The 62,084-nt window shown below is 56.7% G+C and overlaps 2 protein-coding genes and 1 long non-coding RNA gene across 4 annotated transcripts; all 3 read right to left on the bottom strand.

Annotated features, from left to right (window-relative positions):
* Nucleotides 1-1,879: 1,879 nt before the first annotated feature.
* RIT1 (Ras like without CAAX 1) lies at nucleotides 1,880-19,164 on the bottom strand. The gene is made up of 6 exons (XM_040412153.1): nucleotides 19,053-19,164; nucleotides 4,736-4,835; nucleotides 4,593-4,649; nucleotides 4,433-4,506; nucleotides 2,695-2,886; nucleotides 1,880-2,613 (listed from the first exon to the last, which is right to left on the bottom strand). Exons 2-6 carry the CDS (start codon nucleotides 4,833-4,835, stop codon nucleotides 2,383-2,385), a joined length of 654 nt encoding a protein of 217 aa, XP_040268087.1. The 5' UTR covers nucleotides 19,053-19,164; the 3' UTR covers nucleotides 1,880-2,382.
* A 7,756-nt stretch (nucleotides 19,165-26,920) lies between these two features.
* Nucleotides 26,921-28,075, bottom strand: LOC120981799. 2 transcript variants are annotated; one of them, XR_005774754.1, is made up of 2 exons: nucleotides 27,900-28,075; nucleotides 26,921-27,314 (listed from the first exon to the last, which is right to left on the bottom strand). It is a non-coding gene; the product is annotated as an uncharacterized LOC120981799 (long non-coding RNA). The 2 variants fall into 2 exon arrangements; XR_005774755.1 differs by having other exon boundaries at nucleotides 26,921-27,248.
* Nucleotides 28,076-28,091: 16 nt separating this feature from the next.
* On the bottom strand, nucleotides 28,092-46,560 carry SYT11 (synaptotagmin 11). Its single transcript, XM_040411530.1, has 4 exons — nucleotides 46,367-46,560; nucleotides 31,305-32,090; nucleotides 31,070-31,190; nucleotides 28,092-30,547 (listed from the first exon to the last, which is right to left on the bottom strand). Exons 2-4 carry the CDS (start codon nucleotides 31,950-31,952, stop codon nucleotides 30,237-30,239), a joined length of 1,080 nt encoding a protein of 359 aa, XP_040267464.1. The 5' UTR covers nucleotides 31,953-32,090; nucleotides 46,367-46,560; the 3' UTR covers nucleotides 28,092-30,236.
* Between the last annotated feature and the right edge of the window lie 15,524 nt (nucleotides 46,561-62,084).

Genomic DNA, 62,084 nt, shown 5'->3' with positions numbered 1-62,084 from the left:
TAGGGGGCGCTGGGGACCTTCATAGATAGGTTTGTGACCCCTTTTACTTTCCTGAAGGTGTTATTACTATCATGGCCCTGTCCAGAGCAGCAATGTGCCAACGGTCCATAGCTGGTGTGAGGTGCACATTCGCCCCCCCCCCCCCCCATCTGAAGTTGTGTGCTCAGTGACAAGGATTCCCTGCTCTTCTCCGGCCACAAGCCACCCGCCCATCTAACCATGCAATACCGGTGCATTACCCGCTGCCCTGGTGACCACCGAGAAGACACATGCAAGAACGGCACGTTACCATCTGCCCGGGGAACCACGAGAAGACACATGCAATAGCGGTGCGCTACCATCTGCCCGGGGAACCACGAGAAGACACATGCAAGAACGGCACGTTACCATCTGCCCGGGGAACCACGAGAAGACACATGCAATAGCGGTGCGTTACCATCTGCCTGGGGAACCACAAGAAGACACATGCAATACCAGTGCGTTACCATCTGCCCAGGGGACTACCGAGAAGACGCATGAAAGAACGTCACGTTACCATCTGCCCGGGGGGCTACCGAGAAGACACATGCAAAACCGGTGCGTTACCATCTGCCCAGGGGACAACCGAAAAGAAACATGCAATACCGGTGCATTATCATCTGCCCGGGGGACCACTGAGAAAACACATGCAATACCGGTGCGTTACCATCTGCCCGGGGGACCACCGAGAAGATGCATGAAAGAATGTCACGTTACCATCTGCCCGGGGAACCACGAGAAGACACATGCAATAGCGGTGCGTTACCATCTGCCCAGGGGACTACCGAGAAGAAACATGCAATACCGGTGCGTTACCATCTGCCCGGGGGGCTACCGAGAAGACATATGCAATACCGGTGCGTTACCATCTGCCCAGGGGACAACCGAAAAGAAACATGCAATACCGGTGCGTTAACATCTGCCCGGGGGACCACTGAGAAAACACATGCAATACCGGTGCGTTACCATCTGCCCGGGGGACCACCGAGAAGATGCATGCAATACCGGTGCATTACCATCTGCCCGGGGGACCACCGAGAAGACGCATGAAAGAATGTCACGTTACCATCTGCCCGGGGAACCACGAGAAGACACATGCAATAGCGGTGCGTTACCATCTGCCCAGGGGACTACCGAGAAGAAACATGCAATACCGGTGCGTTACCATCTGCCCGGGGGGCTACCGAGAAGACATATGCAATACCGGTGCGTTACCATCTGCCCAGGGGACAACCGAAAAGAAACATGCAATACCGGTGCGTTATCATCTGCCCAGGGGACCACTGAGAAAACACATGCAATACCGGTGCGTTACCATCTGCCCGGGGGACCACCGAGAAGATGCATGCAATACCGGTGCATTACCATCTGCCCGGGGGACCACCGAGAAGATGCATGCAATACCAGTGTGTTACCATCTGCCCGGGGGACCACCGAGAAGATAAATGCAATCCCGGTGTGTTACCATCTGCTCAGGTAATCACACAGAAGACGCATGCAATCCTGGTGTGTTACCATCTGCCCAGGTGACCACACAATACCAGCACAGAAGCATCTGCAGGAACCCTAGAAAAAAGTTCAACCTTACTCCATTAAACCATCCCACAAGTCATGGCTCTGTCTCCTTCATGGTGCCCTCAGGTGTGGTCGTCGCAGCTCACCTACGATGGCGGCAGAGAAGATGTGCTTTCCGGCTGGATTCTCACAACCAAGCAGCAACATGTCACGGATAGTCGGGATGTCTGTAGGCTTAGAGGGGAACAGCACAGACTTCCCTCACCCATTCTGCAGCCTGTTCACCTCAGCCACCATCAAACCTTCACCCAGCTGTAAGTGCCAAGGAGACACGAGAAGGCGGCAGTAAGGATGCAGCAGGTTTACTATACACAACTGTTAATAAGGTTTAGAAAAACATACAAAAACTGTGCAAAAGGAGAGGTGTGGACACAACACCTGTGGAGCAGACAGGACCCCCTCCATCAGTGTGCAGGATCTGTATGTGCCCCTTTTACCAGTGACGTCAGATTTGGGAGGAGGGGGCCCTTGTGAAGTGCACTGATCATAAAACAGTCATGCAGTCAGTTCCAGTCTTGACCTCGACGGCTCCATTCCTGGTCAGCGCAGCAGTCGAGGACATATTAGTAATGAAGTTGGGCCATGTTGGGTCCAAAGTCCCCTCCACATGGGCTCATGCCATATAGTATGTGCGGTTAGTAATTCACAGCTGAGGAAGGGGAGACAGGTGCGGCCTCTCGTATATACTGTATATGCCCAGTCTATCTATTTACATAGAGGTTGTAAGAAGCCTGGGCCTCCGCCTGCATCTCCCCAGATGAGTGCTAGTCCCACAAACACCAAGTCCGGTCAAGTCACCGACTCCTTCTTTTTCCTAAACGGGGACTTCAGTCTCTTCCACAGAGATGACTTAGGTTTACATTTGCGTTCATTGACCAGAGCCGCCTCCTTCTCCTTCCTGCGAATCTCACGGACCAGAGCATGGAAAATATCGTCGATGTAGTAACGGAACGCAGCAGATGTCTCGAAAAACGGACAGTTGAACTCTCGTGCTAACGAGCTACCCTCTTCCTTGGAGACCTAGCAATAAGAGGGTGTGAGGGGAGACCACTACATACGATACAATAATTGCGGGCAGTAGGATCCACTCCTAGAATTTACCTGGCGAAGGCGAGAAAGGTCTGACTTATTCCCCACCAAGACCACCGGCGTGTCGTCTGTCCGCCTGACGCGATAGATCAACTGCTTGAATTCACGCACTTCATGAAAGCTGCGGCGGTCAGTGATGGAGTAGCAGATGATAAAGCCTTCTCCAGCTCTCATGTATTGGTCCCTCATTGCTGTGAACTCTGCCTGCAGAAAACACAAGGAAATTAGCAAATAGACCCTGGGGCGGTGGGGACACTGCAGGTCGGATGAGAGGGACCATCACCAAGACTACAACTTCTCTAGATCTGATGGCAGAGCAGAAAGGACCACAGAGCCTCCATCAGCATCAGTTCTTCAGAATGTGCTCTTCTGGTTCCTGGCCCTGATTCCCCTTTCCTGACTCCGGCATCCACTCTATCCCTTCTCTGTTGTCCACCCTCTTCCTTCTCCAACGTCCACCCTCCTCCAGCGTCCTCCATGTCCCTTCTCTGTGGTCCACCCTCTTCCTTCTCCAGCTTCCACCCTCCTGCAGCGTCCTCCATGTCCCTTCTCTGTGGTCCACCCTCTTCCTTCTCCAGCTTCCACCCTCCTGCAGCGTCCTCCATGTCCCTTCTCTGTGGTCCACCCTCTTCCTTCTCCAGCTTCCACCCTCCTGCAGCGTCCTCCATGTCCCTTCTCTGTGGTCCACCCTCTACCTTCTCCAGCTTCCACCCTCCTGCAGCGTCCTCCCTGTGCCTCTTCTGTTGCCAACCCTCTCCCGCCTCAGCCCCCCTCCTACCTCTGACATCAGTTCTCCTCCCCTGTCTCCATGTAGTGCCCCTTTTAAGTGCCCAGTGGGTCGGTATCTCATTCAGCTTCTGATGGACTTTGGTTTTTTGAGGGGAACCACTGAGGAAGAGGTAGCGATTTACCTCGAAACGCGTCTGGTGTTTACTTGTCCACTTGCTGAATGAATCTCCGTTAATAAGCATGGCCATGCACGAATATAGACTTTAAGGCTGTTAACTAAAAGATTCTATATCCACTATACATTCGCAGCTGTAAGAAAGATGGTGAGATCGAGGAAGTCACGCTCACTCATCTCGCGAGAGACAGCCGCGGGAGCAGAGAGCGAAGGAGACAAGACGAGAAACATACAAGCCGGCCGTCTAAGTCCCACGCCAACTGCTCCAAGTACAGCAAGAGGAATCGAGCGCCCACATGGGGGACACCTATTATACAGCCTACAACTTCTCACCGCGAGTACGGATTGAAAGGGGAACAATTGTGTATACCGCTACACTACTAACAGAAGTTGTACTAACACAACTAACTCCATAGGCATCTACCCTGTGGAAATCATCTGGGGACTACTAACCGTCTACTTACCTCTAATAGAGTGTTCGGTTTCACCAATATCTCTAACAGTATTGAGCACATCAAGCCTTTTAAAGTTTTGTTGAACTCTTTACATGTGCATTAACCAACAAGAAATACACATGAAAGAAGCGGACAGTGGTCGATTATCGGGATCATGCCCCTAGCTCCATGAAGCCATCATACGTGTGGATGAGAAGCGCCCTACTTACTGCTATATTGCTATTCTGTTGATTTTTCATCGAAAAATTATTTTTACAGTTTTTATTATTTTATATTAGTGTTTCTGTACCTATCAGGTCCTTTTTATACAATAAATTGTGAATGACTACAAATATATGAGTGCCTGTCCACTTCTAGATTATGGATTTGGGTTTATGTCGCAGCCCCCTACCTGTCCGGCCGTATCCAGGATGTCCAGGTTGGCCGGCTCATCATCAATTCGTATGCGGATTTTATAAGCGTCCTCTGGAATTAAAGGAGAAAATAACTGGGTCACACAAAAGGGGAATGCACTGAAAATCTGGGGCAGATTGGTAGATGGCGGTACTCACCAATGGTGGGGTCGTGATCCTCCGGAAAGCGATGGCTAATGAACTGCATGGTCATGGCTATGGAGAGAAACGTGTGCATTACCCATCTGCCTCATCAAAGTGCCCAATCACGAGCTATCCTGAGCGCCAGGTGGAAAACTCACCGCTCTTCCCCACACCGCCAGCTCCCAGCATGACAAGCTTGTACTCCCGCGGCTGTACCGATAAGGCCGGTGCGATGGTGCGACTGGTAACCGGCTCCATCTGAAACAGCACCACAGATTACCCACTGCACACCTGTCCTCCTCTGTACGCCCCTGTATCCTGTCCTCCTCTTCTGTACGCCCCTGTATTCTGTCCTCCTCCTCTGTACGCCCCTGTATTCTGTCCTCCTCCTCTGTACGCCCCTGTATGCCCGTCCTCCTCCTCTGTACACCCTTGTATCCCCGTCCTCCTCCTCTGTACGCCCCTGTATTCTGTCCTCCTCCTCTGTACACCCCTGTATCCCCGTCCTCCTCCTCTGTACGCCCCTGTATTCTGTCCTCCTCCTCTGTACACCCCTGTATCCCCGTCCTCCTCCTCTGTACGCCCCTGTATTCTGTCCTCCTCCTCTGTACACCCCTGTATCCCCGTCCTCCTCCTCTGTACGCCCCTGTATCCTGTCCTCCTCTTCTGTACGCCCCTGTATCCCCGTCTTCCTCCTCTGTACGCCCCTGTATTCTGTCCTCCTCCTCTGTACGCCCCTGTATGCCCGTCCTCCTCCTCTGTACGCCCCTGTATCCCCGTCCTCCTCCTCTGTACACCCCTGTATCCCCGTTCTCCTCTGTACGCCCCTGTATCCCCGTCCTCCTCCTCTGTACGCCCCTGTATCCTCTCCTCCTCTGTACGCCCCTGTATTCTCTCCTCCTCTGTACGCCCCTGTATCCCCGTCCTCCTCCTCTGTACGCCCCTGTATCCCCGTCCTCCTCCTCTGTACGCCCCTGTATTCTGTCCTCCTCCTCTGTACACCCCTGTATCCCCGTCCTCCTCCTCTGTACGCCCCTGTATTCTGTCCTCCTCCTCTGTACGCCCCTGTATCCTGTCCTCCTCCTCCTCTGTACGCCCCTGTATCCTGTCCTCCTCCTCTGTACGCCCCTTTATCCCCGTCTTCCTCCTCTGTACGCCCCTGTATCCTGTCCTCCTCCTCTGTACGCCCCTGTATCCTGTCCTCCTCCTCTGTACGCCCCTGTATCCTGTCCTCCTCCTCTGTACGCCCCTGTATCCTGTCCTCCTCCTCTGTACGCCCCTGTATTCTGTCCTCCTCCTCTGTACGCCCCTGTATCCTTGTCCTCCTCCTCTGTACGCCCCTGTATCCTTGTCCTCCTCTGTATCCCCGTCCTCCTGCTCTGTACGCCCCTGTATCCTGTCCTCCTCCTCTGTACGCCCCTGTATCCTGTCCTCCTCCTCTGTACGCCCCTGTATTCTGTCCTCCTCCTCTGTACGCCCCTGTATCCTTGTCCTCCTCCTCTGTACGCCCCTGTATCCTTGTCCTCCTCTGTATCCCCGTCCTCCTGCTCTGTACGCCCCTGTATCCTGTCCTCCTCCTCTGTACGCCCCTGTATTCTGTCCTCCTCCTCTGTACACCCCTGTATCCCCGTCCTCCTCCTCTGTACACCCCTGTATCCCCGTCCTCCTCCTCTGTACACCCCTGTATTCCCGTCCTCCTCCTCTGTACACCCCTGTATCCTGTCCTCCTCCTCTGTACACCCCTGTATCCTGTCCTCCTCCTCTGTACACCCCTGTATTCCCGTCCTCCTCCTCTGTACACCCCTGTATCCTGTCGTCCTCCTCCTCCTCTGTACGCCCCTGTATCCCCGTCCTCCTCCTCTGTACGCCCCTGTATTCTGTCCTCCTCCTCTGTACGCCCCTGTATGCCCGTCCTCCTCCTCTGTACGCCCTTGTATCCCCGTCCTCCTCCTCTGTACGCCCCTGTATTCTGTCCTCCTCCTCTGTACACCCCTGTATCCCCGTCCTCCTCCTCTGTACGCCCCTGTATCCCCGTCCTCCTCCTCTGTACGCCCCTGTATCCCCGTCCTCCTCCTCTGTACGCCCCTGTATCCTGTCCTCCTCCTCTGTACGCCCCTGTATTCTGTCCTCCTCCTCTGTACACCCCTGTATCCTGTCCTCCTCCTCTGTACGCCCCTGTATTCTGTCCTCCTCCTCTGTACGCCCCTGTATCCCCGTCGTCCTCCTCCTCTGTACACCCCTGTATCCCCGTCGTCCTCCTCCTCTGTACACCCCTGTATCCCCGTCGTCCTCCTCCTCTGTACGCCCCTGTATCCCCAATCTCCTCTGTACACCCCTGTATCCTGTCGTCCTCCTCCTCCTCTGTACACCCCTGTATCCCCGTTCTCCTCTGTACACCCCTGTATCCCCGTCCTCCTCCTCTGTACGCCCCTGTATCCCCAATCTCCTCTGTACGCCCCTGTATCCTGTCCTCCTCCTCTGTACGCCCCAGTATTCTGTCCTCCTCCTCTGTACACCCCTGTATCCCCGTCCTCCTCCTCTGTACGCCCCTGTATTCTGTCCTCCTCCTCTGTACACCCTTGTATCCCCGTCCTCCTCCTCTGTACGCCCCTGTATCCTGTCCTCCTCCTCTGTACGCCCCTGTATCCTGTCCTCCTTCTCTGTACACCCCTGTATCCCCGTCCGCCTCCTCTGTACACCCCTGTATCCTGTCCTCCTCCTCCTCTGTACACCCCTGTATCCCCGTCCTCCTCCTCTGTACACCCCTGTATCCCCGTCCGCCTCCTCTGTACGCCCCTGTATCCCCGTCGTCCTCCTCCTCTGTACACCCCTGTATCCCCGTCGTCCGCCTCCTCTGTACACCCCTGTATTCTGTCCTCCTCCTCTGTACACCCCTGTATCCCCGTCGTCCTCCTCCTCTGTACACCCCTGTATTCTGTCCTCCTCCTCTGTACACCCCTGTATTCTGTCCTCCTCCTCTGTACACCCCTGTATCCTGTCCTCCTCCTCTGTACACCCCTGTATCCTGTCGTCCTCCTCCTCTGTACACCCCTGTATCCTGTCCTCCTCCTCTGTACACCCCTGTATCCTGTCGTCCTCCTCCTCTGTACGCCCCTGTATCCTGTCGTCCTCCTCCTCTGTACACCCCTGTATCCTGTCGTCCTCCTCCTCCTCTGTACACCCCTGTATCCTGTCCTCCTCCTCTGTACGCCCCTGTATCCTGTCCTCCTCCTCTGTACACCCCTGTATCCCCGTCCTCCTCCTCTGTACGCCCCTGTATCCCCGTCGTCCTCCTCCTCTGTACACCCCTGTATCCCCGTCGTCCTCCTCCTCTGTACACCCCTGTATCCCCGTTCTCCTCTGTACACCCCTGTATCCTGTCGTCCTCCTCCTCTGTACACCCCTGTATCCTGTCGTCCTCCTCCTCCTCTGTACACCCCTGTATCCTGTCGTCCTCCTCCTCTGTACGCCCCTGTATCCCCGTCCTCCTCTGTACGCCCCTGTATCCTGTCGTCCTCCTCCTCTGTACACCCCTGTATCCTGTCCTCCTCCTCTGTACACCCCTGTATCCCCGTCCTCCTCCTCTGTACACCCCTGTATTCTGTCCTCCTCCTCTGTACGCCCCTGTATCCCCGTCCTCCTCCTCTGTACACCCCTGTATCCCCGTCCTCCTCTGTACACCCCTGTATCCCCGTCCTCCTCTGTACACCCCTGTATCCCCGTCCTCCTCTGTACACCCTTGTATCCTGTCCTCCTCCTCTGTACACCCTTGTATCCCCGTCCTCCTCTGTACACCCCTGTATCCCCGTCCTCCTCCTCTGTACACCCCTGTATCCCCAATCTCCTCTGTACACCCCTGTATCCTGTCGTCCTCCTCCTCTGTACACCCCTGTATCCTGTCGTCCTCCTCCTCCTCTGTACACCCCTGTATCCTGTCGTCCTCCTCCTCCTCTGTACACCCCTGTATCCTGTCCTCCTCCTCCTCTGTACACCCCTGTATTCCCGTCCTCCTCCTCTGTACACCCCTGTATCCCCGTCCTCCTCCTCTGTACACCCCTGTATCCTGTCGTCCTCCTCCTCCTCTGTACACCCCTGTATCCTGTCGTCCTCCTCCTCTGTACACCCCTGTATCCTGTCCTCCTCCTCTGTACGCCCCTGTATCCCCGTCCTCCTCCTCTGTACACCCCTGTATCCCCGTCCTCCTCCTCTGTACACCCCTGTATCCCCGTCCTCCTCCTCTGTACACCCCTGTATCCTGTCGTCCTCCTCCTCCTCTGTACACCCCTGTATCCTGTCGTCCTCCTCCTCTGTACACCCCTGTATCCCCGTCCTCCTCCTCTGTACGCCCCTGTATCCCCAATCTCCTCTGTACACCCCTGTATCCTGTCCTCCTCTGTACACCCCTGTATCCCCGTTCTCCTCTGTACGCCCCTGTATCCCCGTTCTCCTCTGTACGCCCCTGTATCCTGTCGTCCTCCTTCTCTGTACGCCCCTGTATCCCCGTCCTCCTCCTCTGTACACCCCTGTATCCCCGTCCTCCTCTGTACACCCCTGTATCCTGTCCTCCTCCTCTGTACACCCTTGTATCCCCGTCCTCCTCTGTACACCCCTGTATCCCCGTCCTCCTCCTCTGTACACCCCTGTATCCCCAATCTCCTCTGTACACCCCTGTATCCTGTCGTCCTCCTCCTCCTCTGTACACCCCTGTATCCTGTCCTCCTCCTCCTCTGTACACCCCTGTATCCTGTCCTCCTCCTCTGTACGCCCCTGTATCCTGTCCTCCTCTGTACACCCCTGTATCCTGTCCTCCTCCTCTGTACACCCCTGTATTCCCGTCCTCCTCCTCTGTACACCCCTGTATCCCCGTCCTCCTCCTCTGTACACCCCTGTATCCTGTCGTCCTCCTCCTCCTCTGTACACCCCTGTATCCTGTCGTCCTCCTCCTCTGTACGCCCCTGTATCCCCGTCCTCCTCCTCTGTACACCCCTGTATCCTGTCGTCCTCCTCCTCTGTACGCCCCTGTATCCCCGTCCTCCTCCTCTGTACACCCCTGTATCCCCGTCCTCCTCCTCTGTACACCCTTGTATCCCCGTCCTCCTCCTCTGTACACCCCTGTATCCCCGTCCTCCTCCTCTGTACACCCCTGTATCCTGTCGTCCTCCTCCTCTGTACGCCCCTGTATCCTGTCCTCCTCCTCCTCTGTACACTCCTGTATCCCCGTCCTCCTCCTCTGTACACCCCTGTATTCTGTCCTCCTCCTCTGTACACCCCTGTATCCTGTCGTCCTCCTCCTCTGTACGCCCCTGTATCCTGTCCTCCTCCTCCTCTGTACACTCCTGTATCCCCGTCCTCCTCCTCTGTACACCCCTGTATCCTGTCGTCCTCCTCCTCCTCTGTACACCCCTGTATCCCCGTCCTCCTCCTCTGTACACCCCTGTATCCTGTCCTCCTCCTCCTCTGTACACCCCTGTATCCTGTCCTCCTCCTCTGTACACCCCTGTATCCCCGTCCTCCTCCTCTGTACACCCCTGTATCCCCGTCCTCCTCCTCTGTACACCCCTGTATCCTGTCGTCCTCCTCCTCCTCTGTACACCCCTGTATCCTGTCGTCCTCCTCCTCTGTACGCCCCTGTATCCCCGTCCTCCTCCTCTGTACACCCCTGTATCCTGTCCTCCTCCTCCTCTGTACACCCCTGTATCCTGTCCTCCTTCTCTGTACACCCCTGTATCCCCGTCCTCCTCCTCTGTACACCCCTGTATCCTGTCCTCCTCCTCCTCTGTACGCCCTGTATCCCCGTCCTCCTTCTCTGTACACCCCTGTATCCTGTCCTCCTCCTCCTCTGTACACCCCTGTATCCTGTCGTCCTCCTCCTCCTCTGTACACCCCTGTATCCTGTCCTCCTTCTCTGTACACCCCTGTATCCCCCGTCCTCCTCCTCTGTACACCCCTGTATCCTGTCCTCCTCCTCCTCTGTATGCCCCTGTATCCCCGTCCTCCTTCTCTGTACACCCCTGTATCCTGTCCTCCTCCTCCTCTGTACACCCCTGTATCCTGTCGTCCTCCTCCTCCTCTGTACACCCCTGTATCCTGTCCTCCTCCTCCTCTGTACACCCCTGTATTCTGTCCTCCTCCTCTGTACACCCCTGTATTCTGTCCTCCTCCTCTGTACGCCCCTGTATCCTGTCGTCCTCCTCCTCCTCTGTACACCCCTGTATCCTGTCGTCCTCCTCCTCTGTACGCCCCTGTATGCCCGTCCTCCTCCTCTGTACACCCCTGTATCCTGTCCTCCTCCTCTGTACACCCCTGTATCCCTGTCCTCCTCCTCTGTACACCCCTGTATCCTGTCCTCCTCCTCTGTACACCCCTGTATCCCTGTCCTCCTCCTCTGTACACCCCTGTATCCTGTCGTCCTCCTCCTCCTCTGTACACCCCTGTATCCTGTCCTCCTCCTCTGTACACCCCTGTATCCCCGTCCTCCTCCTCTGTACACCCCTGTATCCTGTCGTCCTCCTCCTCCTCTGTATGCCCCTGTATTCCCGTCCTCCTCCTCTGTACACCCCTGTATCCTGTCGTCCTCCTCCTCCTCTGTATGCCCCTGTATTCCCGTCCTCCTTCTCTGTACACCCCTGTATCCTGTCGTCCTCCTCCTCCTCTGTACACCCCTGTATCCTGTCGTCCTCCTCCTCCTCTGTACACCCCTGTATCCTGTCCTCCTCCTCCTCTGTACACCCCTGTATCCTGTCCTCCTCCTCCTCTGTACACCCCTGTATCCTGTCCTCCTCCTCCTCTGTACACCCCTGTATCCCCGTCCTCCTCCTCTGTACACCCCTGTATCCTGTCGTCCTCCTCCTCCTCTGTACACCCCTGTATCCTGTCCTCCTCCTCCTCTGTACGCCCCTGTATTCTGTCCTCCTCCTCTGTACACCCCTGTATCCCCGTCCTCCTCCTCTGTACACCCCTGTATCCTGTCGTCCTCCTCCTCTGTACACCCCTGTATCCTGTCCTCCTCTGTACACCCCTGTATCCTGTCCTCCTCCTCTGTACGCCCCTGTATCCCCGTCCTCCTCCTCTGTACACCCCTGTATTCCCGTCCTCCTCCTCTGTACACCCCTGTATCCTGTCGTCCTCCTCCTCCTCTGTACACCCCTGTATCCTGTCGTCCTCCTCCTCTGTACGCCCCTGTATCCTGTCCTCCTCCTCTGTACACCCCTGTATCCCCGTCCTCCTCCTCTGTACACCCCTGTATCCCTGTCCTCCTCCTCTGTACACCCCTGTATCCTGTCGTCCTCCTCCTCCTCTGTACACCCCTGTATCCTGTCGTCCTCCTCCTCTGTACGCCCCTGCATCCCCGTCCTCCTCCTCTGTACGCCCCTGTATCCCCAATCTCCTCTGTACACCCCTGTATCCTGTCCTCCTCTGTACGCCCCTGTATCCCCGTCCTCCTCCTCTGTACGCCCCTGTATTCTGTCCTCCTCCTCTGTACACCCCTGTATCCTGTCGTCCTCCTCCTCTGTACGCCCCTGTATCCCCGTCCTCCTCCTCTGTACGCCCCTGTATCCTGTCCTCCTCCTCTGTACACCCCTGTATCCCTGTCCTCCTCCTCTGTACACCCCTGTATCCTGTCCTCCTCCTCCTCCTCTGTACACCCTTGTATTCTGTCCTCCTCCTCTGTACACCCCTGTATCCTGTCGTCCTCCTCCTCTGTACGCCCCTGTATCCCCGTCCTCCTCCTCTGTACGCCCCTGTATCCCCAATCTCCTCTGTACACCCCTGTATCCTGTCCTCCTCTGTACGCCCCTGTATCCCCAATCTCCTCTGTACACCCCTGTATCCTGTCCTCCTCCTCTGTACGCCCCTGTATTCTGTCCTCCTCCTCTGTACACCCCTGTATTCTGTCCTCCTCCTCTGTACACCCCTGTATCCCCGTTCTCCTCTGTACACCCCTGTATCCTTTCGTCCTCCTCCTCTGTACACCCCTGTATCCTGTCGTCCTCCTCCTCCTCTGTACACCCCTGTATCCTGTCCTCCTCCTCTGTACGCCCCTGTATCCTGTCCTCCTCCTCTGTACACCCCTGTATCCCCGTCCTCCTCCTCTGTACGCCCCTGTATCCCCGTCGTCCTCCTCCTCTGTACACCCCTGTATCCCCGTCGTCCTCCTCCTCTGTACACCCCTGTATCCCCGTTCTCCTCTGTACACCCCTGTATCCTGTCGTCCTCCTCCTCTGTACACCCCTGTATCCTGTCGTCCTCCTCCTCCTCTGTACACCCCTGTATCCTGTCGTCCTCCTCCTCTGTACGCCCCTGTATCCCCGTCCTCCTCTGTACGCCCCTGTATCCTGTCGTCCTCCTCCTCTGTACACCCCTGTATCCTGTCCTCCTTCTCTGTACGCCCCTGTATCCCCGTCCTCCTCCTCTGTACACCCCTGTATCCCCGTCCTCCTCTGTACACCCCTGTATCCCCGTCCTCCTCTGTACACCCCTGTATCCCCGTCCTCCTCTGTACACCCTTGTATCCTGTCCTCCTCCTCTGTACACCCTTGTATCCCCGTCCTCCTCTGTACACCCCTGTATCCCCGTCCTCCTCCTCTGTACACCCCTGTATCCCCAATCTCCTCTGTACACCCCTGTATCCTGTCGTCCTCCTCCTCTGTACACCCCTGTATCCTGTCGTCCTCCTCCTCCTCTGTACACCCCTGTATCCTGTCGTCCTCCTCCTCCTCTGTACACCCCTGTATCCTGTATCCTGTCCTCCTCCTCTGTACACCCCTGTATCCTGTCCTCCTCCTCCTCCTCTGTACACCCCTGTATTCCCGTCCTCCTCCTCTGTACACCCCTGTATCCCCGTCCTCCTCCTCTGTACACCCCTGTATCCTGTCGTCCTCCTCCTCCTCTGTACACCCCTGTATCCTGTCGTCCTCCTCCTCTGTACACCCCTGTATCCTGTCCTCCTCCTCTGTACGCCCCTGTATCCCCGTCCTCCTCCTCTGTACACCCCTGTATCCCCGTCCTCCTCCTCTGTACACCCCTGTATCCCCGTCCTCCTCCTCTGTACACCCCTGTATCTTGTCGTCCTCCTCCTCCTCTGTACACCCCTGTATCCTGTCGTCCTCCTCCTCTGTACACCCCTGTATCCCCGTCCTCCTCCTCTGTACGCCCCTGTATCCCCAATCTCCTCTGTACACCCCTGTATCCTGTCCTCCTCTGTACACCCCTGTATCCCCGTTCTCCTCTGTACGCCCCTGTATCCCCGTTCTCCTCTGTACGCCCCTGTATCCTGTCGTCCTCCTTCTCTGTACGCCCCTGTATCCCCGTCCTCCTCCTCTGTACACCCCTGTATCCCCGTCCTCCTCTGTACACCCCTGTATCCTGTCCTCCTCCTCTGTACACCCTTGTATCCCCGTCCTCCTCTGTACACCCCTGTATCCCCGTCCTCCTCCTCTGTACACCCCTGTATCCCCAATCTCCTCTGTACACCCCTGTGTCCTGTCGTCCTCCTCCTCCTCTGTACACCCCTGTATCCTGTCCTCCTCCTCCTCTGTACACCCCTGTATCCTGTCCTCCTCCTCTGTACGCCCCTGTATCCTGTCCTCCTCTGTACACCCCTGTATCCTGTCCTCCTCCTCTGTACACCCCTGTATTCCCGTCCTCCTCCTCTGTACACCCCTGTATCCCCGTCCTCCTCCTCTGTACACCCTTGTATCCCCGTCCTCCTCCTCTGTACACCCCTGTATCCTGTCGTCCTCCTCCTCCTCTGTACACCCCTGTATCCTGTCCTCCTCCTCTGTACGCCCCTGTATCCTGTCCTCCTCCTCTGTACACCCCTGTATCCCCGTCCTCCTCCTCTGTACGCCCCTGTATCCCCGTCGTCCTCCTCCTCTGTACACCCCTGTATCCCCGTCGTCCTCCTCCTCTGTACACCCCTGTATCCCCGTTCTCCTCTGTACACCCCTGTATCCTGTCGTCCTCCTCCTCTGTACACCCCTGTATCCTGTCGTCCTCCTCCTCCTCTGTACACCCCTGTATCCTGTCGTCCTCCTCCTCTGTACGCCCCTGTATCCCCGTCCTCCTCTGTACGCCCCTGTATCCTGTCGTCCTCCTCCTCTGTACACCCCTGTATCCTGTCCTCCTTCTCTGTACGCCCCTGTATCCCCGTCCTCCTCCTCTGTACACCCCTGTATCCCCGTCCTCCTCTGTACACCCCTGTATCCCCGTCCTCCTCTGTACACCCCTGTATCCCCGTCCTCCTCTGTACACCCTTGTATCCTGTCCTCCTCCTCTGTACACCCTTGTATCCCCGTCCTCCTCTGTACACCCCTGTATCCCCGTCCTCCTCCTCTGTACACCCCTGTATCCCCAATCTCCTCTGTACACCCCTGTATCCTGTCGTCCTCCTCCTCTGTACACCCCTGTATCCTGTCGTCCTCCTCCTCCTCTGTACACCCCTGTATCCTGTCGTCCTCCTCCTCCTCTGTACACCCCTGTATCCTGTATCCTGTCCTCCTCCTCTGTACACCCCTGTATCCTGTCCTCCTCCTCCTCCTCTGTACACCCCTGTATTCCCGTCCTCCTCCTCTGTACACCCCTGTATCCTGTCCTCCTCCTCTGTACACCCCTGTATTCCCGTCCTCCTCCTCTGTACACCCCTGTATCCCCGTCCTCCTCCTCTGTACACCCCTGTATCCTGTCGTCCTCCTCCTCCTCTGTACACCCCTGTATCCTGTCGTCCTCCTCCTCTGTACGCCCCTGTATCCCCGTCCTCCTCCTCTGTACACCCCTGTATCCTGTCGTCCTCCTCCTCTGTACGCCCCTGTATCCCCGTCCTCCTCCTCTGTACACCCCTGTATCCCCGTCCTCCTCCTCTGTACACCCTTGTATCCCCGTCCTCCTCCTCTGTACACCCCTGTATTCTGTCCTCCTCCTCTGTACACCCCTGTATCCTGTCGTCCTCCTCCTCTGTACGCCCCTGTATCCTGTCCTCCTCCTCCTCTGTACACTCCTGTATCCCCGTCCTCCTCCTCTGTACACCCCTGTATCCTGTCGTCCTCCTCCTCCTCTGTACACCCCTGTATCCCCGTCCTCCTCCTCTGTACACCCCTGTATCCTGTCCTCCTCCTCCTCTGTACACCCCTGTATCCTGTCCTCCTCCTCTGTACACCCCTGTATCCCCGTCCTCCTCCTCTGTACACCCCTGTATCCCCGTCCTCCTCCTCTGTACACCCCTGTATCCTGTCGTCCTCCTCCTCCTCTGTACACCCCTGTATCCTGTCGTCCTCCTCCTCTGTACGCCCCTGTATCCCCGTCCTCCTCCTCTGTACACCCCTGTATCCTGTCCTCCTCCTCCTCTGTACACCCCTGTATCCTGTCCTCCTTCTCTGTACACCCCTGTATCCCCGTCCTCCTCCTCTGTAAACCCCTGTATCCTGTCCTCCTCCTCCTCTGTACACCCCTGTATCCTGTCGTCCTCCTCCTCCTCTGTACACCCCTGTATCCTGTCCTCCTTCTCTGTACACCCCTGTATCCCCGTCCTCCTCCTCTGTACACCCCTGTATCCTGTCCTCCTCCTCCTCTGTACGCCCCTGTATCCCCGTCCTCCTTCTCTGTACACCCCTGTATCCTGTCCTCCTCCTCCTCTGTACACCCCTGTATCCTGTCGTCCTCCTCCTCCTCTGTACACCCCTGTATCCTGTCCTCCTTCTCTGTACACCCCTGTATCCCCCGTCCTCCTCCTCTGTACACCCCTGTATCCTGTCCTCCTCCTCCTCTGTATGCCCCTGTATCCCCGTCCTCCTTCTCTGTACACCCCTGTATCCTGTCCTCCTCCTCCTCTGTACACCCCTGTATCCTGTCGTCCTCCTCCTCCTCTGTACACCCCTGTATCCTGTCCTCCTCCTCCTCTGTACACCCCTGTATCCTGTCCTCCTCCTCTGTACACCCCTGTATTCTGTCCTCCTCCTCTGTACGCCCCTGTATCCTGTCGTCCTCCTCCTCCTCCTCTGTACACCCCTGTATCCTGTCGTCCTCCTCCTCTGTACGCCCCTGTATGCCCGTCCTCCTCCTCTGTACACCCCTGTATCCTGTCCTCCTCCTCTGTACACCCCTGTATCCTGTCGTCCTCCTCCTCCTCTGTACACCCCTGTATCCTGTCCTCCTCCTCCTCTGTACACCCCTGTATCCTGTCCTCCTCCTCTGTACACCCCTGTATTCTGTCCTCCTCCTCTGTACGCCCCTGTATCCTGTCGTCCTCCTCCTCCTCCTCTGTACACCCCTGTATCCTGTCGTCCTCCTCCTCTGTACGCCCCTGTATGCCCGTCCTCCTCCTCTGTACACCCCTGTATCCCCGTCCTCCTCCTCTGTACACCCCTGTATCCTGTCGTCCTCCTCCTCTGTACACCCCTGTATCCCTGTCCTCCTCCTCTGTACACCCCTGTATCCTGTCCTCCTCCTCTGTACACCCCTGTATCCCTGTCCTCCTCCTCTGTACACCCCTGTATCCTGTCGTCCTCCTCCTCCTCTGTACACCCCTGTATCCTGTCGTCCTCCTCCTCTGTACACCCCTGTATCCCCGTCCTCCTCCTCTGTACACCCCTGTATCCTGTCGTCCTCCTCCTCCTCTGTACACCCCTGTATCCTGTCCTCCTTCTCTGTACACCCCTGTATCCCCGTCCTCCTCCTCTGTACACCCCTGTATCCTGTCCTCCTCCTCCTCTGTACGCCCCTGTATCCCCGTCCTCCTTCTCTGTACACCCCTGTATCCTGTCCTCCTCCTCCTCTGTACACCCCTGTATCCTGTCGTCCTCCTCCTCCTCTGTACACCCCTGTATCCTGTCCTCCTTCTCTGTACACCCCTGTATCCCCCGTCCTCCTCCTCTGTACACCCCTGTATCCTGTCCTCCTCCTCCTCTGTATGCCCCTGTATCCCCGTCCTCCTTCTCTGTACACCCCTGTATCCTGTCCTCCTCCTCCTCTGTACACCCCTGTATCCTGTCGTCCTCCTCCTCCTCTGTACACCCCTGTATCCTGTCCTCCTCCTCCTCTGTACACCCCTGTATCCTGTCCTCCTCCTCTGTACACCCCTGTATTCTGTCCTCCTCCTCTGTACGCCCCTGTATCCTGTCGTCCTCCTCCTCCTCCTCTGTACACCCCTGTATCCTGTCGTCCTCCTCCTCTGTACGCCCCTGTATGCCCGTCCTCCTCCTCTGTACACCCCTGTATCCTGTCCTCCTCCTCTGTACACCCCTGTATCCCTGTCCTCCTCCTCTGTACACCCCTGTATCCTGTCCTCCTCCTCTGTACACCCCTGTATCCCTGTCCTCCTCCTCTGTACACCCCTGTATCCTGTCCTCCTCCTCCTCCTCTGTACACCCCTGTATCCTGTCGTCCTCCTCCTCTGTACGCCCCTGTATTCTGTCCTCCTCCTCTGTACACCCCTGTATCCCCGTCCTCCTCCTCTGTACACCCCTGTATCCTGTCGTCCTCCTCCTCCTCTGTACACCCCTGTATCCTGTCCTCCTCCTCCTCTGTACGCCCCTGTATTCTGTCCTCCTCCTCTGTACACCCCTGTATCCCCGTCCTCCTCCTCTGTACACCCCTGTATCCTGTCGTCCTCCTCCTCTGTACACCCCTGTATCCTGTCCTCCTCTGTACACCCCTGTATCCTGTCCTCCTCCTCTGTACGCCCCTGTATCCCCGTCCTCCTCCTCTGTACACCCCTGTATTCCCGTCCTCCTCCTCTGTACACCCCTGTATCCTGTCGTCCTCCTCCTCCTCTGTACACCCCTGTATCCTGTCGTCCTCCTCCTCTGTACGCCCCTGTATCCTGTCCTCCTCCTCTGTACACCCCTGTATCCCCGTCCTCCTCCTCTGTACACCCCTGTATCCCTGTCCTCCTCCTCTGTACACCCCTGTATCCTGTCGTCCTCCTCCTCCTCTGTACACCCCTGTATCCTGTCGTCCTCCTCCTCTGTACGCCCCTGTATCCCCGTCCTCCTCCTCTGTACGCCCCTGTATCCCCAATCTCCTCTGTACACCCCTGTATCCTGTCCTCCTCTGTACGCCCCTGTATCCCCGTCCTCCTCCTCTGTACGCCCCTGTATCCCCGTCCTCCTCCTCTGTACGCCCCTGTATTCTGTCCTCCTCCTCTGTACACCCCTGTATCCTGTCGTCCTCCTCCTCTGTACGCCCCTGTATCCCCGTCCTCCTCCTCTGTACGCCCCTGTATCCCCAATCTCCTCTGTACACCCCTGTATCCTGTCCTCCTCTGTACGCCCCTGTATCCCCAATCTCCTCTGTACACCCCTGTATCCTGTCCTCCTCCTCTGTACGCCCCTGTATCCCCGTCCTCCTCCTCTGTACGCCCCTGTATCCCCAATCTCCTCTGTACACCCCTGTATCCTGTCCTCCTCTGTACGCCCCTGTATCCCCAATCTCCTCTGTACGCCCCTGTATCCCCGTCCTCCTCCCTCAGTGATCACTTACCTCTCTTCACACAGCCGGGGTTAGTGGAGCAGAAGATGGCGGGTCGCTCTGGGAGTGGATGATTACTACTTTAAAGGACCTTTGGTGATGTCATGAGCATGTGACCAGCTATGTGGGAGGGGTCAGGCTCATATGCAGGCAGCAGGGCTGTGAGCGTGTCATCAGGGGTGTAGCTATAGGGGAAGTGGCAACTATGGGGCCAGAACTCAGAAAGGGCATGTCCGGGAGGAGGACTGGAAGATCTCATTGTGAGGACCCCCTCCACAGTACATACGGTATACACAGTGACGGGAAATACGGTATACACAGTGACGGGCAATGCGGTATACACAGTGACGGGAAATACGGTATACACAGTGACGGGCAATGCGGTATACAGTCGTGGCCAAAAGTTTTGAGAATGACACAAATATTAGTTTTCACAAAGTTTGCTGTTAAACTGCTTTTAGATCTTTGTTTCAGTTGTTTCTGTGAGGTAGTGAAATATAATTACACGCACTTCATACGTTTCAAAGGCTTTTATCGACAATTCCTTGACATTGATGCAAAGAGTCAGTATTTGCAGTGTTGGCCCTTCTTTTTCAGGACCTCTGCAATCCGACTGCGCATGCTCTCAATCACCTTCTGGGCCAATTCCTGACGGATAGCAACCCATTCTTTCATCATCACTTCTTGGAGTTTGTCAGAATTAGTGGGTTTTTGTTTGTCCACCCGCCTCTTGAGGATTGACCACAAGTTCTCAATGGGATTAAGATCTGGGGAGTTTCCAGGCCATGGACCCAAAATGTCAACGTTTTGGTCCCCGAGCCACTTAGTTATCACTTTTGCCTTATGGCACGGTGCTCCATCGTGCTGGAAAATGCATTGTTCTTCACCAAACTGTTGTTGGATTGTTGGAAGAAGTTGCTGTTGGAGGGTGTTTTGGTGCCATTCTTTATTCATGGCTGTGTTTTTGGGCAAAATTCAGAGTTTCTGAGTGAGCCCACTCCCTTGGATGAGAAGCAACCCCACACATGAATGGTCTCAGGATGCTTTACTGTTGGCATGACACAGGACTGATGGTAGCGCTCACCTTTTCTTCTCCGGACAAGCCTTTTTCCAGATGCCCCAAACAATCGGAAAGAGGCTTCATCGGAGAATATGACTTTGCCCCAGTCCTCAGCAGTCCATTCACCAGACTTTCTGCAGAAGATCAATCTGTCCCTGATGTTTTTTTTGGAGAGAAGTGGCTTCTTTGCTGCCCTTCTTGACACCAGGCCATCTTCCAAAAGTCTTGGCCTCACTGTGCGTGCAGATGCGCTCACACCTGCCTGCTGCCATTCCTGCGCAAGCTCTGCACTGATGGCACTCCGATCCCGCAGCTGAATCCTCTTTAGGAGACGATCCTGGCGCTTGCTGGACTTTCTTGGACGCCCTGAAGCCTTCTTAACAAGAATTGAACCTCTTTCCTTGAAGTTCTTGATGATCCTATAAATTGTTGATTGAGGTGCAATCTTAGTAGCCACAATATCCTTGCCTGTGAAGCCATTTTTATGCATCACAATGATGGCTGCACGCGTTTCTTTGCAGGTCACCATGGTTAACAATGGAAGAACAATGATTTCAAGCATCACCCTCCTTTTAACAGGTCAAGTCCGCCATTTTAACCCAATCAGCCTGACATAATGATCTCCAGCCTTGTGCTCGTCAACATTCTCACCTGAGTTACCAAGACGATTACTGAAATGATCTCAGCAGGTCCTTTAATGACAGCAATGAAATGCAGTGGAAAGTTTTTTTTGGGATTAAGTTATTTTCATGGCAAAGAAGGACTATGCAATTCATCTGATCACTCTTCATAACATTCTGGAGTAGATGCAAATTGCTATTATAAAAACCTAAGCAGCAACTTTTCCAATTTCCAATATTTATGTAATTCTCAAAACTTTTGGCCACGACTGTACACAGTGACGGGAAATACGATATACACAGTGACGGGATCTACATGGGGATGAGGGGTGTCAATAACACAGGATGGCAGGTGGGTGACACCCGAGCAGCGCACATCAGGATGGCAGGCGGGTGACGCCGGAGACACGCACATCATGATGGCAGGCGGGTGACGCTCGAGCCGCACACATCAGGATGGCAGGCAGGTGACGCCGGAGCCGCTCACATCAGGATGGGAGGGGGGTGACGCCGGAGCCGCTCACATCAGGATGGCAGGGGGGTGACGCCGGAGCCGCTCACATCAGGATGGGAGGGGGGTGACGCCGGAGCCGCTCACATCAGGATGGCAGGGGGGTGACGCCGGAGCCGCTCACATCAGGATGGCAGGGGGGTGACGCCGGAGACACGCACATCATGATGGCAGGCGGGTGACGCTCGAGCCGCACACATCAGGATGGCAGGCGGGTGACGCCGGAGCCGCTCACATCAGGATGGCAGGCGGGTGACGCCGGAGCCGCTCACATCAGGATGGGAGGGGGGTGACGCCGGAGACGCGCACATCATGATGACAGGGGGGTGACGCTCGAGCCGCACACATCATGATGGCAGGGGGGTGACGCTCGAGCCGCACACATCAGGATGGCAGGGGGGTGACGCGGAGATGCACACATCAGGATGGCAGGGGTGTGACGCCGGAGATGCGCACATCAGGATGGCAGGGGGGTGACGCCGGAGATGCGCACATCATGATGGCAGGGGGGTGACGCTCGAGCCGCACACATCAGGATGGCAGGGGGGGTGACGCGGAGATGCACACATCAGGATGGCAGGGGGGGTGACGCCGGAGATGCGCACATCATGATGGCAGGCGGGTGACGCCAGAGATGCGCACATCATGATGGCAGGGGGGGTGACGCCGGAGATGCGCACATCAGGATGGCAGGGGGGTGACGCCGGAGACGCGCACATCATGATGGCAGGGGGGTGATGTCGGAGACGCGCACATCAGGATGGCAGGGGGGTGACGCCGGAGATGCGCACATCAGGATGGCAGGGGGGGGTGACGCCGGAGACGCGCACATCGTGATGGCAGGGGGGTGATGTCGGAGACGCGCACATCAGGATGGCAGGGGGGTGACGCTCGAGCCGCACACATCAGGATGGCAGGGGGGTGACGCTCGAGCCGCACACATCAGGATGGCAGGGGGGTGACGCCGGAGATGCGCACATCATGATGGCAGGGGGGTGACGCCGGAGATGCGCACATCAGGATGGCAGGGGGGTGACGCCGGAGATGCGCACATCAGGATGGCAGGGGGGTGATGTCGGAGACGCGCACATCAGGATGGCAGGGGGGTGACGCCGGAGATGCGCACATCATGATGGCAGGCGGGTGACGCCAGAGATGCGCACATCATGATGGCAGGGGGGTGACGCCGGAGATGCGCACATCAGGATGGCAGGGGGGTGACGCCGGAGACGCGCACATCATGATGGCAGGGGGGTGATGTCGGAGACGCGCACATCAGGATGGCAGGGGGGTGACGCCGGAGATGCGCACATCAGGATGGCAGGGGGGGGTGACGCCGGAGACGCGCACATCGTGATGGCAGGGGGGTGATGTCGGAGACGCGCACATCAGGATGGCAGGGGGGTGACGCTCGAGCCGCGCACATCAGGATGGCAGGGGGGTGACGCTCGAGCCGCACACATCAGGATGGCAGGGGGGTGACGCCGGAGATGCGCACATCAGGATGGCAGGGGGGTGACGCCGGAGATGCGCACATCAGGATGGCAGGGGGGTGACGCCGGAGATGCGCACATCATGATGGCAGGGGGGTGACGCCGGAGATGCGCACATCAGGATGGCAGGGGGGGGTGACGCCGGAGACGCGCACATCGTGATGGCAGGGGGGTGATGTCGGAGACGCGCACATCAGGATGGCAGGGGGGTGACGCTCGAGCCGCGCACATCAGGATGGCAGGGGGGTGACGCTCGAGCCGCACACATCAGGATGGCAGGGGTGTGACGCCGGAGATGCGCACATCAGGATGGCAGGGGGGTGACGCCGGAGATGCGCACATCATGATGGCAGGGGGGTGACGCCGGAGATGCGCACATCATGATGGCAGTGGGGTGACGCCGGAGATGCGCACATCAGGATGGCAGGGGGGTGACGCCGGAGATGCGCACATCATGATGGCAGGGGGGTGATGTCGGAGACGCGCACATCAGGATGGCAGGGGGGTGACGCCGGAGATGCGCACATCAGGATGGCAGGGGGGGGTGACGCCGGAGACGCGCACATCGTGATGGCAGGGGGGTGATGTCGGAGACGCGCACATCAGGATGGCAGGGGTGTGACGCCGGAGATGTGCACATCAGGATGGCAGGGGGGTGACGCCGGAGACGCGCACATCGTGATGGCAGGGGGGGTGATGTCGGAGACGCGCACATCAGGATGGCAGGGGTGTGACGCCGGAGATGTGCACATCAGGATGGCAGGGGGGTGACGCCGGAGATGCGCACATCATGATGGCAGGGGGGTGATGCTCGAGCCGCACACATCAGGATGGCAGGCGGGTGACGCGGGAGATGCGCACATCATGATGGCAGGGGGGTGATGTCGGAGACGCACACATCATGATGGCAGGGGGGTGACGCCGGAGATGTGCACATCAGGATGGCAGGGGGGTGACGCCGGAGATGCGCACATCATGATGGCAGGGGGGTGATGTCGGAGATGCGCACATCAGGATGGCAGGGGGGTGACGCCGGAGATGCGCACATCATGATGGCAGGGGGGTGATGTCGGAGATGCGCACATCATGATGGCAGGGGGGTGATGTCGGAGATGCGCACATCATGATGGCAGGGGGGTGACGCTCGAGCCGCACACATCATGATGGCAGTGGGGTGACGCTCGAGCCGCGCACATCAGGATGGCAGGGGTGTGACGCCGGAGATGTGCACATCAGGATGGCAGGCAGGTGATGTCAGAGACGCGCACATCATGATGGCAGGGGGGTGACGCTCGAGCCGCACACATCATGATGGCAGGGGGGTGACGCTCGAGCCGCGCACATCAGGATGGCAGGGGTGTGACGCCGGAGATGTGCACATCAGGATGGCAGGGGGGTGACGCGGAGATGCACACATCAGGATGGCAGGGGGGTGACGCCGGAGATGCGCACATCAGGATGGCAGGGGGGTGACGCCGGAGATGCGCACATCAGGATGGCAGGGGGGTGACGCCGGAGATGCGCACATCATGATGGCAGGGGGGTGACGCCGGAGATGCGCACATCAGGATGGCAGGGGGGTGACGCCGGAGATGCGCACATCATGATGGCAGGGGGGTGATGTCGGAGACGCGCACATCAGGATGGCAGGGGTGTGACGCCGGAGATGTGCACATCAGGATGGCAGGGGGGGTGACGCCGGAGATGCGCACATCATGATGGCAGGGGGGTGACGCCGGAGATGCGCACATCAGGATGGCAGGGGTGTGACGCCGGAGATGTGCACATCAGGATGGCAGGGGGGGTGACGCCGGAGATGCGCACATCAGGATGGCAGGGGGGTGACGCCGGAGATGGGCACATCAGGATGGCAGGGGGGGTGACGCCGGAGATGCGCACATCAGGATGGCAGGGGGGTGACGCCGGAGATGCGCACATCAGGAAGGCAGGGGGGTGACGCCGGAGATGCGCACATCAGGAAGGCAGGGGGGTGACGCCGGAGATGGGCACATCAGGATGGCAGGGGGGGTGACGCCGGAGATGCGCACATCAGGATGGCAGGGGGGTGACGCCGGAGATGCGCACATCAGGAAGGCAGGGGGGTGACGCCGGAGATGCGCACATCAGGATGGCAGGGGGGTGACGCCGGAGATGCGCACATCATGATGGCAGGCGGGTGACGCCGGAGATGCGCACATCATGATGGCAGGCAGGTGATGTCGGAGACGCGCACATCAGGATGGCAGGGGTGTGACGCCGGAGATGTGCACATCAGGATGGCAGGGGGGTGATGCCGGAGATGTGCACATCAGGATGGCAGGGGGGTGACGCCAGAGATGTGCACATCAGGATGGCAGGGGGGTGACGCCGGAGATGTGCACATCAGGATGGCAGGGGGGTGACGCCGGAGATGCGCACATCAGGAAGGCAGGGGGGTGACGCCGGAGACGCACACATCATGATGGCAGGCGGGTGACGCCGGAGATGCGCACATCAGGATGGCAGGCAGGTGACGCCGGAGATGCACACATCAGGATGGCAGGGGTGTGACGCCGGAGATGGGCACATCAGGATGGCAGGGGGGTGACGCCGGAGATGCGCACATCAGGATGGCAGGGGGGTGACGCCGGAGATGCGCACATCAGGATGGCAGGGGGGTGACGCCGGAGATGCGCACATCAGGATGGCAGGGGGGTGGCGCCGGAGATGCGCACATCAGGATGGCAGGGGGGTGACGCCGGAGATGCGCACATCAGGAAGGCAGGGGGGTGACGCCGGAGATGCGCACATCAGGATAGCAGACGGGTGACGCTCGGCAGGCGGGTGACGCCGGAGATGCGCACATCATGATGGCAGGCAGGTGATGTCGGAGACGCGCACATCAGGATGGCAGGGGTGTGACGCCGGAGATGTGCACATCAGGATGGCAGGGGGGGTGACGCCGGAGACGCGCACATCAGGATGGCAGGCGGGTGATGCCGGAGACGCGCACATCAGGATGGCAGGCGGGTGATGCCGGAGACGCGCACATCAGGATGGCAGGGGGGTGACGCCGGAGACGCACACATCAGGGCACACATCATACATTTCCAGTGAATCAGTCTTTATTTAGTGTTAACAAATCCAAGGTACAAGATAGCTTTACAGAGTAGTAAGGTAGCAGCGCCTTGCTGTATGTAGGGTCACATAGGGTGACACGTACAGGGTCTACCGACCTGACATACAGGGAGTACACATTGGACAGAAGCCCCTCTACTCCTCAGTATCCCCCTGGAGATGGACGCAGCCACAATGAGAGTGGAGGGACAGACATCTCTGTTATAGCAGCACCGCTGAGCCGGGTACACGAGCCTTGTCGGAGATTACCGGTCCTAATGATCATGTGGATCACAGGGCTCTGAGCCAAAACATCTGCTGTAGGGGCCCCGGGACCACAGAGCAACTAGACCAGCAGCTCCAGTGTAGAACAGATTATAGAATGCAAGCCTAGTGATTACATGGGGGATCTGAGCCTAATTACAGAATAAGGAGAAACCAGAGCCTTCTACATGGGGGATCAGAGCCTAATCATAGAGTGCGGGGATCTGGGCCTAATCATAGAGTGCGGGGATCAGAGCCGTCTACATGGGGGATCAGAGCCTAATCATAGAGTACAGGGATCAGGGCCTAATCATAGAGTACGGGGATCAGGGCCTAAACATAGAGTGTGGGGATCAGGGCCTAATCATAGAGTACGGGGATCAGGGCCTAATCATAGAGTGCGGGGATCAGGGCCTAATCATAGAGTGCGGGGATCAGGGCATTCTACATGGGGGATCAGGGCCTAATCATAGAGTACGGGGATCAGGGCCTAAGCATAGAGTACGGGGATCTGGGCCTAATCATAGAGTGCGGGGATCAGAGCCGTCTACATGGGGGATCAGAGCCTAATCATAGAGTACGGGGATCAGGGCCTAATCATAGAGTACGGGGATCAGGGCCTAATCATAGAGTGTGGGGATCAGAGCCTAATCATAGAGTACGGGGATCAGGGCCTAATCATAGAGTGCGGGGATCAGAGCCGTCTACATGGGGGATCAGGGCCTAATCATAGAGTACGGGGATCAGAGCCGTCTACATGAGGGATCAGAGCCTAATCATAGAGTGCGGGGATCAGAGCATTCTACATGGGGGATCAGGGCCTAATCATAGAGTGCGGGGATCAGAGCCTTCTACATGGGGGATCAGGGCCTAATCATAGAGTACGGGGATCAGAGCCGTCTACATGGGGGATCAGGGCCTAATCATAGAGTACGGGGATCAGAGCCGTCTACATGGGGGATCAGAGCCTAATCATAGAGTGCGGGGATCAGAGCCGTCTACATGGGGGATCAGGGCCTAATCATAGAGTGCGGGGATCAGAGCCTTCTACATGGAGGATCATGGCCTAATCATAGAGTGCGGGGATCAGAGCCGTCTACATGGGGGATCAGGGCCTAATCATAGAGTGCGGGGATCAGAGCCTTCTACATGGGGGATCAGAGCCTTCTACATGGGGGATCAGAGCCTTCTACATGGGGGATCAGAGCCTTCTACATGGGGGATCAGGGCCTTCTACATGGGGGATCAGGGCCTTCTACATGGGGGATCAGGGCCTTCTACATGGGGGATCAGGGCCTTCTACATGGGGGATCAGGGCCTTCTACATGGGGGATCAGGGCCTTCTACATGGGGGATCAGGGCCTTCTACATGGGGGATCAGGGCCTTCTACATGGGGGATCAGGGCCTAATCATAGAGTACGGGGATCAGGGCCTAATCATAGAGTACGGGGATCAGGGCCGTCTACATGGGGGATCAGAGCCTTCTACATGGGGGATCAGAGCCTTCTACATGGGGGATCAGGGCCTTCTACATGGGGGATCAGGGCCTTCTACATGGGGGATCAGGGCCTTCTACATGGGGGATCAGGGCCTTCTACATGGGGGATCAGGGCCTTCTACATGGGGGATCAGGGCCTTCTACATGGGGGATCAGGGCCTTCTACATGGGGGATCAGGGCCTAATCATAGAGTACGGGGATCAGGGCCTAATCATAGAGTACAGGGATCAGGGCCTAATCATAGAGTACGGGGATCAGGGCCTAATCATAGAGTACGGGGATCAGGGCCTAATCATAGAGTACGGGGATCAGGACCTAATCATAGAGTACGGGGATCAGGGCCTAATCATAGAGTACGGGGATCAGGGCCTAATCATAGAGTACGGGGATCAGAGCCTAATCATAGAGTACGGGGATCAGAGCCTAATCATAGAGTGCGGGGATCAGAGCCGTCTACATGGGGGATCAGGGCCTAATCACAGAGTGCGGGGATCAGAGCCTAATCAATCATAGAGTGCAGGGATCAGAGCCTTCTACATGGGGGATCAGGGCCTAATCATAGAGTACGGGGATCAGGGCCTAATCATAGAGTACAGGGATCAGGGCCTAATCATAGAGTACGGGGATCAGGGCCTAATCATAGAGTACGGGGATCAGGGCCTAATCATAGAGTACGGGGATCAGGGCCTAATCATAGAGTACGGGGATCAGGGCCTAATCATAGAGTACGGGGATCAGGGCCTAATCATAGAGTACGGGGATCAGGGCCTAATCATAGAGTACGGGGATCAGGGCCTAATCATAGAGTACGGGGATCAGGGCCTAATCATAGAGTGCGGGGATCAGGGCCTAATCATAGAGTGCGGGGATCAGGGCCTAATCATAGAGTACGGGGATCAGGGCCTAATCATAGAGTACGGGGATCAGGGCCTAATCATAGAGTGCGGGGATCAGGGCCTAATCATAGAGTGCGGGGATCAGGGCCTAATCATAGAGTACGGGGATCAGGGCCTAATCATAGAGTACGGGGATCAGGGCCTAATCATAGAGTACGGGGATCAGGGCCTAATCATAGAGTGCGGGGATCAGGGCCTAATCATAGAGTGCGGGGATCAGGGCCTAATCATAGAGTACGGGGATCAGGGCCTAATCATAGAGTGCGGGGATCAGGGCCTAATCATAGAGTGCGGGGATCAGGGCCTAATCATAGAGTGCGGGGATCAGGGCCTAATCATAGAGTGCGGGGATCAGGGCCTAATCATAGAGTACGGGGATCAGGGCCTAATCATAGAGTGCGGGGATCAGGGCCTAATCATAGAGTGCGGGGATCAGGGCCTAATCATAGAGTGCGGGGATCAGGGCCTAATCATAGAGTGCGGGGATCAGGGCCTAATAACATAGTACAGAGGCATCAGAGACCTGAGCCTTGTGGTATGGAGTCATTAGAGGTTATAGACGGGACAATACATGAATATTTCATGTGCTGAGCAGTGAGTGGATTCTCAGTGGATGCAGATTGCATATGGGACCAGGACTAACTTCAGGACTGAAGAGCAGTCACACAACAATCTCAGTGTGATGGAGTGACCAGGACCATAAGAGTCAGGCGTTGAGTGAGACTGAGGCACCCATGGGGTCTGGTACCCTGAGGCAGGTGAGATGCAGATGAACAGGATCCATAGAAGATGAAAGCCAATATAAACCAACATGTTGATAGGTGAAGTCATGGGACTGGTGGCCCTGGTCTCCTTGCCGTACATACAGATAGGCTGAGCTGACCCTGCCATCTTTCTTATCTTGCCCAGTGGCAGGGTTCACCTTATACACCGGCTACTGATGCCATAAAACACTGATAATGTGCCATGACTTTTTGCCCGCAGGCTGCCTAGTTTCCTGCTCTGCTGCTCATGGGTCATGGGGGGGGGGGGAAGCCTGGTGTATATACAGCAGATATAGAGGCAAACAACGGGTTAACCGAGCTCTTCAGAAAGGCAGGGGTGAGAGCGACCACGTCCTGAGGTCCTGATCTCCCTGATGGCCGTGTCTGAGCACATGCTAACTATCTCCAACCTTACAACATCCAGAAAGAGGGCCGTCACCTGGGCTGGAATTGTGACCCAGGGTGTGGGAGAATTAAGCCCACTGCTTGGACACATCACAACATCTGCAGCTCACGTCACGTGACTCATGGAGCAGAAGACAATGGGTGGAGATGATCTACTCCACCAGAAAAACTCGACCACCAGACAAGACTGGCCATGTGCAACCACAAGGGACCCTCAGGACCAAGAGCTAGTAACATGGAACTGACATGCAGAGGGCTTCAAGAGAGACGGTGGAGACTCTGCCAGAAACATGCAAACAACGGGTTATACTCTGTATATAGGTTATTATAGCGAAGTGTTACCGTCTGGTTTAGTGCTTAGTATAGTGTCCTGCAAAACATCAGAAATGACTGCCTAAAAAAGTCTGAACTACCACTAAAACGAGGCCAACACCTTCAGCAGACCTACAGTACGGTATGAGACAGGTGCCGTGGTCTCTGAAGGGTTAAACAGGATAACACAAAAAATGAATATCTCCTGCCCATCTGATTCCGGAACGCTTCCATCACCAAGACCTGCGTTACCTCTTACACAAGACACCAAGCCGCTAGTACTCACTCAAGCTGTGCCACTTGGCGATCAGCTTGTAGGGGTTGTCACACACCTCCCGCCAGTGCTCAATGCCGTTAGCCGTTACACTGTGCGCCCCCAGGATGAGCCGCCCCACCGCCTGGTTCTTAGTGGTGCGATCAAAGTCGATCACAAGGAACTCAATGCTGATGTCCGGCAACAGGTCTATGGGAATGTCATAGATGAAGGACTCATTGAAGACTGGACTCAGGGTGCACTTTTTCACATGGGTCTTCTTCTTTGCAATTCGTTTTCGGCCATAATAGACATTCACTTTGACGTAAGGATCTGTGGAGGAGAATTAAAACTCACGTTAAACTGCCCGATGACCAGCAAGGTAGTCAGAAAGAGAACAGCTGTATGTTTACCTAGAGGTCGGGGAATGGTGGGAGAGGAGATCTACAGAGGCCAGGGAATGGTGGGAGAGAAGATCTACAGAGGCCAGAGAATGGTGGGAGAGGAGATCTACAGAGGCCAGAGAATGGTGGGAGAGGAGATCTACAGAGGCCAGGGAATGGTGGGAGAGGAGATCTACAGAGGCCAGGGAATGGTGGGAGAGGAGATCTATAGAGAACAGAGAATGGTCGGAGAGCAGATCTGTAGAGGCCAGAGGTTGATAAGAATACAAGATCTATAGAGGCCAGGGAATGGTGGGAGAGGAGAGCAAGTGAACAGAAGACGTATGAGAAGAGGAGGCCTATAGAGAGAAGAAGGGAGGTGTCGAATGGGCAGAGACTGGAGGACCGCTGGAGGCAGCCATGGTATGATGTGTAGAAAGTGAGGAGGTCACGGTGGATAAATAGCTGCTACCTGACAGTCCGGTGATGTCCACTCTCGGCAGGTGTTTTGCTTTCAGCACCACGACGGTCATTCTTTGTGCCACCGGCTGATAGGACAAGGACACCTGCAGCTCACCACGACTGACGCATTTCTGTGACAACAAGAAGAGCTGTTAGCACGTAGTCAGTGCACGCTCACCACTACACTCATCAGATGAACCAGCACACTCATCATCATACATGCCGCTGATAACAGAGGAAATCACCTGAATGTTCCTTCTCACAATGTCTCTGGTTATCTGCACTCGCCCGGTGCTGGGATCTACCCCCGACAGCGGGACCATCACCTCCCCGATGACATCATCTCGCGAGAAGCGGTCAAAGCTCAGCACTAGGAAGTGGAGCACCAAGTCCTGGAGTTGGCTGTACGGGATGCCATAGAAAGTGAAGGTCTCGTCAAACACGGGGTCCAGAGTCTTCCTCAGGACGCGGGTCTTCACCCGATGCTTCTTGTCCGGCAGGATGGTCATCTTCACGTAGGGGTCAGATCCGTGGGAGTGTTCATCCATCACTGGGAGGCCATGAGCCTCTTGTATGGTGACCACCAAGGCTTTCTTTGGAAAGTTGTAGTCCACAGAGATGGTGAGTGCCCCCAGCGTGGCCTCTTCGTCTGGGGATGATGGGGATGTAGTCTTGCTTCCGCTGGAGCTGGTGCTCGGACTCACTTCCTCCCCACAGTTGGGGTTGATGTGCAGCTGGTTGACGGCCGTGGCCAGGCCATTGGGACTTTTCTCAGAGCCCATCAGACCCGCCTCGGCCCCCTCGCCATCCATGGGCGGCTTGTCTCTGCGCACACGGAAAGTCTTTTTTTTGTTGCTGAGGGTCTCGGGGTAGATACTGATCCCCTTCAGCATGTGGATGAACTTGTACGGGGGGGTTCTTAAACTTCTTCTCTGCTCGGCTGTGACAGCAGCTCCAGAGAAAGACCGCCACCGAGACAGACACCACCAAGACCGCCGCTCCGACGAACCCCGCTGCGATCGGAGACATATCTGTAAGAAACAAGACCAGATTCACACGTGTAACACGCTACTGGACACCACAGCGAATCCACACCAAATGTGTCCCCTACGCGTGACGTCATACACCGCACACACCTGTCCCCTACGCGTGCCGTCATACACCGCACACACCTGTCCTCCACACGTGACGTCATACACCGCACACACCTGTCCCCCACACGTGACGTCACACACCTGTCCCCTACACGTGACGTCATACACCGCACACACCTGTCCCCTACACGTGACGTCATACACCGCACACACCTGTCCTCCACACGTGACGTCATACACCGCACACACCTGTCCCCTACACGTGACGTCATACACCGCACACACCTGTCCCCCACACGTGACGTCACACACCTGTCCCCCACACGTGACGTCATACACACACCTGTCCCCTACAAAGCACTCAGTGTGGTGACGTCACGCACCGCACACACCTGTCCCCTACACGTGACGACACACACACACCTGTCCCCCACACGTGACGTCACACACACACACACCTGTCCCCCACACGTGACGTCACACACACACCTGTCCCCCACACGTGACGTCACACACACACACACATCTGTCCCCCACACGTGACGTCACACACACACACACCTGTCCCCCACACGTGACGTCACACACACACACACCTGTCCCCTACACGTGACGTCACACACACACACACACCTGTCCCCCACACGTGACGTCACACACACACCTGTCCCCCACACGTGACGTCACACACACACACACCTGTCCCCCACACGTGACGTCACACACACCTGTCCCCCACACGTGACGTCACACACACACACACACACCTGTCCCCCACACGTGACGTCACACACACACACACACACCTGTCCCCCACACGTGACGTCACACACACACACACCTGTCCCCCACACGTGACGTCACACACACACACATACACACACCTGTCCCCCACATGTGACGTCACACACACACACACGTCCCCCACACGTGACGTCACACACACACACACACCTGTCCCCCACACGTGACGTCACACACACACACACCTGTCCCCCACACGTGACGTCACACACACCTGTCCCCCACACGTGACGTCACACACACACCTGTCCCCTACAAAGCACTCAGTGTGGTGACGTCACGCACCGCACACACCTGTCCCCCACACGTGACGTCATACACCGCACACACCTGTCCCCTACACGTGACGTCATACACCGCACACACCTGTCCTCTACACGTGACGTCATACACCGCACACACCTGTCCCCTACACGTGACGTCATACACCGCACACACCTGTCCTCCACACGTGACGTCATACACCGCACACACCTGTCCTCTACACGTGACGTCATACACCGCACACACCTGTCCTCCACACGTGACGTCATACACCGCACACACCTGTCCTCCACACGTGACGTCATACACCGCACACACCTGTCCCCCACACGTGACATCATACACCGCACACACCTGTCCTCCACACGTGACGTCATACACCGCACACACCTGTCCTCCACACGTGACGTCATACACACACCTGTCCCCTACAAAGCACTCAGTGTGGTGACGTCATGCACCGCACACACCTGTCCCCTACACGTGACGTCACACACACACCTGTCCCCTACACGTGACGTCACACACACACCTGTCCCCTACACGTGACGTCACACACCTGTCCCCCACACGTGACGTCACACACCTGTCCTCTACACGTGACGTCACACACACCTGTCCTCTACACGTGACATCACACACACCTGTCCCCCACACGTGACGTCACACACCTGTCCCCCACACGTGACGTCATACACACACCTGTCCCCTACAAAGCACTCAGTGTGGTGACGTCACGCACCGCACACACCTGTCCCCTACACGTGACGACACACACACACCTGTCCCCCACACGTGACGTCACACACACACACAACTGTCCCCCACACGTGACGTCACACACACACCTGTCCCCCACACGTGACGTCACACACACACATCTGTCCCCCACACGTGACGTCACACACACACACACCTGTCCCCCACACGTGACGTCACACACACACACCTGTCCCCCCACACGTGACGTCACACACACACATACACACACCTGTCCCCCACATGTGACGTCACACACACATACACACACCTGTCCCCCACACGTGACGTCATACACACACCTGTCCCCTACAAAGCACTCAGTGTGGTGACGTCACGCACCTGTCCCCCACACGTGACGTCATACACACACACACACACCTGTCCCCCACACGTGACGTCATACACACACCTCTCCCCTACAAAGCACTCAGTGTGGTGACGTCACGCACCGCACACACCTGTCCCCTACACGTGACGTCACACACACACACACCTGTCCCCCACACGTGACGTCACACACACACACACCTGTCCCCCACACGTGACGTCACACACACACACCTGTCCCCCACACGTGACGTCACACACACACACACCTGTCCCCCACACGTGACGTCACACACACACACACACCTGTCCCCCACACGTGACGTCACACACACACACACACACACCTGTCCCCCACACCTGTCCCCCACACGTGACGTCACACACACCTGTCCCCCACACGTGACGTCACACACACCTGTCCTCTACACGTGACGTCATACACCGCACACACCTGTCCTCTACACGTGACGTCATACACCGCACACACCTGTCCTCCACACGTGACGTCATACACCGCACACACCTGTCCCCTACACGTGACGTCATACACCGCACACACCTGTCCTCCACACGTGACGTCATACACCGCACACACCTGTCCTCCACACGTGACGTCATACACCGCACACACCTGTCCTCCACACGTGACGTCATACACCGCACACACCTGTCCTCCACACGTGACGTCATACACCGCACACACCTGTCCTCCACACGTGACGTCATACACCGCACACACCTGTCCTCCACACGTGACGTCATACACCGCACACACCTGTCCTCTACACGTGACGTCATACACCGCACACACCTGTCCCCTACACGTGACGTCATACACCGCACACACCTGTCCTCTACACGTGACGTCATACACCGCACACACCTGTCCTCTACACGTGACGTCATACACCGCACACACCTGTCCCCTACACGTGACGTCATACACCGCACACACCTGTCCTCCACACGTGACGTCATACACCGCACACACCTGTCCTCCACACGTGACGTCATACACCGCACACACCTGTCCTCCACACGTGACGTCATACACCGCACACACCTGTCCTCCACACGTGACGTCATACACACACCTGTCCCCTACAAAGCACTCAGTGTGGTGACGTCACGCACCGCACACACCTGTCCCCTACACGTGACGTCACGCACACACCTGTCCCCTACACGTGACGTCACGCACACACCTGTCCCCTACACGTGACGTCACACACCTGTCCCCCACACGTGACGTCACACACCTGTCCCCCACACGTGACGTCACACACCTGTCCCCCACACGTGACGTCACACACCTGTCCCCCACACGTGACGTCACACACCTGTCCCCCACACGTGACGTCACACACCTGTCCCCCACACGTGACGTCACACACCTGTCCCCCACACGTGACGTCACACACCTGTCCCCCACACGTGACGTCACACACCTGTCCCCCACACGTGACGTCATACACACACCTGTCCCCTACAAAGCACTCAGTGTGGTGACGTCACGCACCGCACACACCTGAACCCTACACGTGACGACACACACACACCTGTCCCCCACACGTGACGTCACACACACACACACTTGTCCCCCACACGTGACGTCACACACACACCTGTCCCCCACACGTGACGTCACACACACACACACATCTGTCCCCCACACGTGACGTCACACACACACACACACGTCCCCCACACGTGACGTCACACACACACACACACCTGTCCCCTACACGTGACGTCACACACACACACCTGTCCCCCACACGTGACGTCACACACACACACACCTGTCCCCCACACGTGACGTCACACACACACACCTGTCCCCCACACGTGACGTCACACACACCTGTCCCCCACACGTGACGTCACACACACACACACACCCGTTCCCCCACACGTGACGTCACACACACACCTGTCCCCCACACGTGACGTCACACACACACACCTGTCCCCCACACGTGACGTCACACACACACCTGTCCCCCACACGTGACGTCACACACACACATACACACACCTGTCCCCCACATGTGACGTCACACACACACACCTACCTGTCCCCCACACGTGACGTCACACACACACACCTGTCCCCCACACGTGACGTCACACACACACACACACCTGTCCCCCACACGTGACGTCACACACACACACCTGTCCCCCACACGTGACGTCACACACACCTGTCCCCCACACGTGACGTCACACACACACCTGTCCCCTACAAAGCACTCAGTGTGGTGACGTCACGCACCGCACACACCTGTCCCCCACACGTGACGTCACACACACACACACACACACACACACCTGTCCCCCACACGTGACGTCACACACACACACACCTGTCCCCCACACGTGACGTCACACACACACACACACACACCTGTCCCCCACACGTGACATCACACACACACACACACCTGTCCCCCACACGTGACGTCACACACACCTGTCCCCCACACGTGACGTCATACACACACACACCTGTCCCCCACACGTGACGTCACACACACCTGTCCCCCACAAGTAACGTCACACACACACACCTGTCCCCCACACGTGACGTCACACACACACCTGTCCACCACACGTGACGTCACACACACCTGTCCTCTACACGTGACATCACACACCTGTCCCCCACACGTGACGTCACACACCTGTCCCCCACACGTGACGTCATACACACACCTGTCCCCTACAAAGCACTCAGTGTGGTGACGTCACGCACCGCACACACCTGTCCCCTACACGTGACGACACACACACACCTGTCCCCCACACGTGACGTCACACACACCTGTCCCCCACACGTGACGTCACACACACACCTGTCCCCCACACGTGACGTCACACACACACACACATCTGTCCCCCACACGTGACGTCACACACACACACACCTGTCCCCCACACGTGACGTCACACACACACACACCTGTCCCCTACACGTGACGTCACACACACACACACCTGTCCCCCACACGTGACGTCACACACACACCTGTCCCCCACACGTGACGTCACACACACACACACCTGTCCCCCACACGTGACGTCACACACACCTGTCCCCCACACGTGACGTCACACACACACACCTGTCCCCCACACGTGACGTCACACACACACCTGTCCCCCACACGTGACGTCACACACACACCTGTCCCCCACACGTGACGTCACACACACACACACCTGTCCCCCACACGTGACGTCACACACACACACATACACACACCTGTCCCCCACATGTGACGTCACACACACACACACCTGTCCCCCACACGTGACGTCACACACACACACACACCTGTCCCCCACACGTGACGTCACACACACACACCTGTCCCCCACACGTGACGTCACACACACCTGTCCCCCACACGTGACGTCACACACACACCTGTCCCCTACAAAGCACTCAGTGTGGTGACGTCACGCACCGCACACACCTGTCCCCCACACGTGACGTCACACACACACACACCTGTCCCCCACACGTGACGTCACACACACACACACACCTGTCCCCCACACGTGACGTCACACACACCTGTCCCCCACACGTGACGTCACACACACCTGTCCCCCACACGTGACGTCATACACACACACCTGTCCCCCACACGTGACGTCATACACACACACACCTGTCCCCCACACGTGACGTCACACACACCTGTCCCCCACACGTAACGTCACACACACACCTGTCCCCCACACGTGACGTCACACACACCTGTCCTCTACACGTGACGTCACACACACCTGTCCTCTACACGTGACGTCACACACACCTGTCCTCTACACGTGACATCACACACCTGTCCCCCACACGTGACGTCACACACCTGTCCCCCACACGTGACGTCACACACACCTGTCCCCCACACGTGACGTCATACACACACACACCTGTCCCCCACACGTGACGTCATACACACACCTGTCCCCTACAAAGCACTCAGTGTGGTGACGTCACGCACCGCACACACCTGTCCCCCACACGTGACGTCACACACACCTGTCCCCCACACGTGACGTCACACACACCTGTCCCCCACACGTGACGTCATACACACACACACCTGTCCCCCACACGTGACGTCACACACACACACACACACCTGTCCCCCACACGTGACGTCACACACACACACACCTGTCCCCCACACGTGACGTCACACACATACACACACCTGTCCCCCACACGTGACGTCATACACACACACACCTGTCCCCTACAAAGCACTCAGTGTGGTGACATCACGCACCGCACACACCTGTCCCCCACACGTGACGTCACACACCTGTCCCCCACACGTGACGTCACACACACATACACACACCTGTCCCCCACACGTGACGTCACACACACACACCTGTCCCCCACACGTGACGTCACACACACACCTGTCCCCTACAAAGCACTCAGTGTGGTGACGTCACACACCTGTCCCCCACACGTGACATCACGCACACACACCTGTCCCCCACACGTGACATCACACACACCTGTCCCCCACACGTGACGTCACACACACCTGTCCCCCACACGTGACGTCACACACACACCTGTCCCCCACACGTGACGTCACACACACACCTGTCCCCCACACGTGACGTCACACACACACACACCTGTCCCCCACACGTGACGTCACACACACACCTGTCCCCCACACGTGACATCACACACACACCTGTCCCCCACACGTGACATCACACACACACCTGTCCCCCACACGTGACATCACACACACCTGTCCCCCACACGTGACGTCACACACACACCTGTCCCCCACACGTGACGTCACACACACACACCTGTCCCCCACACGTGACGTCATACACACATACACACACCTGTCCCCCACACGTGACGTCATACACACACCTGTCCCCTACAAAGCACTCAGTGTGGTGACGTCATACACCGCACACCTGTCCCCTACACGTGACGTCACACACACACACCTGTCCCCCACACGTGACGTCATACACACACCTGTCCCCTACAAAGCACTCAGTGTGGTGACGTCATACACACACACACCTGTCCCCCACACGTGACGTCATACACACACCTGTCCCCTACAAAGCACTCAGTGTGGTGACGTCATACACCGCACACACCTGTCCCCCCACACGTGACGTCATACACACACCTGTCCCCTACAAAGCACTCAGTGTGGTGACGTCATACACCGCACACCTGTCCCCCACACGTGACGTCATACACACACCTGTCCCCTACAAAGCACTCAGTGTGGTGACGTCACGCACCGCACACACCTGTCCCATACACGTGACGTCACACACACACACACCTGTCCCCCACACGTGACGTCACACACACACACACGTCCCCCACACGTGACGTCACACACACCTGTCCCCCACACGTGACGTCTCACACACACACACACACACACACCTGTCCCCCACACGTGACGTCTCACACACACCTGTCCCCCACACGTGACGTCACACACACCTGTCCCCCACACACACACACACCTGTCCCCCACACGTGACGTCACACACACACACACACCTGTCCCCCACATGTGACGTCACACACACACACACACATACACACACCTGTCCCCCACATGTGACGTCTCACACACACACACACACACACACACCTGTCCCCCACACGTGACGTCACACACACACACACCTGTCCCCCACACGTGACGTCACACACACACACACCTGTCCCCCACACGTGACGTCACACACACCTGTCCCCCACACGTGACGTCACACACACCTGTCCCCCACACGTGACGTCACACACACCTGTCCCCCACACGTGACGTCATACACACACATACCTGTCCCCTACAAAGCACTCAGTGTGGTGACGTCACGCACCGCACACACCTGTCCCCCACACGTGACGTCACACACACCTGTCCCCCACACGTGACGTCACACACACCTGTCCCCCACACGTGACGTCACACACACACACACCTGTCCCCCACACGTGACGTCACACACATACACACACCTGTCCCCCACACGTGACGTCATACACACACACACACCTGTCCCCTACAAAGCAATCAGTGTGGTGACGTCACGCACCGCACACACCTGTCCCCCACACGTGACGTCACACACACATACACACACCTGTCCCCCACACGTGACGTCACACACACACCTGTCCCCCACACGTGACGTCACACACATACACACACCTGTCCCCCACACGTGACGTCATACACACACACACCTGTCCCCTACAAAGCAATCAGTGTGGTGACGTCACGCACCGCACACACCTGTCCCCCACACGTGACGTCACACACCTGTCCCCCACACGTGACGTCACACACACATACACACACCTGTCCCCCACACGTGACGTCACACACACACACACACACACCTGTCCCCCACACGTGACGTCACACACACACCTGTCCCCCACACGTGACGTCACACACACACACCTGTCCCCCACACGTGACGTCACACACCTGTCCCCCACACGTGACGTCACACACACACACCTGTCCCCCACACGTGACGTCACACACACACACCTGTCCCCCACACGTGACGTCACACACACACACCTGTCCCCCACACGTGACGTCACACACACACACCTGTCCCCCACACGTGACGTCACACACACACCTGTCCCCTACAAAGCACTCAGTGTGGTGACGTCACACACCTGTCCCCCACACGTGACATCACGCACACACACCTGTCCCCCACACGTGACATCACACACACACACACACCTGTCCCCCACACACACACACCTGTCCCCCACACGTGACGTCACACACACACACCTGTCCCCCACACGTGACGTCACACACACACACACCTGTCCCCCACACGTGACGTCACACACACACACACACACACACCTGTCCCCCACACGTGACGTCACACACACACACACACCTGTCCCCCACACGTGACGTCACACACACACACACCTGTCCCCCACACGTGACGTCACACACCTGTCCCCCACACGTGACGTCACACACCTGTCCCCCACACGTGACGTCACACACACACACACCTGTCCCCCACACGTGACGTCACACACACACACCTGTCCCCCACACGTGACGTCACACACACACACACCTGTCCCCCACACGTGACGTCACACACACACCTGTCCCCCACACGTGACGTCACACACACACACCTGTCCCCCACACGTGACGTCACACACACACACCTGTCCCCCACACGTGACGTCACACACACCTGTCCCCCACACGTGACGTCACACACACCTGTCCCCCACACGTGACGTCACACACACACACGTGTCCCCCACACGTGACGTCACACACACACACCTGTCCCCCACACGTGACGTCATACACACATACACACAACTGTCCCCCACACGTGACGTCATACACACATACAAACAACTGTCCCCCACACGTGACGTCATACACACATACACACACCTGTCCCCCACACGTGACGTCATACACCGCACACACCTGTCCCCCACACGTGACGTCATACACACACCTGTCCCCTACAAAGCACTCAGTGTGGTGACGTCATACACCGCACACACCTGTCCCCCACACGTGACGTCACACACACACACACACCTGTCCCCCACACGTGACGTCATACACACACCTGTCCCCTACAAAGCACTCAGTGTGGTGACGTCATACACCGCACACCTGTCCCCCACACGTGACGTCATACACACACCTGTCCCCTACAAAGCACTCAGTGTGGTGACGTCATACACCGCACACACCTGTCCCCCACACGTGACGTCACACACACACACACACACACACCTGTCCCCCACACGTGACGTCATACACACACCTGTCCCCTACAAAGCACTCAGTGTGGTGACGTCATACACACACACACCTGTCCCCCACACGTGACGTCATACACACACCTGTCCCCTACAAAGCACTCAGTGTGGTGACGTCATACACCGCACACACCTGTCCCCCACACGTGACGTCACACACACACCTGTCCCCTACAAAGCACTCAGTGTGGTGACGTCATACACACACACACCTGTCCCCCACACGTGACGTCATACACACACCTGTCCCCTACAAAGCACTCAGTGTGGTGACGTCACACACACACACACACCTGTCCCCCACACGTGACGTCATACACACACCTGTCCCCTACAAAGCGCTCAGTGTGGTGACGTCATACACCTGTCCCCCACACGTGACGTCACACACACATACACACACCTGTCCCCCACACGTGACGTCATACACACACCTGTCCCCTACAAAGCGCTCAGTGTGGTGACGTCATACACCGCACACCTGTCCCCTACACGTGACGTCATACACACACCTGTCCCCTACAAAGCACTCAGTGTGGTGACGTCATACACACACACACCTGTCCCCCACACGTGACGTCATACACACACCTGTCCCCTACAAAGCGCTCAGTGTGGTGATGTCATACACCTGTCCCCCACACGTGACGTCACACACACATACACACACCTATCCCCCACACGTGACGTCATACACACACCTGTCCCCTACAAAGCACTCAGTGTGGTGACGTCATACACACACACACACCTGTCCCCCACACGTGACGTCATACACACACCTGTCCCCTACAAAGCGCTCAGTGTGGTGACGTCATACACCTGTCCCCCACACGTGACGTCACACACACATACACACACCTGTCCCCCACACGTGACGTCATACACACACCTGTCCCCTACAAAGCACTCAGTGTGGTGACGTCATACACCTGTCCCCCACACGTGACGTCACACACACATACACACACCTGTCCCCCACACGTGACGTCATACACACACCTGTCCCCTACAAAGCGCTCAGTGTGGTGACGTCATACACCGCACACCTGTCCCCTACACGTGACGTCACACACACACATACACACACCTGTCCCCCACACGTGACGTCATACACACACCTGTCCCCTACAAAGCGCTCAGTGTGGTGACGTCATACACCGCACACCTGTCCCCTACACGTGACGTCACACACACACATACACACACCTGTCCCCCACACGTGACGTCATACACACACCTGTCCCCTACAAAGCACTCAGTGTGGTGACGTCATACACCGCACACACCTGTCCCCCACACGTGACGTCACACACACACACACACACACCTGTCCCCCACACGTGACGTCATACACACACCTGTCCCCTACAAAGCACTCAGTGTGGTGACGTCATACACCTGTCCCCCACACGTGACGTCACACACATACACACCTGTCCCCCACACGTGACGTCATACACACACCTGTCCCCTACAAAGCGCTCAGTGTGGTGACGTCATACACCGCACACCTGTCCCCTACACGTGACGTCACACACACACATACACACACCTGTCCCCCACACGTGACGTCATACACACACCTGTCCCCTACAAAGCGCTCAGTGTGGTGACGTCATACACCGCACACCTGTCCCCTACACGTGACGTCACACACACACATACACACACCTGTCCCCCACACGTGACGTCATACACACACCTGTCCCCTACAAAGCACTCAGTGTGGTGATGTCATACACCTGTCCCCCACACGTGACGTCACACACACATACACACACCTGTCCCCCACACGTGACGTCATACACACACCTGTCCCCTACAAAGCGCTCAGTGTGGTGACGTCATACACCTGTCCCCCACACGTGACGTCACACACACATACACACACCTGTCCCCCACACGTGACGTCATACACACACCTGTCCCCTACAAAGCGCTCAGTGTGGTGATGTCATACACCTGTCCCCCACACGTGACGTCACACACACATACACACACCTGTCCCCCACACGTGACGTCATACACACACCTGTCCCCTACAAAGCGCTCAGTGTGGTGACGTCATACACCTGTCCCCCACACGTGACGTCACACACACATACACACACCTGTCCCCCACACGTGACGTCATACACACACCTGTCCCCTACAAAGCGCTCAGTGTGGTGACGTCATACACCGCACACACCTGTCCCCTACACGTGACGTCATACACCGCACACACCTGTCCCCCACACGTGACGTCATACACACACCTGTCCCCTACAAAGCACTCAGTGTGGTGACGTCATACACACACACACCTGTCCCCCACATGTGACGTCATACACACACCTGTCCCCTACAAAGCACTCAGTGTGGTGATGTCATACACCTGTCCCCCACACGTGACGTCACACACACATACACACACCTGTCCCCCACACGTGACGTCATACACACACCTGTCCCCTACAAAGCGCTCAGTGTGGTGACGTCATACACCTGTCCCCCACACGTGACGTCACACACACATACACACACATGTCCCCCACACGTGACGTCATACACACACCTGTCCCCTACAAAGCGCTCAGTGTGGTGATGTCATACACCTGTCCCCCACACGTGACGTCATACACACACCTGTCCCCTACAAAGCGCTCAGTGTGGTGACGTCATACACCTGTCCCCCACACGTGACGTCACACACACATACACACACCTGTCCCCCACACGTGACGTCATACACACACCTGTCCCCTACAAAGCGCTCAGTGTGGTGACGTCATACACCGCACACCTGTCCCCTACACGTGACGTCACACACACACATACACACACCTGTCCCCCACACGTGACGTCATACACACACCTGTCCCCTACAAAGCGCTCAGTGTGGTGACGTCATACACCTGTCCCCCACACGTGACGTCACACACACATACACACACATGTCCCCCACACGTGACGTCATACACACACCTGTCCCCTACAAAGCGCTCAGTGTGGTGACGTCATACACCTGTCCCCCACACGTGACGTCACACACACATACACACACCTGTCCCCCACACGTGACGTCATACACACACCTGTCCCCTACAAAGCGCTCAGTGTGGTGACGTCATACACCGCACACCTGTCCCCTACACGTGACGTCACACACACACATACACACACCTGTCCCCCACACGTGACGTCATACACACACCTGTCCCCTACAAAGCGCTCAGTGTGGTGACGTCATACACCGCACACCTGTCCCCTACACGTGACGTCACACACACACATACACACACCTGTCCCCCACACGTGACGTCATACACACACCTGTCCCCTACAAAGCGCTCAGTGTGGTGACGTCATACACCGCACACCTGTCCCCCACACGTGACGTCATACACACACCTGTCCCCTACAAAGCGCTCAGTGTGGTGACGTCATACACCGCACACCTGTCCCCCACACGTGACGTCATACACACACCTGTCCCCTACAAAGCACTCAGTGTGGTGACGTCATACACACACACACCTGTCCCCTACAAAGCGCTCAGTGTGGTGATGTCATACACCTGTCCCCCACACGTGACGTCACACACACATACACACACACCTGTCCCCCACACGTGACGTCATACACACACCTGTCCCCTACAAAGCGCTCAGTGTGGTGACGTCATACACCTGTCCCCCACACGTGACGTCACACACACATACACACACCTGTCCCCCACACGTGACGTCACACACATACCTGTCCCCCACACGTGACGTCATACACACACCTGTCCCCTACAAAGCGCTCAGTGTGGTGACGTCATACACCTGTCCCCCACACGTGACGTCACACACACATACACACACCTGTCCCCCACACGTGACGTCATACACACACCTGTCCCCTACAAAGCGCTCAGTGTGGTGACGTCATACACCGCACACACCTGTCCCCTACACGTGACGTCATACACCGCACACACCTGTCCCCCACACGTGACGTCATACACACACCTGTCCCCTACAAAGCGCTCAGTGTGGTGACGTCATACACCGCACACACCTGTCCCCCACACGTGACGTCATACACACACCTGTCCCCTACAAAGCGCTCAGTGTGGTGACGTCATGCTAAGGTCGGCGCTCAGGGGAGCCAGGCTGAGCAGCGGCCTCGGGCGGAGGCTTACCGAGGCTGGGCGCCAGGCTGGTGATCTCCGCCATGCTGTCCACCGTGCGCTGTGCAGAGAGGCCGCCGCCCCGCCTCTGGTCCTGATGAGGGCAGGCCACGCCCCGGCGGCGGAAAGAGCCGAACCACGCCCAGCAACCTCAACGAGACGAAGACTCCAGGTCCGAGCTATAAGGACGGAGCCACACCCCCGGAGTGTAACCCCGCCCAACATCCACACAAAAACAATGATTCCGGCCCCGCCCATCATCCGAAGCCCTACTGAGCGGCAGCCGGAAATAGCCGATAACAGCCACACCCCCCATCCAACCTCCGCCGTCATACTACAACACGGAGACTACAGCCCCGCCCACCACCCGAAGCCAGGCCACACCCAACTAACGAAAAAACCCGAACACGCGAGATAGGGTTGTCACTCCGACCAATCAGAGCGCAGCTTAATTGTTAGAACTGCGGAGTACAAGACTCTGATTGGTGGTTACCACAGACCCGCTTCACACAGGGATCCGCCCATCTCCGCCAGAAACGAGAGTAATCCACGCCTTAGGGCGTGGCCTGAATCTATAGGGCGTACACCCGGTGTTATATACTGGGGCTGTGTCCTGTCATCTATAGGGGCCCTCAGTTGGGGGGTCCTGTCATCTATAGGGGCCCTCTGACCTCTAGTGTCCTCCTGTATCTATAGGGCGTACACCCGGTGTTATATACTGGGGCTGTGTCCTGTCATCTATAGGGGCCCTCAGTTGGGGGGTCATGTCATCTATAGGGGCCCTCTGACCTCTAGTGTCCTCCTGAATCTACAGGGTGTACACCCGGTGTTATATACTGGGGCTGTGTCCTGTCATCTATAGGGGCCCTCAGTTGGGGGGTCCTGTCATCTATAGGGGCCCTCTGACCTCTAGTGTCCTCCTGTATCTATAGGGCGTACACCCGGTGTTATATACTGGGGCTGTGTCCTGTCATCTATAGGGGCCCTCAGTTGGGGGGGGTCATGTCATCTATAGGGGCCCTCTGACCTCTAGTGTCCTCCTGAATCTATAGGGCGTACACCTGGTGTTATATACTGGGGCTGTGTCCTGTCATCTATAGGGGCCCTCAGTTGGGGGGTCCTGTCATCTATAGGGGCCCTCTGACCTCTAGTGTCCTCCTGAATCTACAGGGTGTACACCCGGTGTTATATACTGGGGCTGTGTCCTGTCATCTATAGGGGCCCTCAGTTGGGGGGTCCTGTCATCTATAGGGGCCCTCTGACCTCTAGTGTCCTCCTGTATCTATAGGGCGTACACCCGGTGTTATATACTGGGGCTGTGTCCTGTCATCTATAGGGGCCCTCAGTTGGGGGGGGTCATGTCATCTATAGGGGCCCTCTGACCTCTAGTGTCCTCCTGTATCTACAGGGCGTACACCCGGTGTTATATACTGGGGCTGTGTCCTGTCATCTATAGGGGCCCTCAGTTGGGGGGTCCTGTCATCTATAGGGGCCCTCTGACCTCTAGTGTCCTCCTGTATCTACAGGGCGTACACCCGGTGTTATATACTGGGGCTGTGTCCTGTCATCTATAGGGGCCCTCAGTTGGGGGGTCCTGTCATCTATAGGGGCCCTCTGACCTCTAGTGTCCTCCTGTATCTATAGGGCGTACACCCGGTGTTATATACTGGGGCTGTGTCCTGTCATCTATAGGGACCCTCAGTTGGGGGGTCCTGTCATCTATAGGGGCCCTCTGACCTCTAGTGTCCTCCTGTATCTACAGGGCGTACACCCGGTGTTATATACTGGGGCTGTGTCCTGTCATCTATAGGGGCCCTCAGTTGGGGGGTCCTGTCATCTATAGGGGCCCTCTGACCTCTAGTGTCCTCCTGTATCTATAGGGTGTACACCCGGTGTTATATACTGGGGCTGTGTCCTGTCATCTATAGGGGCCCTCAGTTGGGGGGTCCTGTCATCTATAGGGGCCCTCTGACCTCTAGTGTCCTCCTGTATCTATAGGGCGTACACCCGGTGTTATATACTGGGGCTGTGTCCTGTCATCTATAGGGGCCCTCAGTTGGGGGGTCCTGTCATCTATAGGGGCCCTCTGACCTCTAGTGTCCTCCTGTATCTATAGGGCGTACACCCGGTGTTATATACTGGGGCTGTGTCCTGTCATCTATAGGGGCCCTCAGTTGGGGGGTCCTGTCATCTATAGGGGCCCTCTGACCTCTAGTGTCCTCCTGAATCTACAGGGTGTACACCCGGTGTTATATACTGGGGCTGTGTCCTGTCATCTATAAGGGGCCCTCAGTTGGGGGGTCATGTCATCTATAGGGGCCCTCTGACCTCTAGTGTCCTCCTGTATCTATAGGGTGTACACCCGGTGTTATATACTGGGGCTGTGTCCTGTCATCTATAGGGGCCCTCAGTTGGGGGGTCCTGTCATCTATAGGGGCCCTCTGACCTCTAGTGTCCTCCTGTATCTACAGGGCGTACACCCGGTGTTATATACTGGGGCTGTGTCCTGTCATCTATAGGGGCCCTCAGTTGGGGGGTCCTGTCATCTATAGGGGCCCTCTGACCTCTAGTGTCCTCCTGTATCTACAGGGTGTACACCTGGTGTTATATACTGGGGCTGTGTCCTGTCATCTATAGGGGCCCTCAGTTGGGGGGTCCTGTCATCTATAGGGGCCCTCTGACCTCTAGTGTCCTCCTGTATCTACAGGGCGTACACCCGGTGTTATATACTGGGGCTGTGTCCTGTCATCTATAGGGGCCCTCAGTTGGGGGGTCATGTCATCTATAGGGGCCCTCTGACCTCTAGTGTCCTCCTGAATCTATAGGGCGTACACCCGGTGTTATATACTGGGGCTGTGTCCTGTCATCTATAGGGGCCCTCTGACCTCTAGTGTCCTCCTGAATCTATAGGGCGTACACCCGGTGTTATATACTGGGGCTGTGTCCTGTCATCTATAGGGGCCCTCAGTTGGGGGGTCCTGTCATCTATAGGGGCCCTCTGACCTCTAGTGTCCTCCTGTATCTATAGGGCGTACACCCGGTGTTATATACTGGGGCTGTGTCCTGTCATCTATAGGGGCCCTCAGTTGGGGGGTACTGTCATCTATAGGGGCCCTCTGACCTCTAGTGTCCTCCTGTATCTATAGGGCGTACACCCGGTGTTATATACTGGGGCTGTGTCCTGTCATCTATAGGGGCCCTCAGTTGGGGGGTCCTGTCATCTATAGGGGCCCTCTGACCTCTAGTGTCCTCCTGAATCTACAGGGTGTACACCCGGTGTTATATACTGGGGCTGTGTCCTGTCATCTATAGGGGCCCTCAGTTGGGGGGGGGTCATGTCATCTATAGGGGCCCTCAGTTGGGGGGTCCTGTCATCTATAGGGGCCCTCTGACCTCTAGTGTCCTCCTGTATCTATAGGGCGTACACCCGGTGTTATATACTGGGGCTGTGTCCTGTCATCTATAGGGGCCCTCAGTTGGGGGGTCCTGTCATCTATAGGGGCCCTCTGACCTCTAGTGTCCTCCTGAATCTACAGGGCGTACACCCGGTGTTATATACTGGGGCTGTGTCCTGTCATCTATAGGGGCCCTCAGTTGGGGGGTCCTGTCATCTATAGGGGCCCTCTGACCTCTAGTGTCCTCCTGAATCTACAGGGCGTACACCCGGTGTTATATACTGGGGCTGTGTCCTGTCATCTATAGGGGCCCTCAGTTGGGGGGTCATGTCATCTATAGGGGCCCTCTGACCTCTAGTGTCCTCCTGTATCTATAGGGCGTACACCCGGTGTTATATACTGGGGCTGTGTCCTGTCATCTATAGGGGCCCTCAGTTGGGGGGTCCTGTCATCTATAGGGGCCCTCTGACCTCTAGTGTCCTCCTGTATCTATAGGGTGTACACCCGGTGTTATATACTGGGGCTGTGTCCTGTCATCTATAGGGGCCCTCAGTTGGGGGGTCCTGTCATCTATAGGGGCCCTCTGACCTCTAGTGTCCTCCTGAATCTACAGGGCGTACACCCGGTGTTATATACTGGGGCTGTGTCCTGTCATCTATAAGGGGCCCTCAGTTGGGGGGTCCTGTCATCTATAGGGGCCCTCTGACCTCTAGTGTCCTCCTGTATCTATAGGGCGTACACCCGGTGTTATATACTGGGGCTGTGTCCTGTCATCTATAGGGGCCCTCAGTTGGGGGGTCCTGTCATCTATAGGGGCCCTCTGACCTCTAGTGTCCTCCTGTATCTATAGGGTGTACACCCGGTGTTATATACTGGGGCTGTGTCCTGTCATCTATAGGGGCCCTCAGTTGGGGGGTCATGTCATCTATAGGGGCCCTCAGTTGGGGGGTCATGTCATCTATAGGGGCCCTCTGACCTCTAGTGTCCTCCTGTATCTATAGGGTGTACACCCGGTGTTATATACTGGGGCTGTGTCCTGTCATCTATAGGGGCCCTCAGTTGGGGGGTCCTGTCATCTATAGGGGCCCTCTGACCTCTAGTGTCCTCCTGTATCTATAGGGCGTACACCCGGTGTTATATACTGGGGCTGTGTCCTGTCATCTATAGGGGCCCTCAGTTGGGGGGTCCTGTCATCTATAGGGGCCCTCTGACCTCTAGTGTCCTCCTGTATCTATAGGGCGTACACCCGGTGTTATATACTGGGGCTGTGTCCTGTCATCTATAGGGGCCCTCAGTTGGGGGGTCCTGTCATCTATAGGGGCCCTCTGACCTCTAGTGTCCTCCTGTATCTACAGGGCGTACACCCGGTGTTATATACTGGGGCTGTGTCCTGTCATCTATAGGGGCCCTCAGTTGGGGGGTCCTGTCATCTATAGGGGCCCTCTGACCTCTAGTGTCCTCCTGTATCTATAGGGCGTACACCCGGTGTTATATACTGGGGCTGTGTCCTGTCATCTATAGGGGCCCTCAGTTGGGGGGTCCTGTCATCTATAGGGGCCCTCTGACCTCTAGTGTCCTCCTGTATCTATAGGGCGTACACCCGGTGTTATATACTGGGGCTGTGTCCTGTCATCTATAGGGGCCCTCAGTTGGGGGGTCCTGTCATCTATAGGGGCCCTCTGACCTCTAGTGTCCTCCTGTATCTATAGGGCGTACACCCGGTGTTATATACTGGGGCTGTGTCCTGTCATCTATAGGGGCCCTCAGTTGGGGGGTCCTGTCATCTATAGGGGCCCTCTGACCTTTAGTGTCCTCCTGTATCTATAGGGCGTACACCCGGTGTTATATACTGGGGCTGTGTCCTGTCATCTATAGGGGCCCTCAGTTGGGGGGTCCTGTCATCTATAGGGGCCCTCTGACCTCTAGTGTCCTCCTGTATCTACAGGGCGTACACCTGGTGTTATATACTGGGGCTGTGTCCTGTCATCTATAGGGGCCCTCAGTTGGGGGGTCCTGTCATCTATAGGGGCCCTCTGACCTCTAGTGTCCTCCTGTATCTACAGGGTGTACACCCGGTGTTATATACTGGGGCTGTGTCCTGTCATCTATAGGGGCCCTCAGTTGGGGGGGTCATGTCATCTATAGGGGCCCTCTGACCTCTAGTGTCCTCCTGTATCTATAGGGCGTACACCCGGTGTTATATACTGGGGCTGTGTCCTGTCATCTATAGGGGCCCTCTGACCTCTAGTGTCCTCCTGTATCTATAGGGCGTACACCCGGTGTTATATACTGGGGCTGTGTCCTGTCATCTATAGGGGCCCTCAGTTGGGGGGGGTCATGTCATCTATAGGGGCCCTCTGACCTCTAGTGTCCTCCTGTATCTATAGGGCGTACACCCGGTGTTATATAATGGGGCTGTGTCCTGTCATCTATAGGGGCCCTCAGTTGGGGGGTCATGTCATCTATAGGGGCCCTCTGACCTCTAGTGTCCTCCTGAATCTATAGGGCGTACACCCGGTGTTATATACTGGGGCTGTGTCCTGTCATCTATAGGGGCCCTCAGTTGGGGGGGGGGGGCCTGTCATCTATAGGGGCCCTCTGACCTCTAGTGTCCTCCTGAATCTACAGGGTGTACACCCGGTGTTATATAATGGGGCTGTGTCCTGTCATCTATAGGGGCCCTCAGTTGGGGGGTCATGTCATCTATAGGGGCCCTCTGACCTCTAGTGTCCTCCTGAATCTATAGGGCGTACACCCGGTGTTATATACTGGGGCTGTGTCCTGTCATCTATAGGGGCCCTCAGTTGGGGGGTCCTGTCATCTATAGGGGCCCTCTGACCTCTAGTGTCCTCCTGTATCTATAGGGCGTACACCCGGTGTTATATACTGGGGCTGTGTCCTGTCATCTATAGGGGCCCTCAGTTGGGGGGTCATGTCATCTATAGGGGCCCTCTGACCTCTAGTGTCCTCCTGAATCTACAGGGTGTACACCTGGTGTTATATACTGGGGCTGTGTCCTGTCATCTATAGGGGCCCTCTGACCTCTAGTGTCCTCCTGTATCTATAGGGCATACACCCGGTGTTATATACTGGGGCTGTGTCCTGTCATCTATAGGGGCCCTCAGTTGGGGGGTCCTGTCATCTATAGGGGCCCTCTGACCTCTAGTGTCCTCCTGAATCTACAGGGCGTACACCCGGTGTTATATACTGGGGCTGTGTCCTGTCATCTATAGGGGCCCTCAGTTGGGGGGGTCATGTCATCTATAGGGGCCCTCTGACCTCTAGTGTCCTCCTGTATCTATAGGGCGTACACCCGGTGTTATATACTGGGGCTGTGTCCTGTCATCTATAAGGGGCCCTCAGTTGGGGGGTCATGTCATCTATAGGGGCCCTCTGACCTCTAGTGTCCTCCTGAATCTATAGGGCGTACACCCGGTGTTATATACTGGGGCTGTGTCCTGTCATCTATAGGGGCCCTCAGTTGGGGGGTCGTGTCATCTATAGGGGCCCTCTGACCTCTAGTGTCCTCCTGTATCTATAGGGCGTACACCCGGTGTTATATACTGGGGCTGTGTCCTGTCATCTATAGGGGCCCTCAGTTGGGGGGTCCTGTCATCTATAGGGGCCCTCTGACCTCTAGTGTCCTCCTGTATCTATAGGGCGTACACCCGGTGTTATATACTGGGGCTGTGTCCTGTCATCTATAGGGGCCCTCAGTTGGGGGGGTCATGTCATCTATAGGGGCCCTCTGACCTCTAGTGTCCTCCTGTATCTATAGGGTGTACACCTGGTGTTATATACTGGGGCTGTGTCCTGTCATCTATAGGGGCCCTCAGTTGGGGGGTCCTGTCATCTATAGGGGCCCTCTGACCTCTAGTGTCCTCCTGTATCTATAGGGCGTACACCCGGTGTTATATACTGGGGCTGTGTCCTGTCATCTATAGGGGCCCTCAGTTGGGGGGGTCCTGTCATCTATAGGGGCCCTCTGACCTCTAGTGTCCTCCTGTATCTATAGGGCGTACACCCGGTGTTATATACTGGGGCTGTGTCCTGTCATCTATAGGGGCCCTCAGTTGGGGGGGGTCATGTCATCTATAGGGGCCCTCTGACCTCTAGTGTCCTCCTGTATCTATAGGGCGTACACCCGGTGTTATATACTGGGGCTGTGTCCTGTCATCTATAGGGGCCCTCAGTTGGGGGGTCCTGTCATCTATAGGGGCCCTCTGACCTCTAGTGTCCTCCTGTATCTATAGGGCGTACACCCGGTGTTATATACTGGGGCTGTGTCCTGTCATCTATAAGGGGCCCTCAGTTGGGGGGTCCTGTCATCTATAGGGGCCCTCTGACCTCTAGTGTCCTCCTGTATCTATAGGGCGTACACCCGGTGTTATATACTGGGGCTGTGTCCTGTCATCTATAGGGGCCCTCAGTTGGGGGGTCCTGTCATCTATAGGGGCCCTCTGACCTCTAGTGTCCTCCTGTATCTACAGGGCGTACACCCGGTGTTATATACTGGGGCTGTGTCCTGTCATCTATAGGGGCCCTCAGTTGGGGGGTCATGTCATCTATAGGGGCCCTCTGACCTCTAGTGTCCTCCTGTATCTACAGGGCGTACACTCGGTGTTATATACTGGGGCTGTGTCCTGTCATCTATAGGGGCCCTCAGTTGGGGGGTCCTGTCATCTATAGGGGCCCTCTGACCTCTAGTGTCCTCCTGTATCTACAGGGCGTACACTCGGTGTTATATACTGGGGCTGTGTCCTGTCATCTATAGGGGCCCTCAGTTGGGGGGGGGTCATGTCATCTATAGGGGCCCTCTGACCTCTAGTGTCCTCCTGTATCTATAGGGTGTACACCCGGTGTTATATACTGGGGCTGTGTCCTGTCATCTATAGGGGCCCTCAGTTGGGGGGGTCATGTCATCTATAGGGGCCCTCTGACCTCTAGTGTCCTCCTGTATCTATAGGGCGTACACCCGGTGTTATATACTGGGGCTGTGTCCTGTCATCTATAGGGGCCCTCAGTTGGGGGGTCATGTCATCTATAGGGGCCCTCTGACCTCTAGTGTCCTCCTGTATCTATAGGGCGTACACCCGGTGTTATATACTGGGGCTGTGTCCTGTCATCTATAGGGGCCCTCAGTTGGGGGGTCCTGTCATCTATAGGGGCCCTCTGACCTCTAGTGTCCTCCTGTATCTACAGGGCGTACACCCGGTGTTATATACTGGGGCTGTGTCCTGTCATCTATAAGGGGCCCTCAGTTGGGGGGTCCTGTCATCTATAGGGGCCCTCTGACCTCTAGTGTCCTCCTGTATCTATAGGGCGTACACCCGGTGTTATATACTGGGGCTGTGTCCTGTCATCTATAGGGGCCCTCAGTTGGGGGGTCATGTCATCTATAGGGGCCCTCTGACCTCTAGTGTCCTCCTGTATCTATAGGGCGTACACCCGGTGTTATATACTGGGGCTGTGTCCTGTCATCTATAGGGGCCCTCAGTTGGGGGGTCCTGTCATCTATAGGGGCCCTCTGACCTCTAGTGTCCTCCTGTATCTACAGGGCGTACACTCGGTGTTATATACTGGGGCTGTGTCCTGTCATCTATAGGGGCCCTCAGTTGGGGGGGGGGTCATGTCATCTATAGGGGCCCTCTGACCTCTAGTGTCCTCCTGTATCTATAGGGTGTACACCCGGTGTTATATACTGGGGCTGTGTCCTGTCATCTATAGGGGCCCTCAGTTGGGGGGGTCATGTCATCTATAGGGGCCCTCTGACCTCTAGTGTCCTCCTGTATCTATAGGGCGTACACCCGGTGTTATATACTGGGGCTGTGTCCTGTCATCTATAGGGGCCCTCAGTTGGGGGGTCATGTCATCTATAGGGGCCCTCTGACCTCTAGTGTCCTCCTGTATCTATAGGGCGTACACCCGGTGTTATATACTGGGGCTGTGTCCTGTCATCTATAGGGGCCCTCAGTTGGGGGGTCCTGTCATCTATAGGGGCCCTCTGACCTCTAGTGTCCTCCTGTATCTACAGGGCGTACACCCGGTGTTATATACTGGGGCTGTGTCCTGTCATCTATAAGGGGCCCTCAGTTGGGGGGGGTCATGTCATCTATAGGGGCCCTCTGACCTCTAGTGTCCTCCTGTATCTATAGGGCGTACACCCGGTGTTATATACTGGGGCTGTGTCCTGTCATCTATAGGGGCCCTCAGTTGGGGGGGGGGTCATGTCAACTATAGGGGCCCTCTGACCTCTAGTGTCCTCCTGTATCTATAGGGTGTACACCCGGTGTTATATACTGGGGCTGTGTCCTGTCATCTATAGGGGCCCTCAGTTGGGGGGTCATGTCATCTATAGGGGCCCTCTGACCTCTAGTGTCCTCCTGTATCTATAGGGCGTACACCCGGTGTTATATACTGGGGCTGTGTCCTGTCATCTATAGGGGCCCTCAGTTGGGGGGTCATGTCATCTATAGGGGCCCTCTGACCTCTAGTGTCCTCCTGTATCTATAGGGTGTACACCCGGTGTTATATACTGGGGCTGTGTCCTGTCATCTATAGGGGCCCTCAGTTGGGGGGTCATGTCATCTATAGGGGCCCTCTGACCTCTAGTGTCCTCCTGTATCTATAGGGCGTACACCCGGTGTTATATACTGGGGCTGTGTCCTGTCATCTATAGGGGCCCTCAGTTGGGGGGTCCTGTCATCTATAGGGGCCCTCTGACCTCTAGTGTCCTCCTGTATCTATAGGGTGTACACCCGGTGTTATATACTGGGGCTGTGTCCTGTCATCTATAAGGGGCCCTCTGACCTCTAGTGTCCTCCTGTATCTATAGGGCGTACACCCGGTGTTATATACTGGGGCTGTGTCCTGTCATCTATAGGGGCCCTCAGTTGGGGGGTCCTGTCATCTATAGGGGCCCTCTGACCTCTAGTGTCCTCCTGTATCTATAGGGCGTACACCCGGTGTTATATACTGGGGCTGTGTCCTGTCATCTATAGGGGCCCTCAGTTGGGGGGTCCTGTCATCTATAGGGGCCCTCTGACCTCTAGTGTCCTCCTGTATCTATAGGGCGTACACCCGGTGTTATATACTGGGGCTGTGTCCTGTCATCTATAGGGGCCCTCTGACCTCTAGTGTCCTCCTGTATCTATAGGGCGTACACCCGGTGTTATATACTGGGGCTGTGTCCTGTCATCTATAGGGGCCCTCTGACCTCTAGTGTCCTCCTGTATCTATAGGGCGTACACCCGGTGTTATATACTGGGGCTGTGTCCTGTCATCTATAAGGGCCCTCAGTTGGGGGGTCATGTCATCTATAGGGGCCCTCAGTTGGGGGTCCTATTATCTATAGGGGCCCTCTGACCTCTAGTGTCCTCCTGTATTTACAGGGTGTACACCCGGTGTTATATACTGGGGCTGTGTCCTGTCATCTATTGGGGCCCTCAGTTGGGGGTCCTATTATCTATAGGGTCCCTCAGTTGGGGGGTCTGCCATCTATAAGGGGCCCTCAGTTGGGGGTCCTATTATCTATAGGGTCCCTCAGTTGGAGGGGTCTGTCATCTATTGGGGCCCTCAGTTGGGGGTCCTATTATCTATAGGGTCCCTCAGTTGGGGGGTCTGCCATCTATAGGGGTCCTCAGTTGGGGGTCCTATTATCTATAGGGTCCCTCAGTTGGAGGGGTCTGTCATCTATTGGGGCCCTCAGTTGGGAGGGTCATGTCATCTATTTGGGCCCTCAGTTGGGGGTCCTATTATCTATAGGGTCCCTCAGTTGGGGGGTCTGCCATCTATAAGGGGCCCTCAGTTGGAGGTCCTATTATCTATAGGGTCCCTCAGTTGGGAGGGTCATGTTATCTATAGGGGCCCTCAGTTGGGGGGTCTGTCATCTATAGGGGCCCACAGTTGGGAGGGTCATGTTATCTATAGGGGCCCTCAGTTGGGGGGTATGTCATCTATAGGGGCCCTCAGTTGGAGGTCCTATTATCTATAGGGGCCCTCAGTTGGAGGGGTCTGTCATCTATAGGGGCCCTCAGTTGGGGGTGTATGTCATCTATAGGGGCCCTCAGTTGGGGGGGGGGTCTGCCATCTATAAGGGGCCCTCAGTTGGGGGTCCTATTATCTATAGGGACCTTCAGTTGGGGGGGGTCATGTCATCTATAGGGGCCCTCAGTTGGGGGTGTATGTCATATATAGGGGCCCTCAGTTGGGGGTGTATGTCATGTATAGGGGCCCTCAGTTGGGGGTGTATGTCATATATAGGGGCCCTCAGTTGGGGGTCTGTCATCTATAGGGGCCCTCGGTTGGGGGGGGGGTCTGCGATCTATAAGGGGCCCTCAGTTGGGGGTCCTATTCTCTATAGGGGCCCTCAGTTGGGAGGGGTCATGTCATCTATAGGGGCCCTCAGTTGGGGGGGGGGGCATGTTATCTATAGGGGCCCTCAGTTGGGGGGTCTGCGATCTATAAGGGGCCGTCAGTAGGGGGTCCTATTCTCTATAGGGGCCCTCAGTTGGGGGGGGGGGGTCATGTCATCTATAGGGGCCCTCGGTTGGGGGGTCATGTTATCTATAGGGGCCCTCAGTTGGGGGGTCTACAATCTATAAGGGGCCCTCAGTTGGGGGTCATATCTATAGGGGCCCTCAGTTGGGGGGGGTCATGTCATCTATAGGGGCCCTCAGTGGGGGGGGGGGGTCATGTCATCTATAGGGACCTTCAGTTGGGGGTCTGCCATCTATAAGGGGCCCTCAGTTGGGGGGGTCTGTTATCTATAGGGGCCCGGTTATGTGTAGTCGGTTGGACGCAGGGTATTATGGGTATTAGGGGTAGATGTGGGCATAGAAAAATATATAAAAAAATTATGTTGTAAAAAATACTTTATGAAAAATCCCACAACAAAAGCCTGAAACATTTATGTCTAAATCTCGGATGTTCCCAAAACCGGAGACGGGGAGAGAAACACCGGCTTCAAAATGTTAGGGCAAGGATCCACCGGATCACCATCCGCCCCCCGATAAAGGCGAGCAGTGAGGAACTTACAGCAGATCCACCAGATCACCATCCGCCCCCCGATAAAGGCGAGCAGTGAGGAACTTACAGCAGATCCACCAGATCACCATCCGCCCCCCGATAAAGGCGAGCAGTGAGGAACTTACAGCAGATCCACCAGATCACCATCCGCCCCCCGATAAAGGCGAGCAGTGAGGAACTTACAGCAGATCCACCAGATCACCATCCGCCCCCCGATAAAGGCGAGCAGTGAGGAACTTACAGCAGATCCACCAGATCACCATCCGCCCCCCGATAAAGGCGAGCAGTGAGGAACTTACAGCAGACCCACCAGATCACCATCCGCCCCCCGATAAAGGCGAGCAGTGAGGAACTTACAGCAGACCCACCAGATCACCATCCGCCCCCCGATAAAGGCGAGCAGTGAGGAACTTACAGCAGATCCACCAGATCACCATCCGCCCCCCGATAAAGGCGAGCAGTGAGGAACTTACAGCAGATCCACCAGATCACCATCCGCCCCCCGATAAAGGCGAGCAGTGAGGAACTTACAGCAGATCCACCAGATCACCATCCGCCCCCCGATAAAGGCGAGCAGTGAGGAACTTACAGCAGATCCACCAGATCACCATCCGCCCCCCGATAAAGGCGAGCAGTGAGGAACTTACAGCAGATCCACCAGATCACCATCCGCCCCCCGATAAAGGCGAGCAGTGAGGAACTTACAGCAGATCCACCAGATCACCATCCGCCCCCCGATAAAGGCGAGCAGTGAGGAACTTACAGCAGACCCACCAGATCACCATCCGCCCCCCGATAAAGGCGAGCAGTGAGGAACTTACAGCAGATCCACCAGATCACCATCCGCCCCCCGATAAAGGCGAGCAGTGAGGAACTTACAGCAGATCCACCAGATCACCATCCGCCCCCCGATAAAGGCGAGCAGTGAGGAACTTACAGCAGATCCACCAGATCACCATCCGCCCCCCGATAAAGGCGAGCAGTGAGGAACTTACAGCAGATCCACCAGATCACCATCCGCCCCCGATAAAGGCGAGCAGTGAGGAACTTACAGCAGATCCACCAGATCACCATCCGCCCCCGATAAAGGCGAGCAGTGAGGAACTTACAGCAGATCCACCAGATCACCATCCGCCCCCGATAAAGGCGAGCAGTGAGGAACTTACAGCAGATCCACCAGATCACCATCCGCCCCCCGATAAAGGCGAGCAGTGAGGAACTTACAGCAGATCCACCAGATCACCATCCGCCCCCCGATAAAGGCGAGCAGTGAGGAACTTACAGCAGATCCACCAGATCACCATCCGCCCCCCGATAAAGGCGAGCAGTGAGGAACTTACAGCAGACCCACCAGATCACCATCCGCCCCCCGATAAAGGCGAGCAGTGAGGAACTTACAGCAGATCCACCAGATCACCATCCGCCCCCCGATAAAGGCGAGCAGTGAGGAACTTACAGCAGATCCACCAGATCACCATCCGCCCCCCGATAAAGGCGAGCAGTGAGGAACTTACAGCAGATCCACCAGATCACCATCCGCCCCCCGATAAAGGCGAGCAGTGAGGAACTTACAGCAGATCCACCAGATCACCATCCGCCCCCCGATAAAGGCGAGCAGTGAGGAACTTACAGCAGATCCACCAGATCACCATCCGCCCCCCGATAAAGGCGAGCAGTGAGGAACTTACAGCAGATCCACCAGATCACCATCCGCCCCCCGATAAAGGCGAGCAGTGAGGAACTTACAGCAGATCCACCAGATCACCATCCGCCCCCCGATAAAGGCGAGCAGTGAGGAACTTACAGCAGATCCACCAGATCACCATCCGCCCCCCGATAAAGGCGAGCAGTGAGGAACTTACAGCAGATCCACCAGATCACCATCCGCCCCCCGATAAAGGCGAGCAGTGAGGAACTTACAGCAGATCCACCAGATCACCATCCGCCCCCCGATAAAGGCGAGCAGTGAGGAACTTACAGCAGATCCACCAGATCACCATCCGCCCCCGATAAAGGCGAGCAGTGAGGAACTTACAGCAGATCCACCAGATCACCATCCGCCCCCCGATAAAGGCGAGCAGTGAGGAACTTACAGCAGATCCACCAGATCACCATCCGCCCCCCGATAAAGGCGAGCAGTGAGGAACTTACAGCAGATCCACCAGATCACCATCCGCCCCCCGATAAAGGCGAGCAGTGAGGAACTTACAGCAGATCCACCAGATCACCATCCGCCCTCCCCCGATAAAGGCGAGCAGTGAGGAACTTACAGCAGATCCACCAGATCACCATCCGCCCTCCCCCGATAAAGGCGAGCAGTGAGGAACTTACAGCAGATCCACCAGATCACCATCCGCCCCCCGATAAAGGCGAGCAGTGAGGAACTTACAGCAGATCCACCAGATCACCATCCGCCCCCCCCCCCCCGATAAAGGCGAGCAGTGAGGAACTTACAGCAGATCCACCAGATCACCATCCGCCCCCCGATAAAGGCGAGCAGTGAGGAACTTACAGCAGATCCACCAGATCACCATCCGCCCCCGATAAAGGCGAGCAGTGAGGAACTTACAGCAGATCCACCAGATCACCATCCGCCCCCCGATAAAGGCGAGCAGTGAGGAACTTACAGCAGATCCACCAGATCACCATCCGCCCCCCGATAAAGGCGAGCAGTGAGGAACTTACAGCAGATCCACCAGATCACCATCCGCCCCCCGATAAAGGCGAGCAGTGAGGAACTTACAGCAGATCCACCAGATCACCATCCGCCCCCCGATAAAGGCGAGCAGTGAGGAACTTACAGCAGATCCACCAGATCACCATCCGCCCCCCGATAAAGGCGAGCAGTGAGGAACTTACAGCAGATCCACCAGATCACCATCCGCCCCCCGATAAAGGCGAGCAGTGAGGAACTTACAGCAGATCCACCAGATCACCATCCGCCCCCCGATAAAGGCGAGCAGTGAGGAACTTACAGCAGATCCACCAGATCACCATCCGCCCCCGATAAAGGCGAGCAGTGAGGAACTTACAGCAGATCCACCAGATCACCATCCGCCCCCGATAAAGGCGAGCAGTGAGGAACTTACAGCAGATCCACCAGATCACCATCCGCCCCCCGATAAAGGCGAGCAGTGAGGAACTTACAGCAGATCCACCAGATCACCATCCGCCCCCGATAAAGGCGAGCAGTGAGGAACTTACAGCAGATCCACCAGATCACCATCCGCCCCCCGATAAAGGCGAGCAGTGAGGAACTTACAGCAGATCCACCAGATCACCATCCGCCCCCCGATAAAGGCGAGCAG

Source organism: Bufo bufo, chromosome 11 (genome assembly GCF_905171765.1).
Source record: "Bufo bufo chromosome 11, aBufBuf1.1, whole genome shotgun sequence".
NCBI lineage: Eukaryota > Metazoa > Chordata > Amphibia > Anura > Bufonidae > Bufo > Bufo bufo.
The sequence above is the reverse complement of the archived record's forward strand: the minus strand, read 5'-3'. Positions and strand labels throughout refer to the sequence as shown.

What these genes read in the sequence shown, in the direction of transcription:
- RIT1 (XM_040412153.1), bottom strand. Translation starts at nt 4,835, where the DNA reads ATGGAGCCGGTTACCAGTCGCACCATCGCACCGGCCTTATCGGTACAG. An exon ending in TGGCGGTGTGGGGAAGAGCG is followed by an intron (nt 4,650 to 4,735) that starts GTGAGTTTTCCA and finishes TTCTCTCCATAG; the next exon opens with CCATGACCATGCAGTTCATT. An exon ending in ACCTTTCTCGCCTTCGCCAG is followed by an intron (nt 2,614 to 2,694) that starts GTAAATTCTAGG and finishes TCTTATTGCTAG; the next exon opens with GTCTCCAAGGAAGAGGGTAG.
- SYT11 (XM_040411530.1), bottom strand. Translation starts at nt 31,952, where the DNA reads ATGCTGAAGGGGATCAGTATCTACCCCGAGACCCTCAGCAACAAAAAA. An exon ending in TTGTGAGAAGGAACATTCAG is followed by an intron (nt 31,191 to 31,304) that starts GTGATTTCCTCT and finishes TTGTTGTCACAG; the next exon opens with AAATGCGTCAGTCGTGGTGA. An exon ending in GGACATCACCGGACTGTCAG is followed by an intron (nt 30,548 to 31,069) that starts GTAGCAGCTATT and finishes TCTCCTCCACAG; the next exon opens with ATCCTTACGTCAAAGTGAAT.